This window comes from Pristiophorus japonicus, chromosome X (assembly GCF_044704955.1).
Source record: "Pristiophorus japonicus isolate sPriJap1 chromosome X, sPriJap1.hap1, whole genome shotgun sequence".
Classification (NCBI taxonomy): Eukaryota; Metazoa; Chordata; class Chondrichthyes; family Pristiophoridae; genus Pristiophorus; species Pristiophorus japonicus.
Window position 1 is genome coordinate 34,563,817 of NC_092010.1, and position 72,089 is coordinate 34,635,905.

General features: G+C 45.6%; 1 protein-coding gene across 6 annotated transcripts; it reads right to left on the reverse strand.

Moving 5' to 3' along the window:
• Nucleotides 1–12,293: 12,293 nt before the first annotated feature.
• On the reverse strand, nucleotides 12,294–43,569 carry dnajc22 (DnaJ (Hsp40) homolog, subfamily C, member 22). 6 transcript variants are annotated; one of them, XM_070869579.1, is made up of 8 exons: nucleotides 43,456–43,569; nucleotides 41,697–41,846; nucleotides 35,710–35,869; nucleotides 32,198–32,402; nucleotides 31,095–31,334; nucleotides 25,125–25,608; nucleotides 17,575–18,602; nucleotides 12,294–15,467 (listed from the first exon to the last, which is right to left on the reverse strand). In XM_070869579.1, the coding sequence occupies exons 7-8, from the start codon at nucleotides 18,415–18,417 to the stop codon at nucleotides 15,288–15,290; spliced, it is 1,023 nt and encodes a 340-aa protein (XP_070725680.1). In that variant the 5' UTR covers nucleotides 18,418–18,602; nucleotides 25,125–25,608; nucleotides 31,095–31,334; nucleotides 32,198–32,402; nucleotides 35,710–35,869; nucleotides 41,697–41,846; nucleotides 43,456–43,569; the 3' UTR covers nucleotides 12,294–15,287. The 6 variants fall into 6 exon arrangements, with proteins under 6 accessions (XP_070725680.1, XP_070725679.1, XP_070725681.1 ...); XM_070869578.1 differs by lacking the exon at nucleotides 31,095–31,334; XM_070869583.1 differs by lacking the exon at nucleotides 31,095–31,334 and having other exon boundaries at nucleotides 15,339–15,467; nucleotides 17,588–18,602.
• Nucleotides 43,570–72,089: the final 28,520 nt, after the last annotated feature.

The window sequence follows — 72,089 nt, forward strand, 5'->3', positions numbered from 1 at the left end:
CTCGACAATTGCATGGTGGTGGGTAGGGAATGTCCTCGTGAAGCATAAGGCATTACAACTGTATGGGACAGGCTAGATGGACCAGCTGTCCTTTCTGTCATTTTCATATTTTCGTGTGTAATTATAGTTAGAACTGAGTCATGACAGGAGCGCCAAATTAAGTGATAACTGCTGTAGACCAGCAGTACAAGGTAGGCAAATGGGGGTGCTGTTTGGGCAGATAAGGAGGACTGCAGGACATCATAATGTACTAATCATGGGGATTTCAATATCCCAGAGGCTGAATTGGATGGATCAGAGACAACAGGACAGGAAGGGTGAAAATGCAAACAAAATTCACAGGGGCAATCAAGGATGGCTTCCTCACACAACATGTGAGGCAGACCTGTGAGAGAAGAGGCTATGTGGAATTTGATGTTTAGCAATCAACCAGAGCTGGAGGTTGTTGTCAAACTTAAGGCCAAAAGCAACAATGTGGTGGGGCAGGACTTTGGAAAATTAGATTTTGGAACCATGTGAAGAGTCTCAGAGAGAATAAATTGGGAAACAATACTTGAAATAGAATAGCATGAGAAAATGGAATGCATTTAAAGCTGTTGTACAGGGTGAAGAAAGAAAGTATATTTTGTTTAAACAAAGAAGAAACCTAGCAAGATCTAGTCCACAGTTTAGAGGACTATGTTTTGAAGCAAGGCTCAAGTAACTAAATTAATTTTCCCTGGAGAAAAAGAAACTGAGGAACGACTACTATGATAATGATGTCGATGACAATGACTTATATAGTGCCTTTAATGTAGTAAATATCTTAAGGCACATCACAGAGAAGAATCAGATAGCAAACAGTAAGAGGAGAGTTAAGGGGGTATGATTGAAAGCATAATTAAAGCAACCAGTTTTGATGAAGCTTTTGAATGTGGGGAGAGGGGCAGCAGGGCAGAGGAAGGGAGATCCAAAGAGTGTGGCTGAGATAGTTCAAGGTTCTGCCACCAATAGTAGGGAATACACAGGAGGCCAAAGTCAGAAAAGGAAGGTGCAACCTGGAATGTAGGGATGAAGGGGGTTGCAGAGATGGGGTGGAGCAATACTGTGAAGTGATTTGTAAATAAGCACAAGGATTTTGAATTCAATCCATTGACAGATGGAACCAATAGCGATTGGTAAGGGCATTGGCCAAGTAGGACTTAAGTGCAGGACAGGATGCATGCAGAGTTTTAAATGAATTGAAATTTGTTAGGCTGGAGCTCATTTTTAAGCTTCACATTTCCTTATGTTCTTAATTTGAAGTGATGCATCAGCCCTTGAAATAGTACAATGCTGAAAAACAGTTTCTAAAATAACATGGAGCATAATTGGAAGTACCAGCTTTTGGATGTGACATTAAACTGCGACCTCACCTGCCTGTTCTGGTGGATGTAAAATATCCTGTGACACTATTAGAAGAAGAGCAGGGAGCTCTCTGTGTTCTGGCCAGCATTCCTTCCTTGACCAAAGCAGAATAACTGGTCATTTAGCTCATTTGCTATTTGTGGAATCTTGCTGTGCACAAACTGGCTGCTGTGTTTGCCTACATAACAGAAAATGTATTTCAAAAATACTTAGTTGGATATGAAGTGCTTTGGGATATGTCGAGGGCATGGTAAGGTGCCAAATAAATGCAAATTGTTGCTTTGTTGAAACATCATTTATATGCCAGCTGTGTCCAACATGCCAGAAAAATGGATATCAGTCCGCTTCCTCTGTTCCAAGATACTCCACCCTGTGTCACATGTTACAGAGCGTTGATTCTGTTGTGCATAAGCTTTTGTAGCATGTGATATTCTGTACTTTATGGTTGCTTTAGCAATAGCAGATGAAACTCCAATCAACAGTGTGATCTAGCATTTTCAGACATAGTCAATAGGTGGAAAATCTAGCCATGAAAATATTATATCTTGTGTGTTATCTCACAAATTGAATACAGCTGTGGTACAAATGCCAACAGTAGGATACATATCCTGTTTTCTTTGGTGCGTAACCCAAACATCCTGATCCAAATAGATTGTGATCTTGTGTAAATGTAGCATGAGATCAGTGTAGTCATTTACGTCAAACACCGATGGCCTATAGTTAAATTAAAACATGGGAAGAACTATTCCCAGAGTTTTAGTGGGTACCTCCTAATATCTGGCTCACAGTGGCATTGGCAGAAAGCTAGGGGGCTGAGGTTGGTTACGACCCTCTCAACCACAGTGGCAAACAATGGAATACCGAATTCATTCCATAAATGAGATCACCATGCATCCATAGTGCTAGATCACACTGCTGAACTTCATCTCCTATTGCTAAAGCAAGAATTCAGGAAGGACAAGATCATGAGTAAAATAAAGCAAGCATTCCACTGCTCCTTATTTGTTCTGTGTATATAAATGTAAAATCCACCTTGAAATTTCTTTAAAAAGTGTGCTGAAATGGTAGAAACAATCAGTGGGAAGTTAGGTTATTTTATTTAAAGTTTTTTTTCCTAATTTCCGATGTCAATTTTTCCCAATTTCTTCCTGTCTTGAAGGCATTGACTTCTTGCTGGGGTACAGATACAGATCATTCACCAGTATCTCAGCCAAGTGGACATTATTCATGTTTGAGGCTGAACCAGACTGTTCGCAACCTTGGTGTCGTACTTGGCCCCAAGGTGAGCTTCAGACCACATAACCCCGGCATCACTAAGAGCGCCTATTTCCACCTCCATGGCATCGCTTGACTCCACCCTTGCCTCAGCTCATCTGCTGCTTAAACCCTCATCCATGCCTTTGTTACCTCTAGACTTGACGATTCCAACTCCTGGCCGGCCTCTCCATCTTCCAACCTCCATAAACTTAAATTCATCCAAAACTCTGCTGCCCGTATCCTAACTCGCACCAAGTCCCGTTCACCCATTGCCCCTGTTCGCTGACCTACACTAGCTTCCGGTTAAGGAACGCCTCGATTTTAAAATTTTCATCCTTGTTTTCAAATCTCTCTATGACCGCACCCCTCCTTATCTCTGTAACCTCCTCCAACCCCTGCAACCCCCAGATATATCTACGCTCCTCCAATTCAGGCCTCTTGCGCATCCCCGATTTTAATCGCTCTACCATTAGTGGTCAAGCCTTCAACTGCCGAAGCCCTAAGCTCTGTATTCCCTCTCTAAACATCTCAACCTCTCTTTCCTACTTTAGGATGCTCCTTATAACCTATCTCTTTGATCAAACTTTTGGTTATCTTCCCTAATATCTCCTATGTGTCTCAGTATCAAATATTGCTTGATAACGCTCCTGTGAAGCTCCTTGGGACGTTTTACTACGTTTACTACGCGCAATGTAAATGCAAGTTGTTGTTGAGCCTTGATGATCAGTGTCGGCAGAATATTTGACTATAGGGAGCATCACAGCCATGTCTGATCCTTTCCTCTTGCATGGGAAATCCAGGCTGATTGTTTTCCCTCCTACTTAATCCAGGGATGCTAAAGCTAATTGTGGCACCCCTAATGCCACTCTGGTAGACATCAGCTAACACAGCATAGATCAGGGATCAAATCTGGGACCATCTTGGTCTTATGGCTCAACTACCCAGCAGATAAAATTGTTGAGCCATTGAGAGGAGGAGCTCCATTGAATTTCTTAGATATTAAGGTATATTGCAAGGGAGTATGTACTGGCACATGTAGTCTTCACCACTGGAGAACTTTTACTTATGTGCATCTGTTGCTTACCAGCAGATGGCACCCGTGCTTTGTAAATGATCCATGGTAAACATTTTTGATGGTGCAGAAGACCTTCAATACAAGCCAGTGCATTCTCTGAAAGTGGAGTAAAAATGTGACTGCTTTGCTCATTTCGAGTAGAAGCACAATTAGGATTTGGAGGACAATCAATAGGGGCACATACTTGCACATTTGCAGTTTGAAGTATGACCAACAAAAAGCATTGGTGCCTTACACAATCAGGTACTCATGTACTGTTGATAGAGCAATTTGTACTGATGCTAGAGACAGAAAGTCCAAGCAAATATATTTGAAGAATTATATAAATAATGTTAAACTGTTACAAAGGTGCTACCATGCCTGGGTATGGTGCTTACTTGCACATGTTGCTTGGCTGCTTTGGACCGTATATTTTATTCACATTAGCTGAATAATCTTAGCCTAGAAAAATGTATGATATTGAGCAGACTCTATTCTGGTGCAAACAGCATAATTTATACAGATAGAGGGAATCGCCTGATTTTTTGGAATTGTATATTAATTACCAGGTTAAACTGTATTTTCTTACAAGATTAATTTGGCACAGCTGACAAGTTGACTAAGCAAAAAAATACAGAACAATAGTCAACTCCAGACTGATGCAAATAAAGAATTCTAACACTTCCCATTCACTTTATCCACGCATGACACTGAATTATGGAATCTCGATCCAAGCATGTTTCAATGCACAGCACACAAGTTCTAGTCAATCCATTGTCAAAATTGACCATGAGACAGCACCATATTTTAGTGTAGTAACGTAAGATTTCAATCTGGGGTCAGTGAAGGGATAGAAACATAGAAAATAGGTGCAGGAGTAGGCCATTTGGCCCTTCGAGCCTGCACCACCATTCAATAAGATCATGGCTGATCATAGAAACATAGAAAATAGGTGCAGGAGTAGGCCATTCGACCCTTCGAGCCTGCACCACCATTCAATAAGATCATGGCTGATCATTCACCTCAGTACCCCTTTCCCGCTTTCTCTCCATGCCCCTTGATCCCTTTAGCCGTAAGAGCCATATCTAACTCCCTCTTGATTATATCCAATGAACTGGCATCAACAACTCTCTGCGGCAGGGAATTCCACAGGTTAACAACTCTGAGTAAAGAAGTTTCTCCTCATCTCAGTCCTAAATGTCTTACCCCTTATCCTAAGACTGTGTCCCCTGGTTCTGGACTTCCCCAACATCGGGAACATTCTTCCCGCATCTAACCTGTCCAGTCCCGTCAGTATCTTATACGTTTCTATGAGATCCCCTCTCATCCTTCTAAACTCCAGTGTATAAAGGACCAGTTGCTCCAGTCTCTCCTCATACGTCAATCCAGCCATTCCTGGAATCAGTCTGGTGAACCTTCGCTGCACTCCTTCAATAGCAAGAACGTCCTTCCTCAGATTTGGAGACCAAAACTGAACACAATATTCCAGGTGAGGCCTCACCAAGGCCCTGTACAATTGCAGTAAGACCTCCCTGCTCCTATACTCAAATCCCCTAGCTATGAAGGCCAACATGCCATTTGCCTTCTTCACCGCCTGCTGTACCTGCATGCCAACTTTCAATGACACCCAGGTCTCGTTGCACCTCCCCGTTTCCTAATCTGCTGCCATTCAGATAATATTCTGCCTTCGTGTTTTTGCCACCAAAGTGGATAACCTCACATTTATCCACATTATGCTGCATCTGCCATGCATTTGCCCACTCACCTAACCAATCCAAATCACCCTGCAGCCTCTTAGCATCCTCCTCACAGCTCACACCGCCACCCAGTTTAGTGTTATCTGCAAACTTGGAGATATTACACTCAATTCCTTCATCCAAATCATTAATGTATATTGTAAAGAGCTGGGGTCCCAGCACTGAGCCCTGCGGCACTCCACTAGTCATTGCCTCCCATTCCGAAAAGGACCCGTTTATCCCGACTCTCTGCTTCCTGTCTGCCAACCAATTCTCTATCCACGCCAGTACATTACCCCCAGTACCATGTGCTTTGATTTTGCACACCAATCTCTTACGTGGGACCTTGTCAAAGGCCTTTTGAAAGTCCAAATACACCACATCCATTGGTTCTCCCTTGTCCACTCTACTAGTTACATCCTCAAAAAATTCCAGAAGATCTGTCAAGCATGATTTCCCTTTCATAAATCCATGCTGACTTGGACCGATCCGGTCACTGCTTTCCAAATGCGCTGCTATTTCATCTTTAATAATTGATTCCAACATTTTCCCCACTACTGGTGTCAGGCTAACCGGTCTATAATTACTCGTTTTCTCTCCCTCCTTTTTAAAAAAGTGGTGTTACATTAGCTACTCTCCAGTCCATAGGAACTGACCCAGAGTCGATAGACTGTTGGAAAATGATCACCAATGCATCCACTATTTCTAGGGCCACTTCATTAAGTACTCTGGGATGCAGACAATCAGTCCCCGGGGTTTATCAGCCTTTAATCCCATCAATTTCCCCAACACAATTTCCCGCCTAATAAGGATATCCTTCAGTTCCTGCTCCTCACTAGACCCTCGGTCCCCTAGTACATCCGGAAGGTTATTTGTGTCTTCTTTAGTGAAGACAGAACCAAAGTATTTGTTCAATTGGTCTGCCATTTCTTTGTTCCCCATTATAAATTCACCTGAGTCCGACTGCAAGGGACCTACGTTTGTCTTCACTAATCTTTTTCTCTTCACATATCTATGGAAGCTTTTGCAGTCAGTTTTTATGTTCCCGGCAAGCTTCCTCTCGAACTCTATTTTCCAACTCCTAATTAAACCCTTTGTCCTCCTCTGCTGAATTCTAAATTTCTCCCAATCCTCAGGTTTGCTGCTTTTTCTGGCCAATTTATATGCCTCTTCCTTGGATCGAACACTATCCTTAATTTTCCTTGTTAGCCACGGTTGAGCCACCTTCCCTGTTTTATTTTTACTCCAGACAGGGATGTACAATTGTTGAAGTTCATCCATGTGATCTTTAAATGTTTGCCATTGCCTATCCACCGTCAACCCTTTAAGTATCACTCGCCAGTCTATTCTAGCCAATTCACTCCTCATGCCGTCGAAGTTAGCTTTCCTTAAGTTCAGGACCCTAGTTTCTGAATTAACTGTGTCACCCTCCATCTTAATAAAGAATTCTACCATATTATGGTCACTCTTCCCCAAGGGGCCTCGCACAACAAGATTGCTAATTAGTCCCTTCTCATTACACATCACCCAGTCTAGGATGGCCAGCTCTCTAGTTGGTTCCTCGACATATTGGTCAAGAAAACCATCTCTAATACACTCCAGGAAATCCTCCTCCACCACATTGCTAGCAGTTTGGTTAGCCCAATCTATATGTAAATTAAAGTCACCCATGATAACTGCTGTACCTTTATTGCACACATCCCTTATTTCTTGTTTGATGCTGTCCCCAACCTCACGACTACTGTTTGGTGGTCTGTACACAACTCCCACCAGCGTTTTCTGCCCTTTGGTATTCCGTAGCTCCACCCATACCGATTCCAATTCATCCAAGCCAATGTCCTTCCTTACTATTGCATTAATTTCCTCTTTAACCAGCAACGCCACCCCGCCTCCTTTTCCCTTCTGCCTATCCTTCCTAAATGTTGAATACCCCTTGATGTTGAGTTCCCAGCCTTGGTCACTCTGGAGCCATTTCTCTGTGATGCCAATTACATCATATCCGTTAACTGCTATCTGCGCAGTTAATTCGTCCACCTTATTTCGAATACTCCTCGCATCGAGGCACAGAGCCTTCAGGCTTGTCTTTTTGACACACTTTGCCCCTTTAGAATTTTGTTGTAATGTGGCCCTTTTTGTTTTTTGCCTTAGGTTTCTCTGCGCTCCACTTTTACTATTCTCCTTTCTATCTTTTGCCTCTGTCTCCCTTTTATTTCCCTCTGCCTCCCTGCATAGGTTCCCATCCCCCTACTATATTAGTTTAACTCCTCCCGAACAGCACTAGCAAACACTCCCCCCTAGGACATTGGTTCCGGTCCTGCCCAGGTGCAGACCGTCCGGTTTGTACTGGTCCCACCTTCCAATGTCCCAGGAATTTGAATCCCTACCTTCTGCACCACTCCTCAAGCCATGTATTCATCTGAGCTATCCTGCGATTCCTACTCTGACTAGCACGTGGCACTGGTAGCAACCCTGAGATTACTACTTTTGAGGTTCTACTTTTTAATTTAGCTCCTAGCTCCCTAAATTCGTGTCATAGGACCTCATCCCATTTTTTTACCTATATCGTTGGTACCTATATGCACCACGACAACTGGCTGTTCACCCTCCCATTTCAGAATGTCCTGCACCCGCTCCGAGACATCCTTGACCCTTGCACCAGGGAGGCAACATAGCATCCTGGTGTCTTGGTTGCGGCCACAGAAACGCCTGTCTATTCCCCTTCCAATAAAATCCCCTATCACTATAGCTCTCCCACTCTTTTTCCTGCCCTCCTGTGCAGCAGAGCCACTCACGGTGCCATGAACTTGGCTGCTGCTGCCTTCCCCTGATGAGTCATCCCCCTCAACAGTACTCAAAGCGGTGTATCTGTTTTGCAGGGGGATGACCGCAGGGGACCCCTGCTCTACCTTCCTTGCACTGCTCTTTCTGTTGGTCACCCATTTACTATCTGGCTGTGTACCCTTTACCTGTGGTGTGACTCACTAAACGTGCTATTCACGTCATTCTCAGCATCTTGGATGCTCCAGAGTGAATCCACCCGCAACTCCAGTGCCGCAATGCGGTCTGTCAGGATCTGCGGGTGGATGCACTTCCCGCACACATAGTCGTCAGGGACACCGGAAGCGTCCCTGACTTCCCACATAGTACAGGAGGAGCATAACACGTGTCAGAGCTGTGCTGCCATGACTTAACTCTTAGATTAACCAAATTTGGCAACAACAATGTAAAAGGTTACTTACTGATAAGGAAAAAAAAAAGCTACTTACCAATCACTTACCCCATTGGCTGTGACGTCACCTTTTGATTTCTTTCTACTTCTTTTTTGCCTTCTCCCTGCAGCTGCACTGGCTGGGCCTTTATAAGCCGCTCGACGCTCCCCGGACTGCCGCTGCTCGCACTCCCGCCTCACCAACGAACTCTGGGCCTTTATAAGCCGCTCGACGCTCCCCGGACTGCCGCTGCTCGCACTCCCGCCTCACCAACGAACTCTGGGCCTTTATAGGCCGCTCGACGCTCCCCAGACTGCCGCTGCTCGCACTCCCGCCTCACCAACGAACTCTGGGCCTTTATAAGCCGCTCGACGCTCCCCGGACTGCCGCTGCTCGCACTCCCGCCTCACCAACGAACTCTGGGCCTTTATAGGCCGCTCGACGCTCCCCGGACTGCCGCTGCTCGCACTCCCGCCTCACCAACGAACTCTGGGCCTTTATAGGCCGCTTGACGCTCCCCGGACTGCCGCTGCTCGCACTCCCGCCTCACCAACGAACTCTGGGCCTTTATAGGCCGCTCGACGCTCCCCGGACTGCCGCTGCTCGCACTCCCGCCTCACCAACGAACCCTGGGCCTTTATAGGCCGCTCGACGCTCCCCGGACTGCCGCTGCTCGCACTCCCGCCTCACCAACGAACTCTGGGCCTTTATAGGCCGCTTGACGCTCCCCGGACTGCCGCTGCTCTTTCATTCACCTCAGTACCCCTTTCCTGCTTTCTCTCCATACCCCTTGATCCCTTTAGACCTAAGGGCCATATCTAACTCCCCCTTGAATATATCCAATGAACTGGCATCAACAACTCTCTGTGGTAGGGAATTCCACAGGTTAACTACTCTCTGAGTGAAGAAGTTTCTCCTCAACTCAGTTCTAAATGGCATACCCCTTATCCTTAGACTATGTCCCCTGGTTCTGGACTTCCCCAACATCGGGAACATTCTTCCTGCATCTAACCTGTTCAGTCCCATCAGAATTTTATATGTTTCTATGAGATCCCCTCTCATCCTTCTAAACTCTAGTGAATACAGGCCCAGTCGATCCAGTCTCTCCTCATATGTCAGTCCTGCCATCCCGGGAATCAGTCTGGTGAACCTTCGTGCACTCCCTCAATAGCAAGAATGTCCTTCCTCAGATTAGGAGACCAAAACTGAACACAATATTGCAGGTGAGGCCTCACTAAGGCCCTGTACAACTGCAGTAAGACCTCCCTGCTCCTATACTCAAATTCCCTTGCTGTGAAGGCCAACATACCATTTGCCTTCTGAACCTGCATGCCAACTTTCAATGACTGATGTACCATGACACCCAGGTCTCGCAGTACCTCCCCTTTTTGCTAATCTGCCGCCATTCAGATAATATTCTGCCTTCGTGTTTTTGCCACCAAAGTGGATAACCTCACATTTATCCACATTATGCTGCATCTGCCACGCATTTGCCCACTCACCTAACCTGTCCAAGTCACCCTGCAGCCTTTAAGCGTCCTCCTCACAGCTCACACTGCCACCCAGCTTAGTGTCATCTGCAAACTTGGAGATATTACACTCAATTCCCTCATCCAAATCATTAATGTATATTGTAAATTGTTGGGGTCCCAGCACTGAGCCTTGCGGTACCCCACTAGTCACTGCCTGCCATTCTGAAAAGCACCTGTTTATTCTGACTCTCTGCTTCCTGTCTGCCAACCAGTTCTCTATCCACGTCAGTACATTACCCCCAATACCATGTGCTTTAATTTTGCACACCAATCTCTTGTGTGGGACCTTGTCAAAAGCCTTTTGAAAGCCCAAATACACCACATCCACTGGTTCGCCCTTGTCCACTTTACCAGTTACATCCTCAAAAAAATTCTGAAAGATTTGTCAAGCAGGATTTCCCTTTTATAAATCCATGCTGACTTGGGCCGATCCTGTCAATGCTTTCCAAATGTGCTGCTATTTCATCTTTAATAATTGATTCCAACATTTTCCCCACTACTGATGTCAGGCTAACTGGTTTATAATTACCCGTTTTCTCTCTCCCTCCTTTCTTAAAAAGTGGTGTTACATTAACTACCCTCCAATCCATAGGAACCGATCCAGAGTCGACTGTTGGAAAATGATCACCACTGCATCCTCTATTTCTAGGTCCACTTCCTTAAGTACTCTGGAATGCAGACAATCAGGCCCCAGGGATTTATCGGCCTTCAAACCATCAAGTTCCCTAACACAATTTCCCGCCTAATAAAGATTTCCTTCAGTTCCTCCTTCTCACTAGACCCTCGGTCCCCTAGTATTTCCGGAAGGTTATTTGTGTCTTCCTTAGTGAAGACAGAACCAAAGTATTTGTTTAACTGGTCCGCCATTTCTTTGTTCCCCATTGTAAATTCACCTGAATCTGACTGCAAGTTTGTTTTCACTAATCTTTTTCTTTGTGGTTCCATGGGGTCAGTGAGGACATCAGATTTCTATCCATTTGTAACCAGATTTCTATATTTTTCTATATTTGTGGTTTACTTGCACAATATTTATGTTGCTATATACTAATAAAAAGTGTGATAGCATTGTTTTCATTTGGATGACTGACATTGCCTTTTGCAAGTTGGAAGAGAGTTTGTAGCAAGGGCCAAAGACAATGGCTCCAGGCTTCCCAATTTAATTGAGGAAATTCGCTCATCCAGGACTGGATGTTGGACAGCAGTCGGCCAACACAGAAACAGTGGAGGGTTCGAGAGAGGTGGTGGTGATGAGATCGAGCTGGTTGTCGTTAGCATACATATGGAATCTAATGTTGTGTTTTCAGATGATGTCACCAAGGGGCAGCTTGTAGATGAGAAATAGGGAGGGGACCCAAGATAGATCCTTGGGGGGACTCCAGACATAACGTTATGAGAATGGGAAGAGAAGCCATTGCAGGAAATTCTCTGACTATGACTGGATAGCTACGAGTGGAACCAGGTGAGGGCAGTCCCACTCAGCAGGAGAGGCGTTGGAGGAAAATGGTGTGGTCAGCTTTGTCAAAGATTGCAGACATGGATGAGGAGATATATTTTACCACGGTTACAGTTGTAATGTATCTACACATTGCTATTAAGAAGTAGTTGGTTTATTAGCAAAGGTTTAACAATCACACTACACATTACCAGTTCATCCACCAGGCTCATGACCACCTGCCTCATCGTGGATCACCTGAACCCAACTGGCTGGGGTTTTATTGAGTCTTGTGAACATCACGTGACTGGCTAAGCCACTCACAACTCAACAGCGCTACAACTCTTTTAAATTCAACAGCTCCACAATTATTTTGGTAAAAAATTAAAATCAAGTACCCCCTTTTAGTAAGGGCACTAGAAACCACAAATTTCCAAGTTAACTGGGAATTTTAAATGGTCAAATTAAATTAAAATTCTGTTCCCAGGGGTGATAATGCACTCCGGTCCCTCCGGCGCCTACCTCTCGCGGAAGGCCGTGAGCGTACCGGTGGACACCGCGTGCTCCATCTCCAGGGACACCCTGGCGTGAATGGAACCACGGAAGAGAGACAGGCAGTCGGGCTGAACGACCCCCTCGACCGCCTGCTGCCTGGACCAGTTAATGGCCACCTTGGCCATGCCCAAGAGCAGTCCTACGAGGAGGCCTTTCGACCTGCCCGCTCACCTACGCACAAGATGCCCAAAGATCAGGAGCGTGCGACTGAAGTGCAACCAGAATTTGAGGAGCAGCCCCTTCAAATATTGAAAGAGGGGCTGCAACCTCACACACTCCACATAAACATGGAACACGGACTCTTCCAGACCGCAGAAAGTACAGGCGGCCTGGGAGTCCGTGAACCGACTTAAAAACCGATTGCATGGGACTGCCCCATGCAACACCCTTCAGGCCAAGCCCCCAATAAATAAAGGGAGGACTCTCACATAGAGAGCACTCTATTGGGGACCCACGCCTCCTCCGGACGGCAAGATGGTGTGCCATGGCGTGTCCGGATGGCAGACGAGGATGGCAAAGTTGAGAGTGTGCAAGGGCAGCCCGTACTGGAATCACCTCTGCACCGAACTGAAAGGCACGGATGGGAATTCAGCAGCTCTTCAGCTATTTTAGCTGAAACGTAAATCAAATGCCCCCTTTTTGCAAGGGAACTAGAACCCACAAATTAACAATTTAAAAGTTTAACGAAAATCTTAAATCAAATTAAAATTTGGTTGCCGAGGGTGATGGTGCACTTCAGTCCGTCCGGCGCCCACCTCTCACGGAAGGCCGCGAGCGTTCCGGTGGACACCGTGTGTTCCATTTCCAGTAACCGCAGAAGAGAGGCAGGCAGTCGGGCTGAACAACCCCCTCGACCGCCCGCTGCCTGGACCAGTTAACGACCACCTTGGCCATGCCCAGGAGCATTCCTACGAGGAGGCCTTCCGACCTCTCTGCTCCCCTCCGCACAGGATGCCCAAAGATGAGGAGCGTGGGACTGAAGTGCAACCAGAATTTGAGAAGCAGCCCCTTCAAATATGGAACAGGGGCTGCAACCTGACACACTCCACATAAACATGGAACACGGACTCCTCCAGACCGCAGAAATTACAGGCAGTCTGGGAGTCCGTGAACTGACTTAAAAACCGATTGCATGGGACTGTTCCGTGCAACACCCTCCAGGCCAAGTCCCCAATAAATAAAGGGAGGCTTCCCGTGTAGAGAGCACTCCATTAGGGACCCCCATCTCCTCCAGACGGCAAGATGGTGCGCCATAGCGTGTCTGGATGGCAGACGAGGATGGCAAAGTGGAGTGTGTGCAAGAGCAGCCCGTACAGGAATCCCCTCCACGCAGAACTGAAAGGCACGGAGGGGATTTCAACAGCTCTACAACTATTTTAAAGTAAAACTATAAATCAAGTGCCCCCCCTTAAAAGTTTGGCACTAGAACCAAAAAATTCACAAATTAAACATTTTAAACGAATAATGGTCAAATTAAAATTTGGTTGCCGGGGGGGATGATGATGCACTCCAGTCCCTCCGGTGCCCACCTCTCGCGGAAGGCCACGAGCATACCGGTGGACAGCGTGTGCTCCATCTCCAGGGACACCCTGGCTCGTATGTATCCGCGGAAGAGAGGCAGGCAGTCGGGCCGAATGACCCCCTCGACCGCCCTCTGCCTGGACCGGTTAATGGCCACCTTGGCCATGCCCAGGAGCAGGGCCACGAGGAGGCCTCAACAGCTCTACAACTATTTTAGTTGAACCTGTAAATCAAATGCCCCCTTATTAAAGGGGCACCAAAACTGACAAATGAACAAACTAAATTTTAGACATTAACAGATCAAATTAAAATTTGGTACCCGGGGGTGATGATGCATTCCAGTCCCTCTGGTGCCCACCTCTTGCGGAAGGCCGCGAGCGTACGAGTGGACACCGCGTGCTTCATCTTCAGGGACACCTTGGCTCAAATGTACCCACGGAATGAACGACCCCCTCGACCACCCGCTGCCTGGACCGGTTAATGGCCACCTTGGCCATGCCCAAGAGCAGGCCCACGAGGAGGCCACAACAGCTCTACCAACCTGTGAGCATACTCATGGGTGCATACATTACAACAGTCACATAGAAATTAATTAGTGACTTTGATTACGGCCATTTAATTGCTATAGTAGGGGCTGCTACATGATTGAAGAGGTTCAAACATGGAGTTGCGGGAAAGATAGTCACGTATTTAGGAGGTGACAACATATTTAAGGACTTTGGAGAGAAAATGGAGGTTGGAAAGGTATTAGTAAAGTCAGGGGTAGGTAATTTGCTGAAAACTTCAACACACAGCACTTTGAATTGCCAGAAGGGAAATGTCACTCATGCTGTCAGTGTCTGGACAAATATCCGAAAGGGCAGGTAATGGTTTTGCACCCTTTGCAGAGTCTATTAGCTAAGATTTTAACTCCGAAATATTTGCCACCTGTTGTGTAATTGAGATATGCTGGTGCCCATTTTTTCTCCTGTGTGTCTCAAGCATTTTGGGATGTTTTTCTAAGTTAAAGGTACTATATAAATGCAAGTTGTTGTTGTACGAATAGAGAACCTGACGAAGTCAACCTTCAATTAAAAATGTCAGTGCAGGTAAACCAGATAAAAAAGGAGCCACCTTAAAATTTCAGATTTAAAAATGTATTCATTAGAATAGTTATTTCCTGTGTTCAAGAATAAAGATACTTATCTTGATGCTTATCTTCAGAGTTGGCCCAGGCTTCAAAGCAGAAGTTCCTGTCAGGCTGGTGTTAATTGGTGATGTGAATCTCCTGCTGGGAGAGAAAACATTTTGGGCTGCCAACTTAATAGTGCCTGGTGAATGAACTAAATAGGGGCAGCTGTAAATAAAAACCCTGGGTGATTACATTCTTATCTGACTATCTTGATTTAAACTGAATGCAACCTCTGTAGGGGGCTGTAATACAAATGGGGCATAAGCACATCACATAACCTAAAGAATAAGAAACAATGATTGAAAATTTAAGGGGCACAGCTCTTTGTTCTCCCTCCTTCACCAGCACAATTCTAACAAGCTTAAGCTGTGTTGGAAACAGCCATAATGTGTAAAACCAGTTTGCACTGATACTTTGTAAATGGTGCTGCAGCTTTAACGTGTCTCTTCTTGCTTGTTTTTTGCAAGTACTTCATATGCTGCCTGGATCTCAAGGAATTGTCGTTCTGCTTCATTTAAATTGTGTCTGTTATGGTCAGGATGCCAGCGTTTCACCAGCTCTCTGTAACTTTTGTTGATCTCTTCTAAAGTCGCTTCCTCATGTAATCCCAGCACCTGAAAATGTTTTTAAAATTACAAATATTCATTTAGAAAAATGTAACTCAGAAAGGTCTGTATGCAGTCTAAGCTATTACATTACTTACAATTGCATTGTGTCCCCTTCAAAGTCAGGGAGGACCTGATCTATCCAGGATTAGGAAAATGATATAATGAATCACATACTTTGTGTCTTTCCTTAATTTCAGCCAGATGGTGCCAGATTTTTCATCTAGGAGCACATCTGGGAGAGGGTAATTGAAATAACTTTTTAAAAATTAAAAATGGGAGACTAGCTGTTTCTGTAATTAACAACTGGATAACAAAATAACAGGAATGTATATGTTCAAAACAGCGATTTCTGAGAATTTATCTTTTTTAATCGGCTGTTTATGGCAGAGACAAACATGCATTTTCCTGCTATATGTTATAAGAGGAAATTCACCACCTCCTTTTAGTGAAAAGAAGCAAAGGGTTTCAATTGAATCATCACAAAACATGCCACAGACTGATAGACGCGCTGGGGTATAAACATCCTACTTCTACTTCTACATATTCACCACACAGTTGCATATACTGTACCCCCTTCTTTTTAGATCATCACTGGTAAAATGTGAACAATGGGTTAAAATGTTAAAAATAAATTGGATTTCACTATTATTGCAAGAATCCCATAGAGCTCCAAGGCCTCTACCAATGCAACATCAGCCTGGTGAATCTTCCTTTCATTTTCACTCTCTTCCTTTGGGAAAGCATTTCGCCTCTGTTCAATGTTTCACCCGCAGTGGCATGGCTAAGATCAGACATTTAGCCATTTTATTGTGGTAGATAGTGGATTGAACTCTAAACAGTCTTGGAAGGAGTAGCTTCAAATTATATTAATCTAACACTGAAGAGGCCATTTGTTTTGTCATAGCCTTTCCTCCCTGCTCTTCCCCCTTTCTCTCCTTTACCCCTCTTCTTTTCCTCTGCCCCTTTCTCTCCTGAAAAGTGCTCTTGAACTTGACTCCCTGTGTGCAATGCCACAGCAGATCAACTAGTTGTATTTTAAAGACAGTAGCTTCGATTTCAACCTAACCTGCCTGGTGAGAACAGGACGGGTTCAGGTCGGACGTCTGTTTTACACTCTGTCCGATTTTACACTCCGACTCAAACCCACCCTGTTCCCACGAGGCGGGTTAGGTTGAAATCAGGGCTTGTGAGTGGTCTCACGATTTTAAAGGTAAAGTACCAGTAGCTGGATCTGTAAATGTAAACTTACAGGACAGGCTGCTGCAATCTCCTCTCCCATACTGTCCCCCAGACATTTGAAAGTGGCATTTATCCCGATTGTTTTAGTTACTGTTCTCCAAATGAAATTTGAAACCCATCCTTCAGTTAAAACTTTGTCCTATCGGCAAAAAAACCCACCAGATATCCCCAGCAGTACTTATTTGGAGAAAAGCTGTCAACAGCAGAACCGCATTTAATTAACCTTGATACGGACTATAAAGGGATCGTCAACAATCAGGAAGCTTGAATTAAAACTTCCTGATTCTCCTTCTATAAGTAGTCCATTTCCTCATAATACCAGCACCCAATGCTCACTGAAAATCGTGAAGAATATTAATTCATCCAATGGTCTCACTGGCACGCAAAGTAGTAATGGTGTACAGGCATGTTTCAAACTCCCCCGACACAAATGTCTGAAATCCAAAAATGGACTTTAATGCTGGTGAATGCTATGCTAAAACTTCCTAGAACTGACTCTGTGACAATTAAAATCTGCAATCCTATGCTCATAGCCCACCAATACCCCGCCCTCTTTACTGGCAAGAAACTCCATCGTATTCCTCCCCATCCCCATTAAGAAGGAATGTTGACATCCCCCTCCACCTCCCCTGCTGAAAAGAAACTTGGGTAACCACATGGCCCTGCCCCCAAGAATTAATTCCTCACCCTGAAAAGCAACACCCCTTCCCACACAGAAAAGCAACCCCCCCACCACCTCCGCACCGATCCCGGTCAAATTTCTAGGCCATAGTATGAAGACAGTGCGAATGTTGGAGGAAAATAATGAACAGTTAGAGAACTGGAGGATACTGCAGTCTGGATCAATTAGAATTATCTATTTGTTTGTAATTACCTCATATGCTAACCTTTTTCTTTCATTCTGTATGGCAGAGATAGATGTAAATAGCTTTGCCCACTCCTGATTGTATCCATAGCTTAATCCAATCCCACCGGTAAACAGCTTCCATGTATGATATGGAAAGAGGAATGCAGACTCAAGAAGATTACTGACCAATGGGAATATTCGGACTGAGTCTAGGATAAGGCTGATGGTGTCTGCGATATATGTAACCGTAACTGTGGTATTGTGGAACACGCAGTAGGAGATTGGCATTGTGAAAGCCAGCCAAGCTAGACCTAGTCTGTAGAGTCGTACACTCAGGTTGTCTTCTGTGTCACTTGGAGTCTTGTAGTGACGGTGTTGCATAGATGTAATACTGGCAACAATACTGATGGGTATTGTCGCAATGGGTCTTCCGTAGAATATGGGGGATGTAATGAATGAAGCCATCATTGTTGTCTTTATATTGGAGGTTTCTTCACCAACATTGGATACAAGGTGAACGCCCAGTGTGATTGCAAGTGGCAGTGCCATGATGTAGAAACTACTTAATGATGATAGACTTATGAGGGCGACAATACCAAAATAAACCCCAACTGCAATTTGGCCAAAAACACGGATAATGCTCATTGGCGGTTGTAGATCTCTTTTTCTTTGGATCTTCTTATGGCGTATATTTGCATTTTTCACATACTTTGGCAATCGCCAAAATTCCCTAATCCACCCAACCCCAAATCCACCAAATGTTACCATCCATAGTAAGGCATGACTATCTCTCCCAAGGTAGATGTGATGGAAACCAAAAGGTCCACCAAATGACCAAAGGACATAAGTGATCAGCAGACTTTTTGCCATGTCCAAGGTCTAAATGAGATACCACCAAATACTGCTATTGAGACTTGTGGATTAATATGGATTAAGGAGTTTCTGTTGCAGTCTCTATTTAATAAGCTAAAAGTTCAACAGAGGATTTGATGGATCAGTCCACTCATTGTTTAGGTTCAAGTTTGGAGCATTCCTAGATTTTCATCAAACACGATCTGCAGAAAAACAGAATGAATAAGAATTTACCAATCAACTTATGGTCAGATCTACATATGTGCATTCCAGATATAAGCAAATTCCCTTGCAATGTCCTGAAATACAACTTGTTAGTATCAAATATAACAATTATTTTGACCAAACACCTGTGGAACCCATCACTACGTTTAAGAGTTTTCAGACCAAACTACTGAGAAATCCACACAGAATTTATAGATGCTTCGTATGGAGCAAATACTCTCTCCATGTAGGGACGTGCCATACTTGCATAAGTCTACAGACTTTGGGCACAGTTTGGCAGGACTCAAGTTTTAGGAAACCCCAACTGTGTCCAGGGATACTGCTGGAATTCAACTGGTTAAAACCACACAGATTACCAGTAGAGAGCATTGGTAAGCTTCCTATTGCTTATCCAGCCAGGACTGATTAACTGTCAGGGACTTTGCTTGCAGGGTTATCTGAAGCTGAGGGGGAAGAATCCCAGTGATGAATAAACCACTCCAGGTTCCATTAGTGAGCCAAGCTGTCTGGTTAATCATTAACAGTGCTCTGGAGTACTGCAGACCATCTTGGTTAGGTATCAGGTTACTAATACCCACCAAGTACATCATCTTTAGAGCCACTTTGAATCTAAAAAGATCCAATTTACCTCACCCACCCCCAAGAAAATAATCATTAGTTGATCATTAGAAAGCTGCTGTGGGTTTGATCCCTCACTAGGCAGACAGCAGGTTCTGGGATCTCCTCAGCAGCACAGTGAGCACACAACAACCATAAAATGTGTGAGGTACATTAACAGCGCCCTCTTGATCGCAGTGTGGACACACCCGTACTTTATCAGTTATGTAATGATGCAACTATGGGCCCAAGTTTCCACATGATTTGCGTCTGATTTTTAGGAGCAACTGGTGGAGAACGGACTATCTTAGAAATCGCAATTCTTCACATTTTTTTTTCTGCGGTTCTAGTCAGGTAGAACAGTTCTACTTTGGAACAGAATTTTTTCTTCAATAGGGGGCGTGTTCAGCCACTGACGCCTGATTTGAAAGTTTCCACAGTGAAAACGTACTCCAAACTAAAGTAGAATGGAGCAAGTGAAGATTTTTGTAGAACTGAAAAAACCTGTTCTACACATTAAAAAATCAGGCGCAGGTTACACATTAGGCGTCCAGAACGAGGTTGGGGGGGGGGAAGGGAACTCATTAAATTCTACAATAAATCCTTATTTATACTTCTACAAATATTATACAAATAAATCCAACCTGAATAAACATTTATAAGCAAAGAAAAGATTAAATAAACCATCTTCCTACCTGTGTGAAAGTGCTTCAGGCAGGGAGAATTCTGCAGGCGTTTGTTCCCGCGGAGGGGAGGGGGGGGGGAATTAAACAGCCGCTTTGTTCCCGCGGAGGGGAGGGGGGGGAATTAAACAGCCGCTTTGTTCCCGCGGGGGGGGGGGGGGGGAATTAAACAGCCGCTTTGTTCCCGTGGAGGGGAGGGGGGGAATTAAACAGCCGCTTTGTTCCCGTGGAGGGGAGGGGGGGGAATTAAACAGCCGCTTTGTTCCCGTGGAGGGGGGGAATTAAACAGCCGCTTTGTTCTCGTGGAGGGGGAGGGGGGGAATTAAACAGCCGCTTTGTTCCCGTGGAGGGGGGGGGGGGGAATTAAACAGCCGCTTTGTTCCCGTGGAGGGGAGGGGGGGAATTAAACAGCCGCTTTGTTCCCGTGGAGGGGAGGGGGGGAATTAAACAGCCGCTTTGTTCCCGCGGAGGGGAGGGGGGGAATTAAACAGCCGCTTTGTTCCCGTGGAGGGGGGGGGGGGAATTAAACAGCCGCTTTGTTCGAGGGGAGGGGAGGGGGGGAATTAAACAGCCGCTTTGTTCGAGGGGAGGGGAGGGGGGGAATTAAACAGCCGCTTTGTTCCCGCGGAGGGGAGGGGTAATTAAACAGCCGCTTTGTTCCCGTGGAGGGGGGGGGGGGGAATTAAACAGCCGCTTTGTTCCCGTGGAGGGGAGGGGGGTAATTAAACAGCCGCTTTGTTCCCGCGGAGGGGGGGGGGGGGAATTAAACAGCCGCTTTGTTCCCGCGGAGGGGGGGGGGGGAATTAAACAGCCGCTTCGTTCCCGTGGAGGGGAGGGGGGTAATTAAACAGCCGCTTTGTTCCCGTGGAGGGGAGGGGGGGGGGAATTAAACAGCCGCTTTGTTCCCGTGGAGGGGAGGGGGGGGGGAATTAAACAGCCGCTTTGTTCCCGCGGAGGGGAGGGGGGGTAATTAAACAGCCGCTTTGTTCCCGTGGAGGGGAGGGGGGGGGGAATTAAACAGCCGCTTTGTTCCCGCGGAGGGGAGGGGGGGTAATTAAACAGCCGCTTTGTTCCCGTGGAGGGGAGGGGGGTAATTAAACAGCCGCTTTGTTCCCGCGGAGGGGAGGGGGGGAAGAAGGGAACAGCCGCTTCGTTCCCGCGGAGGGGGGGGGAATTAAACAGCCGCTTTGTTCGAGGGGAGGGGAGGGGGGGAATTAAACAGCCGCTTTGTTCGAGGGGAGGGGGGGAATTAAACAGCCGCTTTGTTCCCGCGGAGGGGAGGGGGGGAAGAAGGGAACAGCCGCTTCGTTCCCGCGGAGGGGGGGGGAATTAAACAGCCGCTTTGTTCGAGGGGAGGGGAGGGGGGGAATTAAACAGCCGCTTTGTTCGAGGGGAGGGGGGGAATTAAACAGCCGCTTTGTTCCCGCGGAGGGGAGGGGGGGGGGGAATTAAACAGCCGCTTTGTTCCCGTGGAGGGGAGGGGGGTAATTAAACAGCCGCTTTGTTCCCGTGGAGGGGGGGGGGGGAATTAAACAGCCGCTTTGTTCCCGCGGAGGGGGGGGGGGAATTAAACAGCCGCTTTGTTCCCGCGGAGGGGAGGGGGGGAATTAAACAGCCGCTTTGTTCCCGCGGAGGGGAGGGGGGGAATTAAACAGCCGCTTTGTTCCCGTGGAGGGGAGGGGGGTAATTAAACAGCCGCTTTGTTCCCGTGGAGGGGGGGGGGGAGAATTAAACAGCCGCTTTGTTCCCGTGGATGGGAGGGGGGGAATTAAACAGCCGCTTTGTTCCCGTGGAGGGGGGGGGGGAATTAAACAGCCGCTTTGTTCCCGCGGAGGGGAGGGGGGAAGGAGACAGTGAGAAGGCTGCAAGTGCTAATGTGCTTTTATTAAAAAAATGTTCAAAAATTAAACAGCTACAAAGAACTACAAAAATGGCCGAGTGCCAATGTTCTTTTCACACTGAGCATGCGCGAACGCTCCAACGCGCACATGCAACGTTGCCGGCAGGAAAAAAACTAATTTAAATAGTACCCGCCCCCTCCCACTTACAAAATCGGCGCGAGTGTAGGCTCCGCCCCCCTGGGCGCCGCGCCAGGCAGACAAGGAGCCGCAGAATGCTCCAGAATTGCAAGTTTTTTTTTAGGCGCCGTTTTAGGCGCGAAAAACGGGCGCCCAGCTCGGAGGGGCGCCCGTTTTTTATCCTGTGGAAACTTGGGCCCTATCTCTCAAAAAAGTGCAATTATAAGCAAGTTTTCTCTTTGCCTTAATGTACTACACAGAACAAGATTCCACTGCATTCTGCTGCTTACAGATTTCTCTGGTTTGCAATGTACAATAAATAGAAACTTACATCAACATTAACACTGCCATGCCGGCTCAAAACAATCTAGATTCCTACTTACCAGCACACCGGCTTTAAACGGTATCTTCCCCAGGCAGATTTGACTCAGATAGGACTATGAAAATGGTTGGATCACAATTTAAAAGGGATAAACTTCCCCGCTTGGTGACAAACTTAAGAACATAACATATGTTATAGAATCTCAAGAGCCCAAAGTAGTAAGAGTGAGAAACAGGCAACTTTGAAATAAGAGGTACTTTAGCACATGCTTACCAGACAATGGAGTGTAGTCTCTGATTAAATCCAGAGGACTTTTGCCCTCTGAGGACTAACCCTGTGTTGACTCAGAGCAGTTCATTATTGTGCAAATTTACAATAAACTCCAATGTAGCATTTTACAACAGCTGACTTCACTAACAATGTAGAATATTAACTCACAAGGTACTAATACTAAAGGCACTATAGAGGTGTACGAATATAGCAGATCTCAATGATAACCCTAATCAGTGTGAGCTTTGAACTGAATTAGAAAATCAAATCAATCCAGATGTAACCTTTGGAGTGATTTCAGTTCAAATCAAATTGCATTTTGAGTACAAATTGTGTGAGCACAAAAACAAAAATAATCCATTTAACAATTAAGTCATTTCAATGTTAGAAGATGAGCAACAAATCATCGGGCTAGAACCTCCACTTTTTTTGCCTGCTTAATGCCCACTTAACGCCCATTTAACCACTGAAATGACGTACAACGCCCAGATATTGCTCATTTTGGCAATGGAAACTGATGGGCTTTTTTAGGAGACTTATCGCTGAGCGTTATTTTCCCAATGGGCTTAACGCCGAGAAAAAATATTCCCGCCCGCCCACTTTTTTGGGCGGAATCAGCAGAATGGGCGATTTCAACATCCATATTATCGCCCAGCGTTACTTTCCTCACGGACTTAACGCTGAGATTTAATAATAACGCCGAGATTTAATAATAACGCCCGGCGACTGTTTTTTGTCGTAAAGAGCATATATACCCAAACTAGCGGCCATGGAGATCGCCCACCGTCAATTTCACCACCTCCCACACATATCGCCCAGAATATCACCTGCTCAAAAAACTGCCCACAAAAAGTGGAGCTAACCGGGAAGAACACCAGCGGTGTGGCTGGCATTTGTTAAGTCCCACTCTTACATGAGGAGCTGATATCAGAAAGATTTTCCTGAAAGAGCGCTGATGTGAGTGACAATGCTGACACACTGCTGTGTGTGTGCAGCTCAGACATCAATGGTGCCCATCACCTTGGTGCCAGTTAAAGTTTACGTTGATTGATGTTAAGTTGTATTTAACCTTTTCACAGTAAGGAATCACCAGTGTGTAACAGTCCAGCTATCTGAGACAATGTGCAACAAGATTATGTTCAATAACAAAAGTTTAATACCAACATTGGTCTGAAATCATAAGTAGCACAGCCAATAACACCCAACCCCCGCCCACATCCCACTTTGCCCACCATTGACATAAATCACATGGTCAACATGTCCAGCAACACAGAATACAAAGGCAAAGCAGGAGCGTGGTCCTCAGCCCCCATACATTGCAACAAATTGCATACACCCAGATGGAGATATAACACAGTCATCACCTGCGCACATGCACCTCACTTTCCTTCCACCCTCTCTTTCTTCTCCCCACATCTATCCCTTCCCCTCCTCGCTCCACGGCGCCTGGCCAAGGAGCTCCTCAGGTGGGGCCTCATTGGGGGGGGGTGAAGGCAGATGCGTTGGTTGGACGGGAGTGGGGGGTGCCGAGGGGGCAACATTCTCTGATGCAGCAGGACCTTGGTCCTTGCTCGCATCTGTCTTTCGCAGTGGTGGTGCAGAACCTAGGGGTGGAGTGCCGCGCTTGGGGAACACTGGCAGCAGTGTTCCTGGCTATCACATCCAGGGCCTCCGCCATGTGCGGAATGTACTCGGACATGGTGGTCAGGTGTCGGGATATGTCCCCCAAAGCTTCGATAAGCTGGTCACCAATGTCTACAGTCCTCCTGGACAACTGTACCATCTCCCCGCTGTCATGTGGCGCTCGTGGAACAGACCTGCCGCGTCCATGGGACCTCCGCGGGTCGGCGCCATCCTGGGGACAAATGGGGTGCCCTGTGGAGAGGTACTTGGGGCCGGCACCTCCAGAGTGGAGGTGGGAATGACCGGAGGACCAATAGATGGCCTTGGGGTAGAATGGGTTCTGGAGCGTGGTGATGCAGATTCTTCGAAGTCTGTGCTCTAACCCGTCGAGAACAGACCCAGCGGATTGACGGGCGACAATCGGAGCTCCTCAGTACCAGATGCAGTAGGATTGTCTGCCGACTCCTGCCCCGCGCCCCACCTTCTGGCCTCTGTGGCTTTGCCTGGGGCCGCGCTGCTGGCTGAGCTGCAAGACACAAATGAGGTTGTGAGAGGAGAGGGGGGTGCTAGGGTGACAAGGTGAGTCCAGCGCTACACACAGCATATGCACGACAAAAGCACCACTGCTCTCAAAATCATCGCAGACATCACATTTCATGACCATCAACACATTGTGCATTGCAATGATTTTCATTAGGCCAGCATTATTTCTATGACACTTTTAGAAATCATCTATCATATATGATTGGTCAGATATGAGTTTGTGTGGCATCTATTGACTTTATATCACGCAATGGTGTAAGCTTTACTCACGTGGCATCACTTCAGGGTCTGCAGATGCGTACGTTGCTGTTCAGGGGTGCTTCCCCACGAGTGCTAGCACTCGCTCCTCCATGTCAGTGATGTCGCTGGGGACTGGTTACAAATGACTGTTACAAATCAAATTATATAAATACATAAGTACATGTAAATCAATGTAATACTTACTCTTGCGGATCCCACAAGGTCGTTCCATCGTTTGTGGCATTGGTTGCCCTCACGAACCTCGTTGGTCGCCGACGAGACCACCTCTGCTATCTCGGTCCATATCTTCTGGTAGGCCTTTGGGGTGGGCTTCCCACGCCCTCCCTGTGTCAAAGCACCCTAGCGTGACTCGACCTCCTGCAGGAAGGAGGCATTTGCCTCGTCCGAGAACCTCCTGGCTCTTTTACGGCTTCCAATGTGTTCCTCTCCCACCTCATAGCTCTATCAGCGTCAGCCTCCACAGCGTGCTGTGATGCATCCTCCTTTCCCTCCATTATAGGACAAATTCGGTCAAATATGTGGCTGTTAACAGTTACTTTTTGTTTGCCGACTTGCTGTGAAGCACTAAAGTCTCTCTCCTTCCTCCCAAAGGAGCCACACCACACCCAGCCACACCTTCAGTCCCTCTGAGTTGTCTTCTGCGCATGTCATGGTGACCCTTGACCTCCTGAATCGCGGGAACATAAGAACATAAAGAACATAAGAATTAGGAACAGGAGTAGGCCATCTAGCCCCTCGAGCCTGCTCCGCCATTCAACAAGATCATGGCTGATCTGGCCGTGTACTCAGCTCCACTGACCCGCCCGCTCCCCGTAACCCTTAATTCCCTTATTGGTTAAAAATCTATCCATCTGTGATTTGAATACATTCAATGAGCTAGCCTCAACTGCTTCCTTGGGCAGAGAATTCCACAGATTCACAACCCTCTGGGAGAAAAAATTCCTTCTCAACTCGGTTTTAAATTGGCTCCCCCGTATTTTGAGGCTGTGCCCCCTAGTTCTAGTCTCCCCTAGTTCTAGTCTCCCCTACCAGTGGAAACAACCTCTCTGCCTCTATCTTGTCTATCCCTTTCATGATTTTAAATGTTTCTATAAGATCACCCCTCATCCTTCTGAACTCCAACGAGTAAAGACCCAGTCTACTCAATCTATCATCATAAGGTAACCCCCTCATCTCCGGAATCAGCCTAGTGAATCGTCTCTGTACCCCCTCCAAAGCTATATCCTTCCTTAAGTAAGGTGACCAAAACTGCATGCAGTACTCCAGGTGCGGCCTCACCAATACCCTGTACAGTTGCAGCAGGACCTCCCTGCTTTTGTACTCCATCCCTCTCGCAATGAAGGCCAACATTCCATTCGCCTTCCTGATTACCTGCTGCACCTGCAAACTAACTTTTTGGGATTCATGCACAAGGACCCCCAGGTCCCTCTGCACCGCAGCATGTTGTAATTTCTCCCCATTCAAATAATATTCCCTTTTACTGTTTCCCCCCCCCCCCCCCCCCCAAGATGGATGACCTCACATTTTCCGACATTGTATTCCATCTGCCAAACCTTAGCCCATTCGCTTAACCTATCTAAATCTCTTTGCAGCCTCTCTGTGTCCTCTGCACAACCCGCTTTCCCACTAATCTTTGTGTCATCTGCAAATTTTGTTACACTACACTCTGTCCCCTCTTCCAGGTCATCTATGTATATTGGAAACAGTTGTGGTCCCAGCACCGATCCCTGTGGCACACCACTAACCACCGATTTCCAACCCGAAAAGGACCCATTTATCCCGACTCTCTGCTATCTGTTCGCCAGCCAATTCTCTATCCATGCTAATACATTTCCTCTGACTCCGCGTACCTTTATCTTCTGCAGTAACCTTTTGTGTGGCACCTTATCGAATGCCTTTTGGAAATCTAAATACACCACATCCATCGGTACACCTCTATCCATCATGCTCGTTATATCCTCAAAGAATTCCAGTAAATTAGTTAAACATGATTTCCCCTTCATGAATCCATGTTGCGTCTGCTTGATTGCACTATTCCTATCTAGATGTCCCGCTATTTCTTCCTTAATGATAACTTCAAGCATTTTCCCCACTACAATGTTAAACTAACCGGCCTATAGTTACCTGCCTTTTGTCTGCCCCCTTTTATAAACAGAGGCGTTACATTAGCTGCTTTCCAATCTGATGGCACTGCCCCAGAGTCCAGAGAATTTTGGTAGATTATAACGAATGCATCTGCTATAACTTCCGCCATCTCTTTTAATACCCTGGGATGCATTTCATCAGGACCAGGGGACTTGTCTACCTTGAGTCCCATTAGCCTGTCCAGCACTACCCCCCTAGTGATAGTGATTGTCTCAAGGTCCTCCCTTCCCACATTCCCGTGACCAGCAATTTCTGGCATGGTTTTTGTGTCTTCCACTGTGAAGACTGAAGCAAAATAATTGTTTAAGGTCTCAGCCATTTCCACATTTCCCATTATTAAATCCCCCTTCTCATCTTCTAAAGGGACCAACATTTACTTTAGTCACTCTTTTCCATTTTATATAAATCGGTAAAAGCTTTTACTATCTGTTTTCATGTTTTGCGCAAGTTTACTTTCGTAATCTATCTTTCCTTTCTTTATTGCTGTCGTTTAAAATTTTCCCAATTTTCTAGTTTCCCACTAACCTTGGCCACCTTATACGCATTGGTTTTTAATTTGATACTCTCCTCTATTTCCTTGGTTATTCATGGCTGGTTATCCCTTCTCTTACCGCCCTTCTTTTTCACTGGAATATATTTTTGTTGAGCACTATGAAAGAGCTCCTTAAAAGTCCTCCACTGTTCCTCAATTGTGGCACCGTTTAGTCTGTGTTCCCAGTCTACTTTAGCCAACTCTGCCCTCATCCCACTGTAGTTCCCTTTGTTTAAGCATAGTACGCTCGTTTGAGACACTTCTTCCTCACCCTCAATCTGTATTACAAATTCAACCATACTGTGATCACTCATTCCGAGAGGATCTTTTACTCGGAGATCGTTTATTATTCCTGTCTCATTACACAGGACCAGATCTAAGATAGCTTGCTCCCTTGTAGGTTCTGTAACATACTGTTCTAAGAAACAATCCTGTATGCATTCTATGAATTCCTCCTCAAGGCTACCCCGTGCGATTTGATTTGACCGATCGATATGTAGGTTCAAATCCCCCATGATTACTGCCGTTCCTTTTTCACATGCCTCCATTATTCCCTTGATTATTGTCCGCCCCACCGTGAAGTTATTATTTGGGGGCCTATAAACTACGCCCACCAGTGACTTTTTCCCCTTACTATCTCTAATCTCCACCCACAATGATTCAACATTTTGTTCATTAGAGCCAATATCATCTCACAACTGCCCTGATATCATCCTTTATTAACAGAGCTACCCCACCTCCTTTCCCTTCTTGTCTATCTTTACGAATTGTCAGATACCCCTGTATGTTTAATTCCCAGTCTTGGCCACCCTGCAACCATGTTTCAGTAATGGTCACCAAATCATACCCATTTGTAATAATTTGTGCCGTCAACTCATTTACTTTGTTTCGAATGCTGCGTGCGTTTAGGTAAAGTGTTTTAATACTAGTTTTTAAACCATGATTTTTCGTTTTGACACCTCCTGCAGCCCCTTTATATTCATACATATTGTCCCTTCCTATCACCTTGTGGTTTACACTTACCCCAGTGCTACTCTGCTATGTTGCCTCCTGCCTTTTGCATCCTTTCTTGGGGTTCTGTTCATCTGAGCTCTCACCCACTTTAACTAGCTCAGAGCCCCCTCCTGGGTTCCCATCCCCCTGCCAAGCTAGTTTGAAGCCCTCCCAACCGCGCTATCAAAACCACCCGCGAGAACATTGGTCCCGTCTCTGTTGACGTGTAACCTGTCCGACTTGTACAGGTCCCACCTACCCCAGAAGCGGTCCCAATTGTTCAGGAAACTAAAGCCCTCTCTCCTACACCAATGCCCCAGCCACGTATTTATCTGACTAGCCTTCCTATTTCTACCCTCACTAGTACGTGGCACTGGCAGTAATCCCGAGATTACCACGTTTGAGGTCCTGGATTTCAATCTTACTCCTAGCTGCCTAAACTCAGCTTTCTACCTATGTCGTTGGTATCAATGTGGACCACAACCACTGGCTGTTCCTCTTCCCTCCCCAGAATGCCTTGCAGTCGCTCAGTGACATCATTGACCCTTGCACCAGGGAGGCAACACACCATCCTGATGTCACTTTTGCTGCCGCAGAAGCGCCTATCTGCTCCCCTAACTATTGAATCTCCTATCACTATAGCCCTTCCCGTCTTCTTCCTCCCCCCCCTGTGCAGCTGAGCCACCCACGGTGCTGTGGACTTGCATGCGCCATTCCAGAATGCCGAGGTCCTCTGAAACTGAAAGGGATACCACTCCCTGAATGTGCACATCCTCGCAGTGAATGCCCGCTATCCTGGCAGCGCACATGACGCATTCATCCTGCGTGAGAGCAATGTGCCACGAATGTTTGAGCCACCACGGTAAGGGCGTGGCTGATTGCTCGGGGACAAAGGATACGACCTAGCCACCTGGCTAATGACCCCCTTCCGCAACTCCAACACCCAAGCTGAGCAATTCTACAGTGACAGCCATGCAGCCACCTACAACATCATCGAGCAGATAATAGGGGTGCTGAAGCAGTGCTTCTAATGCCTGGACCGCTCTGGAGGCAGCCTTCAATACTGCCCTCAACAGGTGTTGCTATTCATTGTGGTGTGCTGCATGCTGCACAACTTGGTCATAATGAGGGCCCAGGCTTTGCTGGTGGGGATTGCAGCCCCACCTCAGGAGGAGGAGGAAGAGGAGCCTGCCGAGGCCCCGAATGGCCAGCCACATCAGGAGGAGGAACAGCAGGCACAGAGGAGGTACCGTGGCAATGCTGCTGGTGCAAGGGCCACACATCAGCGGCTCCTAATGCATTGCTTCTCTTGAATAGAGGAAGCTGGCGGATACAGCTGATATTGGCCGGGATATGTGCAACGATACTGGCACATCTTGATGAAATTACACAATAATACACAAGACGGGATTGCAGTCAAATTAACATTTTATTAACTGCATCAAAAGTCTCGCCTCAAACAAGACACCAACAACCCCTCACCAGCAAAGAATAAAAACATGTAACACATGCCCCTTGAAACAGCATAACACACAATCAACTTCAGCAATATATGTACAAACGCCCCTGCCATTTGTAATTCCACATCAGCTTCCATGTGCTATATTAGGCAACGAGATATTTACAATTATATTTACAGGATGAGGACATCTGTCCATGTGGGCAAAGCCTTTATCGAGACTTGCACAGCGATTTGCCATGCCTTTCCTTAACCCCCCTCCCACACCTGCTGCTCCTCCTTAATGGAGCCGCAGAGCCTGCAGCAAGGCTGCTTGAGGGCTGCTGTGTCTGTAAAGCAGACACTACAGATGGCCTAGCAGGACACCCGAGACCAGCTCTTGGCCTGGAAGGATGGCTGCAGACTGCACCGCCTCAGCATCGGCAGCAGCAGTCTCGGATGGCTGGGGTGTAGACCGCGGCAGGTGCAAAAGTGGAGTGGCAGTGGTGGGAACCGCAATACTGTCATCTTGAGCAAAGACAGCACCTTCCATTTTCAGCGGCCCAATGCTGCTCCGCCGGGGCAGAGCCTCAGCATCCGGAGCAATATGTGAGGGCACAGATTGCTGGCCTGCTTCGGCACCGTCACATCCCAGTTGGACAGTGGGGAACACAGAGAGGATAACAGCAGTCAGTGTTTGCATGGCATCAATCTGAGACTGACTCACACCACACTGAGTCTGAAACACAGCAGTCTGAGAGTTGATGCCAGCAATCACTGACAACAATCACTGACGAAGGCCTTGCATGGCTTTGGCCTTTGATGTGATAGCTGCCGCCACGTCAACCATGGCACGCGCCATCACCTCTGGCACTCCACTGTCGCTCGTTGAGTCCATTTCCCTTTGTAACCGGGCAAGGATGGGCTCATTGGGCTGCTGAGAGGCTTGGACAATGCATGAGGTGACCTCCGCAAACCTCAGAACAAGTGCATCCATGCTCTGCGGGACCCTTTCCATTGCACCCATAAGCTCGCGGTACATTACCATGGACTCTGTCGACATAGCCTCCAAGTCTAGGTCCACATCGGAGTGTCTCTGTGCAAGACTCATTGGCCGGCTCACCCTCTGGGGAGCTGGCTCCCAAGCTTCCCCACATGTTGGGCATTGTTGCAGGCCACTGGGGCCAGGAGCCTCAGAATCTTCAAAGCCCAGCAACGTCGGCTCTTCCACCAAGGTGGTTCCACACTCAATACTGCTGATGAACGGTCCTGGTCTGTGGCTAGACTTTAACATAAACATAAGAACATAAGAAATAGGAACAGCAGTAGGCCATACGGCGCCTCGAGCCTGCTCTGCCATTCAATAAGATCATGGCTGATTTGATCATGGACTCAGCTCCACTTCCCCGCCTGCTCCCTATAACCCCTTATCCCCTTATCATTTAAGAAACTGTCTATTTCTGTCTTAAATTTATTCAGTCCCAGCTTCCACAGCTCTCTGAGGCAGCGAATTCCACAGATTTACAACCTTCAGAGAGAACAAATTTCTCCTCATCTCTGTTTTAAATGGGCAGCCCCTTATTCTAAGATCATGCCCTCTAGTTCTAGTCTCCCCCATCAGTGGAAACATCCTCTCTGCATCCACCTTGTCAAGCCCCCTCATAATCTTATATGTTTCTATAAGATCACCTCTCATTCTTCTGAATTCCAATGAGTAGAGGCCCAACCTACTCAACCTTTCCTCATAAGTCAACCCCCTCATCTCTGGAATCAACCTAGTGAACCTTCTCTGAACTGCCTCCAAAGCAAGTATATCCTTTCGGAAATATGGAAACCAAAACTGCACGCAGTATTCCAGGTGTGGCCTCACCAATACCTTATATAGCTGTAGCAAGACTTCCCTGCTTTTATAATCCATCCCCTTTGCAATAAAGGCCAAGATTCCATTGGTCTTCCTGATCACTTGCTGTACCTGCATACTATCCTTTTGTGTTTCATGCACAAGTACCCCCAGGTCCCGCTGTACTGCGGCACTTTGCAATCTTTCTCCATTTAAATAATAATTTGCTCTTTGATTTTTTCTGCCAAAGTGCATGACCTCACACTTTCCGACATTATACTCCATCTGCCAAATTCTTGTCCACTCACTTAGCCTGTTGATGTCCTTTTGCAGATTTTTTGTGTCCTCCTCACACATTGCTTTTCCACCCATCTTTGTATCGTCAGCAAACTTGGCTACGTTACACTCAGTCCCTTCTTCCAAGTCGTTAATATAGATCCCCTTCCTCCTCGTCCCCGCCATCATTCGGAGTGGAGGGCTCATGGGCAGGCTGCTGCACTTCTGACTCATCATCTGCAAGCACAAAGCAACACAACTGTGGTTAGCAGCAGGGGAGGGGGCAGGAAGGGAAAAAGGAGGTGGCATTGGATATTTCTATGTAAAGGGGGTAAGGCATGTGGTGTGAAGGGTAAAGGGTCTCACACAAAATGCAAAGAGGTGGAAATTCGGTCGTGACACTTTGCGGTGCTAATCCAGGTGGAGCAGTAAATTTTTGCGCCAGGATATGGTTTGCGTCTCCAGCTCCAAAATTCACCAGCTCGGCCCTGAGTGAGGGGCGGAGCGCTAAGAGAGTCGTTCCACACCTCTTTTAGGGCGCTAGGCCGGCTGAGCAACTGAAAATCCCGAGCTAAACAGCTGGCCTCAGTTCAGTTCAGTTTCAGTTCAGTAAGAGAGGTTTCCGTGGAAAAAGAAAATCTGAAAAAGAAACACCAAAAACATTCCCAATACATTACTAACACCACATCAACATTACATAGAAAATAGGTGCAGGAGTAGGCCATTCGGCCCTTCGAGCCTGGACCACCATTCAATAAGATCATGGCTGATCATTCACCTCAGTACCCCTTTCCTGCTTTCTCTCCATACCCCTTGATCCCTTTAGCCGTAAGGGCCATATCTAACTCCCTCTTGAATATATCCAATGAACTGGCATCAACAACTCTCTGCGGTAGGGAATTCCACAAGTTAAGAACTCTCTGAGTGAAAAAGTTTCTCCTCATCTCAGTCCTAAATGGCTTACCCCTTATCCTTAGACAATGTCCCCTGGTTCTGGACTTCCCCAACATCAGGAGCATTCTTCCTGCATCTAACCTGTCCAGTCCCGTCAGAATTTTATATGTTTCTATGAGATCCCCTCTCATCCTTCTGAACTCCAGTGAATACAGGCCGAGTCGATCCAGTCTCTCCTCATATGTCAGTCCTGCCATCCCGGGAATCAGTCTGGTGAACCTTCGCTGCACTCCCTCAATAGCAAGAACGTCCTTCCTCAGATTAGGAGACCAAAACTGAACACAGTATTCCAGGTGAGGCCTCACTAAGGCCCTGTACAACTGCAGTAAGACCTCCCTGCTCCTATACTCAAATTCCCTTGCTGTGAAGGCCAACATACCATTTGCCTTTTTCACCGCCTGCTGTACTTGCATGCCAACTTTCAATGACTGATGTACCATGACACCCAGGTCTCGTTGCACCTCCCCTTTTCCTAATCTGCCGCCATTCAGATAATATTCTGCCTTCCTGTTTTTGCCACCAAAGTGGATAACCTCACATTTATCCACATTATACTGCATCTGCCATGCATTTGACCACTCACCTAACCTGTCCAAGTCATCCTGCAGCCTCTTAGCATCCTCCTCACAGCTCACACCGCCACCCAGCTTAGTGTCAACTGCAAACTTGGAGATATTACACTCAATTCCTTCATCTAAATCATTAATGTTTATTGTAAAGAGCTGGGGTACCAGCACTGAGCCCTGCGGCACCCCACTAGTCACTGCCTGCCATTCTGAAAAGGATCCGTTTATCCTGACTTTCTGCTTCCTGTCTGCCAACCAGTTCGCTATCCACGTCAGTACATTACCCCCAATACCATGTGCTTTAATTTTGCACACTCTTGTGTGGGACCTTGTCAAAAGCCTTTTGAAAGTCCAAATACACCACATCCACTGGTTCTCCCTTGTCCACTCTGCTAGTTACATCCTCAAAAAATTCCAGAAGATTTGCCAAGCATGATTTCCCTTTCATAAATCCATGCTGACTGGGACCGATCCTGTCACTGCTTTCCAAATGCGCTGCTATTTCATCCTTAATAATTGATTCCAACATTTTTCCCACTACTGATGTCAGGCTAACCTGTCTATAATTACCCGTTTTCTCTCTCCCTCCCTCCTTTCTTAAAAAGTGGTGTTACATTAGCTACCCTCCAGTCCATAGGAACTGATCCAGAGTCGATAGACTGTTGGAAATTGATCACCAATGCATCCACTATTTCTAGGGCCACTGCCTTAAGTACTCTGGGATGCAGACTATCAGGCCCCGGGGATTTATCGGCATTCAATCCCATCAATTTCCCTAACATTATTTCCCGCCTAATAAGGATTTCCTTCAGTTCCTCCTTCTGACTGTACCCTCGGTATCCTAGTATTTCTGGAAGGTTATTTGTGTCTTCCTTCGTGAAGTTAGAACCAAAGTATTTGTTTAACTGGTCCGCCATTTCTTTGATCCCCATTATAAATTCACCTGAATCTGACTGCAAGACGTTTGTCTTCACTAATCCTTTTTTCTTCACATATCTATAGAAGCTTTTGCAGTCAGTTTTTATGTTCCCAGCAAGCTTCCTCTCATACTCTCTTTTCCCCCTCCTAATTCAGCCCTTTGTCCTCCTCTGCTGAATTCTAAATTTCTCCCAGTCGTCAGGTTTGCTGCTTTTTCTGGCCAATTTATATGCTTCTTCCTTGGATTTAACACTATCCTTAATTTCCCTTGTTAGCCACGGTTGAGCTACCTTCCCCGTTTTATTTTTACTCCAGACAGGGATGTACAATTGTTGAAGTTCATCCGTGTGATCTATAAATGTTTGCCATTGCCTGTCCACCGTCAACCCTTTAAGTATCATTCGCCAGTCTATTCTAGCCGATTCATGTCTCATACCATCAAAGTTACCTTTCCTTAGGTTCAGGACCCTAGTTTCTGAATTAACTGTGTCACTCTCCATCTTAATAAAGAACTCTACCATATTATGATCGCTCTTCTCCAAGGGGCCTCGCACAACAAGATTGTTAATTAGTCCCTTCTCATTACACATCATCCAGCCTAGGATGGCCAGCCCTCTAGTTGGTTCCTCGACATATTGGTCAAGAAAACCATCCCTAATACACTCCAGGAAATCCTCCTCCACCGCATTGCTACCAGTTTGGTTAGCCCAATCAATATGTAGATTAAAGTCGCTAATGCTGAACCTTTATTGCACGCATTCCGAATTTCTTGTTTGATGCTGTCCCCAACCTCGCTACTACTGTTTGGTGGTTTGTACACAACTCCCACTAGCGTTTTCTGCCCTTTGGTATTCCGCAGCTCCACCCATACCGATTCCACATCATCCAAGCTAATGTTCTTCCTTTTTCTCTTTAACCAGCAACAGCACCCCACCTCCTTTTCCTTTCTGTCTATCCTTCCTGAATGTTAAATACCCCTGGATGTTGAGTTCCCAGCCGTGGTCACCCTGGAGCCATATCTCCGTGATGCCAATTACATCATATCTCCGGGCGAAAACAGAAGTGCCAACAAGCCGAAAATCCAGCCCTTAAGGGTATTAACATACCTTCACTGTCCCCAGATGGCTCGGCTTCGCCGACCACTACCGCACCAACTGGTGTTCCCATGAGCATGGACATTCGCTCCTCTACCTCTGTGAGGTCCTGGATGTCAGGCTCCCCTCATCCGATGCGCCTCTGTTCTTGCCTGTTGTGTGCCAATTTCGACTGCAATAACAAACAAAAGGTGTGAGTGAGTGTGCAGCTCATCGTGTGCCACATGTGCCTTCTAAAATAGTATAGCTGCTACTGTATGGAAGTGTGCAGATCTCCATTTGAATATGTGTGGCTGCACAGAGTGGCTGTGTGAATGGTCGGATTAGGTGACAACCACCTAAGATGAAGGATGAGGCTGAAGTGTTGCGAACGCATAACAAGAGTGAAATGGTAGTGCGAGGAGGGGTCAGGCTGAGTAGGAAAGAAGGTGGTAAGCGCCACTTGAATGGCCAAGGCATGGCTGCTGAACTGCGCCTGAATATTTATGATGTCTTCACCAATGAAGACCATCGCCTGGTACACATAGTGAAGGAGCAGGTACTGCAAAGACTTGACATTGTGTGAGCCAGTGAGTTTCATATTATGGCATTGCAATGTTAAAAGAAAGGGTACTCACCATCACGACCCTCGTGAGGTTGTTGAACTTCTTGCAACGTTCTGGCCACCGTGTTCCTGGCAGAGACGTGCTGGGCCACCTCCCTCCATAGCCTCCTGAAGATTCTAGGAGAAGGCCTCCTTCCACTGGAAGCTTGGAGCACATTCCAGTGCCTCTCCACTGCGTCCAATAATGCGTCCACGGCCATAGCCGAGAAGTTGTGTGCACAATGGCGACCTTCCTCCTCCATTTTCCCGCTCTGAACAGACTGAGAAGTTGGAACTATGCATGCGCATACTTACCTTACCATGCCTTGAAGAATCTACTGTCAACGGGATATATAGCGGCCTGCGCACCAAGCGCATTTTTCTGGAAATTTACCGCTGAGATTTTCGGTTCCACCGCCCGAATTGTGCAACGACTGATTTAGTGCTCCCATTCCCTCTTGGGGCGCAGAAACCTAATTTCGCAGTAGGAGGCGCAAACTTTTAAGGGGCACTATTGTTACCGCTCCGACAGGATTAACGTTTCAAAATGAGCGATACCAAATTTCTCACCCACATTCTTTTAGCCTTGTTAAGATAACAAATTTAGGAATAGCTCTGTTGCTGCTAGCTGAAAGCGGTTTGTTTCTGCCTGTCTATCTCTGGTTATGAAATGCACATACCCTGTCTGGTATGTAGAAACTACTTCAAAAGGAGTTGACTGACTTCTTTCTGTTTATGCAGATTGCGTAATAAATATTGCAGATGACAACTGTTATCTGTCTTGCCCATTTGACTGAATGAGAGTGTGCGGGGAGGGGCACTGTTACCCATTGTGACAGTGTTGCATTGTTCTACAGATATTAAAAGTTGAATCATGCAATCCTTATGCCTTTGAGATCTACTTTCACAGTTTTGACTAATTATGAAATGCCTTTAGATCTTCCTTTATTATTAGCTTAGATTTCAAAGGGTCGAGAAGCATTTAATTCCGGGTCGTAGTCCACAGTAGTGTATTTCTACTTTGTTGATTGGCTGAGCTGAGGCTAGTAGTGCACTCTGTTATGTATTTCACCCATTGTAACCTGTATGACACCTGACCACCAGAGGGCCCACCTGTTAGAGTCCCAAGGGATCCCAGCATCCCTTGGGAGCACGGTAAATAAGCAGGCCACCCACGAGGTACCTGCACTCTGGAGTCTTATTAAAGGAGCTAAGGTCACACTTGCTCATTGTACATATTACTCAGCTTCATCCTTTAATATGAGTGTACCAATTGGCGACGAGGTAACGAACAACCGCACGAAAATGCAAAGAACAGTCAGTATCCTGGAGAAGTTCTCAGAAGGGGACGATTGGGAGGCCTTCGTGGAGAGACTCGACCAATACTTTGTGGCCAACGAGCTGGAAGGGGATGAGAATGTTACCAAACGAAGGGCGATCCTCCTAACTGTCTGTGGGGCAACAACCTATGGCCTCATGAAGAATCTCCTGGCTCCGGCAAAACCAACAGAGAAATCCTACGAAGAATTGTGTACGCTGGTCCGGGAGCAGCTAAATCTTAAGGAAAGCATTTTGATGGCGAGATATTGGTTCTACACGTGTCAACGATCGGAGGGCCAGGAAGTGGTGAGCTATGTCGCTTAATTAAGGCGCCTCGCAGGACATTGTGAGTTTGAGGGATTCCTAGAACAAATGCTCAGAGACTTTTTTGTACTGGGCATTGGACATGAGACAATCCTTCGCAAACTGTTGACTGTGGAAACTCCGAATCTAAGTAAAGCCATAACGATAGCCCAGGCATTTATGTCCACCAGTGCCAACACCAAGCAGATTTTGCAGAGTAAAGAAGCTTCAGCCAGTAATGTGCATAAAGTAACGTCAGTTTCGAGCAGAAATGTACATGGCAGCCGGCTGCTGCTGCCCGACCTCAGATGACCCGGAGTCCGCCATCAATCGTTAATGCGAGGCAGTTAACACCTTGTTGGCGTTGTGGAGGTGATCATCGGCCCCATCAATGCCGCTTCAAGCACTATGCGTGCAACAGTTTCAGAACAATGGGACACCTCCAGCGAATGTGCAGGTGAGCTGCAAACCCTGCAAACCATCACGTTGCAGAGGAAGATCGATCCACTGTGAATCAGGCTGAATTGGAGACTCATACCGAGGGAGCAGAAGTGTACGCACGTTCACTACGAAATATCCACCAATAATGTTGAAAGTTGAACTGAACGGTATTCCAATATCTATGGAACTGGACACGGGTGCGAGTCAGTCCATAATGAGTAAAAAGGCCTTCGACAGGCTGTGCTGCAACAAGGCACACAGGCCCAAGCTCAGCCCCATTCACACCAAACTAAGGACTTACACCAAGGAATTAATCCCTGTAATTGGCAGTGCAGAATTCAAAGTCTCCTATGACGGAGCAGTACACGAACTCCCGCTGTGGATTGTGCCAGGAGATGGCCCCACGTTGTTTGGCAGAAGCTGGCTGGGAAAAATCCGCTGGAACTGGGACGACATCCGAGCGCTTTCGTCTGTCGACGACGCCTCATGTGCCCAGGTTCTGAGCAAGTTCCCATTGTTGTTCGAGCCAGGCATTGGAAGCTTCTCGGGGCCGAAAGTGCAGATCCCTTTAGTTCCCGGTACGCGATCCATCCACCACAAGGCACGGGCGGTACCGTACATGATGCGTGAAAAAGTGGAAATTGAGCTGGACAGGCTGCAGCGAGAAGGCATCATCGCGCCGGTGGAATTCAACGACTGGGCTAGTCCGATTGTCCCGGTACTTAAAGAGGACGGCACGGTTAGAATTTGTGGGGACTATAAAGTAATGATTAACCGTTTTTTGCTGCAGGACCAGTACCCGCTACCCGAGGCAGATGACCTATTTGCGACCCTGGCTGGAGGGAAGACGTTCACCAAGCTGGACCTGACCTCGGCCTACATGACGCAGGAGCTGGAGGAGTCTTCGAAAGGCCTCACCTGCATCAACACGCACAAAGATCTGTTCATCTATAACCGGTGCCCGTTCGGGATTCGGTCAGCCGCGGCTATCTTCCAGCGGAACATGGAGAGCCTGCTAAAGTCGTTTCCTTGCACCGTGGTTTTCCAGGATGACATACTGGTTACAGGTCGGGACACCATTGAGCACTTGAAGAAACTGGAAGAGGTTCTTAGTCAGTTGGATCGCATGGGGCTCAGGTTGAATCGCTCGAAGTGTGTTTTCCTGGCGCAGGACGTCGAGTTCTTGGGAAGAAGAATCGCAGCAGACGGCATCAGACCCACCGACACCAAGACGGAGGCCATCAAGAACGCACCGAGAACACAGAACGTGACGGAGCTGCAGTCGTTCCTGGGACTTCTTAACTATTTCGGTAATTTCCTACCTGGGTTAAGCACCCTGCTAGAACCCCTACATGTGCTGCTGCGCAAGGGAGACGACTGGGTATGGGGGAATTCACAAGAGGCTGCCTTTAGGAAAGCCCGAAATCTGTTCTGTTCAAACAAACTGCTTGTCCTGTACAACCCTTGTAAATGATTAGTATTAGCTTGCAATGCGTCATCATATGGGGTCGGGTGTGTGTTATAACAGGCTAACGAATCGGGGATTTTACAACCGGTCGCTTATGCGTCCAGGAGTTTGTCCAAGGCTGAAAGGGCCTACAGCATGATTGAAAAAGAGGCTCTACCGTGCATTTACGGGGTGAAAAAAATGCACCAGTATTTATTTGGCCTCAAGTTTAAGCTTGAAACTGACCACAAGCCGCTCATATCGCTGTTCTCTGAGAGCAAAGGGATTAATACCAATGCCTCTGCCCGCATTCAAAGATGGGCGCTCACGCTGTCGGCATACAATTATGTATTCCGCCACAGATCGGACACAGAGAACTGCGACCGGGGTGGAAATGGCACAGCCAGCGGACTTGCTCATGGTCATGGAGGCATTCGAGAATGAGAAGTCCCCAGTTATGGCCCGCCAGATCAGCACCTGGACTAGCCAAGATCCTTTACTGTCCTTGGTAAAAAAACTGTGTCCTCCATGGGAGCTGGTCCGGTGTCCCAGCGGAGATGCAGGAGGCGATTAAGCCGTTCCACAGACACAAAGACGAGTTGTCCCTGCAGGCGGACTGTCTATTGTGGGGCAATCGCGTGGTCTTGCCCAAGAAAGGCAGAGATATGTTCATATGTAAACTGCACAGCACCCACCCAGGCATTGTAATGATGAAAGCCATAGCCAGATCCCATGTGTGGTGGCCCGGCATCGAATCGGATTTAGAGTCATGCGTGCGCCAGTGCAACACTTGCTCTCAGCTGAGCAATGCACCCAGAGAGGCACCGCTAAGTTTGTGGTCGTGGCTCTCCAAACTGTGGTCTGGGGTCCACGTGGACTATGCGGGCCCATTTTTAGGCAAAATGTTTTTGGTTGTCGTGGACGCTTACTCAAAATGGATTGAATGTGCAATAATGACTGTACACAATAATGACACACAAGTGGCAACTGACATCATGATTGACCAGGAACCCGAACTCATCATCTCTAGCAGCCCAGCAAGGCCGGCTGCCCAACAGCCCAGTGAAGAACTGACCAACCCACCCACACCTGCATTTGTACCGAGACGATTGACAAGGGAGCGCAAAGCCCCAGATCATCTCACCTTGTAAATAAGTGTACTGTTGACTTCATTGGGGAGTGATGTTATGTATTTAACCCCTTGTAACCTGTATGACACCTGACCACCAGAGTGCCCACCTGTTGGAATCCCAAGGGATCCCAGCATCCCTTGGGAGCACGGTATTTTAGCAGGCTACCCACGAGGTACCTGCACTCTGGAGTCTTATTAAAGGAGCTAAGGTCACACTTGCTCATTGTACACAGTACTCAGTTTCATCCTTTATTATGAGTGTACCACACTCCATGAGCCTCCACACGTGAATAAAACATTTCAATCATGGGTGCCTGATACAGTCTAAGAAGAGCCAATTTTAACGCTGCCCATCCAGCAGAAACTGGGCAGGCAGTTAAAATGACCACAGCAACTTACCGCTGTGATCCTGCTGCCTTTCCATGAGTTGGACTTTTAACCTGCCCTTTTAAGCAGGCGAGTGGGATCCCTGGCGGAAGGCAGCAGGGTCCTGCCTTAAATAAGCAGATTGGGCCCAGATTACATCATCAGAGCCCGATTGTAATTTGAACCTGAAGCTTGCACGGGGAAGGTGCTGTGGTGAGCCTGCCAGGCCATCCTGGCAGCAAACAGGAGCGGGGTTAGAAGAGGCCCAGAAAAGTAAGTACATTTATATTTGTTTTGGTTTCCTTGTGTGCCGGGAGTGCTTCTATGGGCCCCACAAGGAAATCTTGGGCTTCCTTCCCCTGTCTCTAACTGCAAAGCCCTCCAGACCCCCCGTCCTATCCACCTACCGGACTGGTTTGAAATCTCACAGCCAGCTTCCAATTCCCGTCGAGTTTGGGCAGGAGACCAAAGTGGGCCATTCAGATGAGGCCCGGCAGTTAAAATCTCCTCTGTCGCATGCTGCGGAGTGTTGTACAGTTTCCCATCCGTCTCGACCCCTGCTCGTTAAAATCAGGCGAGAGTGTTACTTCTGAGATTGAAACAGGAACTACAAGTTAGGTAACACTTTGTAATCTGCTATGTTTGATTTTGCTTCTTTTTAATCTTACTCCTTAATAAAACCTGTGATATACAGGGATAGATTTTCAACTTTCCGCCCGAGTGGTAAACTGGCACTGTGGATTGGTCGTCCATTATAGAAACTGCCCAATTTTCATTTCCGAGTGAATAAGCTGGAAGAGAGCAAGGACTCCACGTCTGATCATGGCGCTCTAAGCAATGCGCATCATGTACCGGGAAGAGGCAAGAGCTCGATCTGTATAAATCAATGAGTAATGCTGTCGGAGATCAATGAATATTGTACAGGGGCAGTTTTGCAAGACTTCATTCCTGATGTAGAGCCTCACCAAAATAGAGTATGGGCTAAAGATAGAGCTATAGCACCATTGGGCCAATTCTGTGACCCACATTCCCATCTAGCGAGGCTCCATGCCAGGAGTGAAGCCTTGTAAAATAAGCCCCTATATATTTTAAAAAGAGCTTGAGAAAAAGACTACAAACATTAATATGGCCAACAGCTTAGACTGTTCTAGGCTGTAACTGTAATTGCTTATCTCCTCCCTAGCAAGATAATAGTGTCTCATGAAAATGAATAATGCTATGAGGCCTTTTGCATGGGGAGGACAAGTCTATTTCACTGTCTGTTTGAATGATTTTAATTAGGGTTGCTAACAAGAGGAGATGCGGGTAAATAGTTTTAGGAAACCTTAATCAATCTTTATAATCTTTTATTTTATGGCATGACAAGAAAACTAATAATAGTAAATTGCAGCATTTTCTGCAAAATGTCCAATTTTTCCTTGCTTATTAAAAATAAATAGATGGATTCATTAGATTAGTGTTAATGTTTACAAAAATGCAGTGACTGAGAATTTTGATTCACAGGAAAAGAAAAATAATAACATATGCGCAATCTTCCTTGCATTCTACACCAGTAATCAGTGGAACAACAGTTCTTCTTGTTCTCTGCAGGTCGCATCTACTTCTCTCATTTCATATGACCATAGTGACTTCTGTGGGTTCAATTTATATTTTAATGTGTTCTGCTCTATTATAGAATGTATTTCTCATCCCTGTTTCAAGCCCCTTCTCCCTCCATGCCTTACCCAGCACCTTGACCATGGATGTGGCCAAGCGACCTGCTCTAAAGTTTCTGCCAGTGCTTCCCTTGAGCTGGCTACTGGGAAGTGGGTGAAAGTATCCCCAAGTGACTCATCCTTAAATCATTGCTCTTTACCTGTGGATTAGCACCCAGTGAGATCGGGAATCTGACCAAGCAATTTTGGGGCCCTTGTTTTGTGTGTGTGACCTTTTAAATAGAACTATAATCACATTCACAATTGTTTCACCAAGAGTTGCTGCTACCCACATCATTACTCCAGGTCAATCTTACGTGGAACTCCTCATTTTAAGTATATTAGAAATGACTGAAAATTATCCAAATTAATAAGTTTGTTATTTTAGACCTACAATATTTATCCCTCAACCAACATCGCTAAAACATATTGGGGCCGAAATTCAGGCCCGCCAGAAAGCTGGCGCACCTACCTTTTTTTAAAAGTTTTTACCGTCCGGTGCGATGAGGCGGGCTTTCGATCGATTTTCTCCTCTTTTAAGTTTTTTTTGCATCGGACCGGAAGCCGGTCATAATGGGGGCAGAAGTGCGGCGGTAAGTGCTGGTGAGGGGTGGAAGTGGGGGCGGGACGGAATCTCCACTGCTGTCACTCAGCGGCGGAGCGGTGCTGACGTCAGTGTGCGTGTGCGTCATTACGTCTCTCATTTAAAGGGGAGAGAAGCAGCATTTTTTTAGGTTCGTCCACTGGGTCACCAGGGAGGGTTTCGGCCGGGTCAGTGGCCTGGCACCTAAGAGGAGGTGCCAGGCTGCCTGTTGGCGGCCCGGCCGAATCCGGGGCATAATTGTCCAGCCGATCGGGAAGTCGGCCGGCCAAAAAAAACATGGCAACCGCGGCCGACACGCTCCCATGGCTCACAGACAAGAAACCAGGTGCACCGACAGAAAAAGCTGTCGAGGGCACCGTGCGACGGATCAACGATTTTCTGAGGTAAAGTTTGCGCGGAGTGGGATGGAGGTGCGGGAGAACGGCAGTGTGCACTTTGATGACTCGCTAAGGGCGGTCGGCAGCAACGGGACGGAAATGGCGACCGGCCGAAAAATTCCCGAGGTAAATTTGGATCGTGGCGGCCAATGGACTGCAATGCGGCGGCCACACAATTCCGCCGCAAAACAGCGGTAACGGGCCTTATCCGGACCCTGAATTTCTGTTTGTGGAAGCTTACTGTGCACAAATTGGCTGCTGTGTTTCCTACATTACAACAGTGACTACACTTTAAAAAATACTTCATTGGCTGTAAAGTACTTTGGGACATCCTGAGGTTGTGAAAGGCACTATATAAATGCAAGTCTTTCTTTCTACACAAAGGTTCATGTTCTAGCCAGTTCTTTATTTAATACAGACACAGTGCACAGATGGGTAGGGCAGCTTGATAGTGAGATCTTTCATGTCTCATTAAAACAAAAAAAACTTGATTTAATTATAAAATAAATAGTAAATGATTTAAATTATGACAGCAGCCAACATTTTTAAGATCAAAGTATTGACTTCTGCCTTGATCATACTTGAAGTTATAACGGTCCAGTTTAAATGGACTTGAGATTGAGCCTGACATCTCTGGAAGGAACAGGAGCCTGATTCTATTCAGTGCAACTGTACACGTGCAATTAGATTTTATATACAATTATCTAATTTTTTAGCAATTAATTGAATGCTAACAAAATTCCACAATTAATGAACATAAATTTATTAGAATAGGATATTTCAATTGGAATCGACAGATACTGTAACCAATCTGTGTTTGCTTAAAGTCAGTTAGCTGGTCAGCAAAATGGACTAATGCATTGTAAGTGGGTGTCAATCAGCGATTTAAGTTAATTTCCTCAGGATGCATGTGCACCATGTTTCATAGCACCTCAACGCATTGTTTTAGTTATTTTGTTCCAATAAATATTCAAAATCTGATTTAAAGGGACTTCCAATGCGCTTTGTATCTGCACTACTGAATTCCTTAGGGACAGTGACAAGGAAATGTTCTTGCCTGATGTTGTAAAAATGATGCCGCCCTTTCCTCTTGGTGTAAGAATGCAACAGTGGAATAAAATGAGGTTAAAATGAATTGGGCAAAGTAAGTAATATTATTTACATCACAACAAACACATTTTAGCTAACATATAAATATAATAAACTCTTATCCCCTGTAGACTGAATTATTTTGAAAGGTTAGCAAGGATTACTGGGAAAAAAAACACAATCTGCTTTGCCAAAGCTTTTTGACAGCAAGTATTGCAACATAAACATGATTTTAATGGCATACTTTCACAATGACAAAATTCTCATAAATTTACAAATTCAAATGAAAATTCCTTGCAGCATTCCTCACTAGGTGGCTCCATAAAACCAGGGAAGTGCACTAGTTTCAGTTTCATTTATCTCAAGGACTCATGAATGCCCTTTACAGCTTTTGTCCAGTTCACAGATATATGCAAACTTGATACTATCTATTCCACTTAAGACTCTATGCTAGGGAAGAATGAACCTACCTCTGACCCAAACAGAACCGACATAACGGGAGCAATACTAACCTAACCCGTCCATCAGGAAACTTATGGAATCGAGTGTGACGCTGGTTTTACACACTGCCTGATTTTGGTCTCCATTGAAGTTATTAGAGAGTAATATTGGGTGGGGTTTAAATCCAGTGTTGCTCCCAATCCCGTCAGTTTCTCGACGGACGGTTTAGGTTAAAATGACCTTCGTAACATTTCTGGAACTGCAAATTTGAAGCCTGCAGATGCATATTTTATGTTGGTTCAGTTCAGGCTACATGTGTGCATGCCCTGTTTAAGTGGACGATTTTATTTTATTATTTTAAAAGAACAATTTCTCAAGCTATCTGGGTAAGTTAGTGTTGTTCAGTGTATAGTAATAAGTAACAAACTGATATGAAAACTCCAAGTGGTTTAAATTTGTCTATTTTATTATTTAGTATTTACTATTTAGGTTTATTAGCAATTACCCAAATTTGGTCCTATTTCGTTCGGCTACTTCCCTCTTTAAAAAAAAAAAATAAAAAATAAAAATAAAAATGATGGCCTCTGAGCAATGCTGGTTTCTACATCCCATCAACCTCCATGAACTGAAAAGCAAGATATTTCCTTGTATATAAATAGCACTGTTTTCCAACTATTGTCACGGGCCCTGAAATTCCGAAGAGGACTTCCCACGGGTAAATTCTGAAAAAATAGAAATAAATTGCACACTTACCTGGAGCTGCTGTGCACGTTGGGACTTCTGATTCACAGGCCTCCTCTCCCAACGACGCACAGCGCATGCACGTCAGGACGTCTGCAGGAGTCACGTGGGCCTGGACACCCAATCACAGGTAAGTATTTTCTCATTCATAGTAATAGGAAATTCGTAAGTTACGAATCTCCTATTCTATGAATGAGAAAAACCCCAAAACACACAAACACTATACAAAACATTTAAAAAAACACCTCACACAATAAACTAATAGAAATTAAAAATGTTACACACGTTTTTTAAATAAAAAAAAAATTCCCGATTTAAAAAAAAAAAAGTTAGGATTAGGGTTTAAAATTAAATTATCTGAGTGGGCAGGGTTTTAACATAAATGTGTTTTTAAAATTTTTAGTTTAATCATGTTTTTTCTATGTTTTTAAACTCTTAAGCCTGTTAAAGTAGGCTATGCGCCTGCTTTTTCAGGCACAAGATTTTAAAGGACATTTGCAGGGCAAGATATTTGTAAATATCGGAAATCTTGCCCTGCAAGTGTCCTCGCTCCCGAGATAAAGAGGATCTATCAAGCCAGAAAATTTTGCGCTGAAAACCGGCTTTTCCGATGCCTTCCCGGGTTCGTAGAAACTTCGTACGGACCCGGGTCATCGGAATTTCAGGGCCATTAGTTTGCTGTTGTTGCTTGCTGGACAACTGTGGCTTTCTTTTCCTCTGTTCACAAAATATCTGGCCCATTGTTTTGGACCGTAATGTCAGGGTCGATTTTAATCCCCAGTGGGTTCCAGGTGGACAGAGTCAGGGCGAGTGCAAAATGAGGGTAGGGCGAGTATTTTAACTCGCAGGCCTCATCTGCATGCCACCAATAAACTGCCCGCCTGAAGCGGACGGAAAATGACAGCTAGCTGACCGATTGGAGAAGAAGTTCGGGCGGTCAGAAGCCGCCAGCCTGCACCAAAGGAAGACTTACTGGCAAGCAGGTAAATCACGAGGAGGGGGTTTCCGAAGGAACTCTCATGAGGTGGGGGCATTAACTGGGGCAGGGAAGGCCACAACTCCTGCTCCTGGCCCCATAAAGAAATGTTTCTCACTTACCTTGGAGGTCTTTTCGTCCTTTCCACCTGTTTTCACCGTGGCGGCTTCCCTGTTCAAGTCAGAGTTTAAATGCAATTGGGGTTCCATTGACGTAATAGGATCCTGATTTTCATTAACTCAGGAGGCCCACCTGATTTGGGCAGGTGTCTCAGCAACCTAACTGCAGTGAACAGTAGAAATGGTAACCAGCACAATTCCAGCGGGAAAACAAGTAAGGCAGAACACTCCATTTTTAAGGCCTCGTTCATGCAGGGCAGGGTGGGTTAAAATCAATCCTGAAAAGATCAATAGGGCAATAATTCAGTCCCGCTGGAAAGCTGGTGCACCTACTGTTTTCTAAAGAGTTTTTGCCACCGTTTTGGAAGAGGTCCCCTCTTGCGCGAAATTCACTTGTTTTTTTTTCAGTAAGTCGGTCATAAAGGGGGCAGAAGTGGAGGCGGGATGGATTCTCCGCCGCTGTCACTCAGCAGCGGAGCGTTGGTGATGTCATTGCGCGTCTGCGTCACCATGTATCCTGCCTCCGTTAAAGGGGAGAGAATCGGCAATCAGTCATGATCAGACACTGAACCATCAGGGAGGGTTTCGGCTGGGCCAACGGCCTGGCACCTAAAAGGGAGTGCCAGGCTGCCTGTTGGCGGCCCAGCCGAACCAGGGGACACAATAAAAAATAAAATGGTGGCCGCGGCATTGGGCCCTTGCCTTTAATGGCCACCACGCAGCCAGGGCTTATGGAGGGAATCAAAGATATACCAACAGAAAAGGCTGTCGGCGGCACCGCTCGCCGGCAATAAGATTTTTATGGCTAAATTTCACGGGAGGTGGGGGATGCCGGCCGCTCGGCAGCGGCGGGGTGGAAGTGAGGACTGCCAGAAAAACAATCCTGCTGAATTTAGCTTGCAGCAGCCATTCGACCAGAAATCTGCAGCCGCTCGACTCCACTGCATGGCCGCCGCAAACGGGCGGTAACGGGCCTTATTGGGAAGCTGAATTTCGGCCCCAATGAGTCTTAACAGTGAAAATAGCTATCACAGTGCCACTTACAGGTGTAATAGGTATTGCAATGAATGTGGACCCAGTGATTTTAATATGAACAAGATTATGATGATAAATACAGTGCTAGTTTAATTGAGTAAAAGGTAAGTCAGATATATTTTGGTGGGATTATAGGATTTGGGCAAGGAAGAAGGTGTGAAATGGTCAGATTTGATCCTGAACTAAGGCTTGGATGGTTGGGTGAACTAGAAGGGCCATATGGTCCTTTCTTCATCCTAAATATTGTGTTCTTGTGTTTGGTGCCATATCTTGAATGATTATGCTATTAGGATGTAGTCAATTATTCTGAAACGATCTCTTCCCCCAATCTTCCCCCGGTAGAGGATTTCTTTGACTGCAGTGTACTATCTACACGATGCACTGCAGCAACTTACCAAGGTTTCTTCAACAGCACTTCCCAAACCCTCTACCATCTCGAAGGACAAGTGCAGCAGGTGCATGGGAACCCCACCACCTCCACACTCTCCTCCAAATCACACACTATCCTGACTTGGAAATATATTGCTATTCCTTCATTGCCGCTGGGTCACAATCCTGAAACTCCCTACCTGACAGCACTGTGGGAGCACATTCATCACATGAACTGCAGCGGTTCAAGAAGATGGTCCACCACTACCTTCTCAAGGCCAGCAGCAACGCCCACATCCCAAGTATTAATTCTAAAAATCCTAACAAGGCTTTGGCAGAATTTAAAACTCCCTCATTCATTAAAATACTGTAACACTGCTGATAGTTCTGCGTCAAGGGGTGTGAATCAAACCAATTCAGTTCAGAATCAACCCAAATACTAATGTAATCCTCTTCCCTGCAGCTCCTGGACTTTGACAGCTCTTATAAAATGTAGATTGAATGCTGTTGCTGTCTCTATAAAAAATTAATAGCACTGAAAATGCCAGCACTTGGAATATTTCAAAATTATACAGTCATGAAGATATGTTAGTTTACTGTGTTTACACAGGGCTTCGCTGTGTTATTTCAATAATTTACATAGATTACTGAAGGTCAGACAGAGAAATGCAATCCAATTTGTACTAATTCATTATTAAACAAAACAATCTACCAACACTGAGAGGGATTGGCAGAGATTTATCCTTCCGATTGCTTATTATACAGAGGAAATCTATTCAGATATTTTGGGTACATAGTATGTGATTTTTATAAGATTAGAAATTCTTTCAGGGAATGATCGTGATTAACTTTATCAGGGAGAGGGAAACTAGGAACAAACAAAAACCTTGCAGCCCCCCTTTGCCCCACGCCCCAGCTTTAGTTATGACGCATGTGGTCTTTCTATTACATTGCAGGAGCTCTATTGTAACTCGCTTTAAAAATGAAGTATTGGAATGTGTTCTTATGGTACTTTTAATTAATTCCAGCACGTAACATATGCAAGAGTTATCAGGACTGGGGAGGTATTGAGTGACAGTTAAGATCTTTAAGAGCTTGCAAACCCATTTAAGTCCATGAGGCTAGAAATGACGTTGAGCGATGCTATCGTGTGAACACCTAACGTACTCATATCAAATTCTGCTATTTTAATTGAGGCTATAACCCATTTAAAATAATGCAACCTGAAAAGCAAAATTATTGTCTTTTTTCTGGTGAGGGGGGCGCGGGGGGAGCGTAAATGGGAGTCAGGAGATTGAGTTTGAACATAAAACTGCGCCCATTCCATCATTTAATAGGCAGGCGAATCTGTCTCCAGCAAACTCTTTTGACTACCTGTAGCTAGAGGCTCCCAGCCCCTTCCCCACTCTTGTCATGACCTGTATCTTGAGCCTGTGTAATGAAACTATAAAGTTCAGCAAGGTAGCAGCAGATTTAATTGCATTCTTTGCCAAACCCCACCCCAGCAGCTGAGCATTTCTTGAAAATTAATTATGACATGTCAGAAACCACTAATGAAATTCCTCCTCCCCCATCTTCTACCACTACAGAGCTATCACTCAGTTGTCACAAGATAAGGGTGCTTGTATTAGATCTATTAAATCATCTGACCTTCAAGTTATATGGTTACTGGTTAAGCACTGTATATAAGAGAAAAATGGGAGGAAGATTTCCTCTGTGTGCTATTTGTAACGAAATCATAAACCTGTTCTTTATACACGTGGTTATGATATTGCCACAAATAGGACACAGAGGAAATCATCTCTTCTGGTTACTATTTCTTTGATAAGGGTAAGTATGTTCTACTAAATTGCACCATAATCTCCTAATGTTATAAAGGGAGCTATCTATACACCTAGTGGTGTCTCTCTGTCATCCTTATTACTATGTTGAACTGCTGGTTAGAGGCAGTCTGAAAGCAGACATGTTGAATAGAACTTCCCCTTATCTGCTATAAAACATATCTTTTCATCCAAACCTTCAGTCAACTCTCCTAAACTCTGTGACATGGCTCAGTGTTTATTTAGTTTACTACTACTTTATAAAATGCCTTGAGATATTTTGTTCTTTACAGGCACTATATAAATGGAACTCATTGTTAATTTACAATGTTCCTGGAGCTTTCCAATATATGCAGATATGGACACATAGTTGAGCTTTTTCTGTGCACACCGATGATGTTGGAGTTGGTGTAAATTAAGACTTGGATGTTCGATGCAACCCAAAGGTAAATGGAGAAATCAAAATATACCAACAAGACTCTTACTCTGCTGGAAACAAGAGTCCAATGATGAGAATTCTGCTTGCTTTGGGAATTGCTCCCGTCTTCAAGTACTTGTGAAGCTGAATTCATAGTTCTGCTCCTACCACCCAGCCTGCAAATTCCGACTTCATAACCAAGAGACAGAAACCCATGCCTCTCCTCTCCCCCAATCTCCCTATGTAGCCGGAGAAATTGAATGTACAAGTACAACCGTGACACCAAGTGTTGGATACAGCCACCAGTCCATCAGCCAAAATGGACAGCATTGCTCACTCACCATCTGCCATGACACTGTGGAAGTAATAACAGGATACACGCAATGTGGCATGCATGTGCAAAGGATTTTTTTTCTCTGAATTATCCAAATTCCCAAACCCAACATGCAGTATTCTGGATTTTGCTTCAGAGGGTCAAAATTTGAGACCGTGAAGGACGAATCTGAATTGAGGTAAAATCTGAATGGTAAAACAAAAGCCGTAATGTTAAAGTGGCAGTAGCTCTTATCTTTCCTCTCAGCCTTCGTGAAACCCCTGTGATAGATTACAGAGGGGCGTTGACTACCTTAGCAAGCATGGTAATAACCACTGTCAATTTTGACTTGTGGACCATGGATAGAACAGATGTATCACAATCTCCTATTTTGCCCTGTGTCACCACCAGCTAAATTAAAGGAGTAAGGAAAAAGCTTGGCACTTTAATGCATCCTCCATAAATCGTTGGGTTCTTCACGGTAAGTGGCGAACCTTTCATCGGAGAATGACTTGTAGATTTACATTGTGACTCAGATGGTACCTTGGGAATTGACTTGATAATCTCATGGAGAAAAGGCAAAAGAAATCAAATCTGATTAAGTAAGAAGGACGACATCCTCTTGCATTTTAGTCTGGAAGCTTCAGATTTAGACTGATAACGAAACAACACATTGCACTGACAGCAGTGAGTTTACAATCATTCCACTTGGATATCTTTTTAGCAAGTCCATGACACAGTGCTGTTGATGTGAAGAGAAAGTTATCAGGTCCAGTTGTCACTTGAATGAAATCTGCAACAAAGACATAATGTAACCTGTCTTTTAAGGGTTCAATTCCAGATGGTATACTTAAATAGCCATCAGCAGATTTAATGTAAATGAAAACAGGAATCAAACCTATGGAGAAAAGCCTGCTTATATTTGTTCTTTGTTGAATTTATAAGCGGTTTGTCTGTTCCTTTTTCTTCTCATTGTTGTAAGTTGGTTCTGCTTTGTTTGCAATTAGCCTGAAGAAATGTGCTTTCCTTCATGAAGGCTGATGCTTCAATATCCCTTCTGTGCTCAGCCGGCATGAGAATGTCAGTATATTCCCAGAGGTGAGATGTTGTGCTTCCACAAGTTGTCCAACTCAGCACCCCGACCGATAACAGATGAGTAGGGATGATTAAAATCAGCTTTTACTGATTTCCACCAATAAATTCCATTTTTTTTTCATGTGGTGAATCGGTTAAGAAAAATGTCCTCCTGAATTTGAAAGGAAAAACATTGCTTTCTTACGAAAGATTCAATCCAGCAATGCACGCACATCGTATCCGTGGTATCTATGCAAACCATATTTGCTGTGATGTGATGTATATGCAACTTTGTGTCCAATTTTCAGCAGGGAAGGAAATGAAGGCAGTATAATTTTGATTTTTTTTAAAGGAGACCTTGATCAACTTTCCCAGGTACTGCCTTGAGGACCGCAGTCTTTATACTGCAACGAATGTCAGTCTTCCATTCCTAGTTAGGTATGGAGCAAGGACAGCAGCACACTGACACAGTTACTACACTGATACTCTCCTGAAAACCGAAGTCGTCAATCAAAGACCAACTTGGGCCACACACTAAGGTTACTTGCTAAATGCAAGATCAGAACTATTCCGTCCCCCACATAATCTCCAACAATTTTGATTATCCCATTATCACAGTTCTTCAACTTTACTTGAAGTTTAAAAAAAATTCTAAGGGTTAAGCAAGAGTCATATGGTGAGCCCTATAAAAGTGGTGTCTGTGAACTATAAATAATTGTGGGTTGCCATTTAGCTTAACTCAGCCCTTTTTAAGTCCCTTACTTGTTTCCTTGCGTTTTAGTGATGTTCAAAATAAAATCTTTTGTACTGCTTTGCTCCCAATTTACCCAGATTTTTTTTGGGGGGTAGGGGGGTGCAATAGTATCTGACTTTAATGATCCTCATGGATGAGTCTTATCTGCTATGAAGGTAATGGAGCCAAGCGTCTGTCATTGCTGAGACTTGGATTCATTTTTGAGTAAAATGAATGAGGTACCTGTTATATTATCAACCTATTTATAACTTCATTTAAAAAAATTTGTTCATGGAATGTGGGCATCGCTGGCAAGGCCAGTATTTATTGCCCATCCCTAATCACCCTTGAGAAGGTGGTGGTGAACCACCTTTTTGAATTGCTGCAGTTCGTGTGGTGAAAGTGCTTCCCCAGTGCTGTTAGGTAGGGAGTTCCAGGATTTTGACCCAGCGACAATGAAGGAACAGCTAATATATTTCCAAGTCAGAATGGTGTGTGACTTGGAGGGGAACTTGGAGGTGGTGGTGTTCCCATGTTTCTGCTATCCTTGTTTTTCTAGGTGGTAGAGGTCGTGCGTTTGGGAGGTGCTGCCGAATATTATTAATATATCTCCGTGTCTTCTTACAAGAGCTATATTTATCTCAATTATGTATAATCTTAAATGTTGCATAGGTCTACTTATTGGTGCCTGTTAGTCTTCTCTCATTTCCATCTTTTACGTGATAAAGCTGCTGGTGTGAAGCAGGCATTTTGTGCAGAGTCCCCTCTTCAGTGACATCATGGAATTCTGCTTCCGTGGCATCATAAAATGAGATTGCTACTGCCTCTGATCACCAATTTGAAAACATGCAAAGGAAAACAGGAAGACTCCAGTTGGAGTATATATCATTTATCTCCAACAAATGTGGCAAATCAGATAATCACACTTCAAGTTTAAGTACTGGCATTAAGAGATCTGGGCGACCTGTTGTGTATGACACAGACTATTTTTATACAGAACAATTTATAGCTGGGAGTGATTAAGACAGTAGTTTCATCAATAGATTCACATGATATCATAAACCACAAGTGTAAATTTCATTGGGTTGGTTTTATTCAGTGTTTGGTCATTTTTGTTGGCTGCTGTTGTCATGGCGCAGGTAGTGTCCAGTGCACTTCACATAGCTGATGTGTAATGATTTCGATGCTGAAAGATGAACAATTGTGATGCAATCACAGTAAATTAATAGACTTATAATTAATTGTTGATAATGGGTAATAATAGTCAATATGCATTATAGCTATCACAATCAGCATATATTGGTGTAAATTTCAATAGTTTCATTCTGTCGCCTCCCAAATCCGTGCCCATCTGTCCCGGAACTCCATGTTTGAATCCCTCCAATCTGTTTCCATCCCACCACAGTACCGAAACGGCTCTCATCAAGTCACAAATGACATCCTTTGTGATGGTGACAAAGGTAAACTGTCCCTCGTCCTTCTCGACTGGTCTGCAGCCTTTGACATGGTTGACCACTCTATCCTCCTCCAGCGCCTCTCCACCATCGTTGAGCTGGGTGGGACTGCACTCACCTGGTTCAATTTTTATCTATCTAATCGTAGCCAGAAAATCACCTGCAATGGCTTCTCTTCCCACTCCCACATTGTTACCTCTGGTGTTCCCCAAGGATCTATTCTTGGCCCCCTCCTATTTCTCATCTAGGTGCTGCCCCTTGGTGACATCATCCGAAAACACAGCATCAGTTTCCACATGTACGCTGACGACACCCAGCTCTACCTCACCACCACTTCTCTCGACCCCTCCATGGTCTTTAAATTGTCAGACCGCTCCAGTACTGGATGAGCAGAAATTTTCTCCAATTAAATATTGGGAAGACCGAAGCCATTATCTTCGGTCCCCGCCACAAACTCTGTTCCCTAGCCACCAACTCCATCCCTCTCCCTAGCATCTGTCTGAGGCTGAACCAGACTATTTGCAACCTTGGCATGATATTTGACCCTGAAATGAGCTTCCAACGACATATCCGCTGCATAACTAAGACCGCTTATTTCCGCCTCTGCCTCAGCTCATCTGCTGCTGAAACCCTCATCCATGCCTTTGTTACTGCTAGACTTGACTATTCCAATGCACTCCTAGCTGGCCTCCCACATTCTACCCTATGTAAACTGGAGGTCATCCAAAACTCAGCTGCCCGTGTCTTAATTCACACCAAATCTCGTTCACCCATCACCCCTGTGCTCGCTGACGTACATTGGCTCCCGGTTAAGCAATGCCTCGATTTCAAAATTCTCATCCTCGTTTTCAATACCCTCCATGGCCTCGCCCCTCCCTATCTCTGTAATCTCCTTCAGCCCCACAACCCCCGAGATACCTGCACTCTTCAAATTCTTTCCTCTTGAACATCCCTGATTATAATCGCTCAACCATTGGTGGCCTTGTCTTCAGCTGCCTAGGCCCTAAGCTCTGGAACTCCCTCCCTAAACCTCTCCACCTCTCTATCTATCTTTCCTCCTTTAAGATGCTCCTTAATGACTACCTCTTTCATCTGCCCTAACTTTTTCGTATGTTGCTCAGTGTCAAATTTATATCTTACAACACTCTTGTGAAGTGCCTTGGGACGTTTTACTACATTAAAGGCGCTATATAAGTTGCTGTTGTTCTGAACAAAACCTCCTGGCAGTTTTCCTGATCACTTAGTTGTCAAATCCACTGCTTTATGTGGTTCTGAGCCATGCAGAACAGGAAACATAGAAACATAGAAAAATAGGTGCAGGAGTAGGCCATTCGGCCCTTCAAGCCTGCACCACCATTCATTAAGATCATGGCTGATCATTCACCTCAGTACCCCTTTCCTGCTTTCTCTCCATACCCCTTGATCCCTTTAGCCGTAAGGGCCATATCCAACTCCCTCTTGAATATAGCTAATGAACTGGCCTCAACAACTCTCTGCGGAAGAGAATTCCACAGGTTCACAACTCTCTGAGTGAAGAAGTTTCTCTTCATCTCGGTCCTAAATGGCTTACCCCTTATCCTTAGACTGTGACCACTGGTTCTGGACTCCCCCAACATCGGGAACATTCTTCCTGCATCTAACCTGTCCAGTCCCGTCAGAATTTTATATGTTTCTACGAGATCCCCTCTTATTCTTCTAAACTCCAGTGTATAAAGGCCCAGTCGATCCAGTCTCTCCTCAGATGTCAGTCCTGCCATCCCGGGAATCAGTCTGGTGAACCTTCGCTGCACTCCCTCAATAGCAAGAACGTCTTTCCTCAGATTAGGAGACCAAAACTGAACACAATATTCCAGGTGAGGCCTCACTAAAGCCCTGTACAGCTGCAGCAAGACCTCCCTGCTCCTATACTCAAATCCCCTAGCTATGAAGGCCAACATGCCATCTGCCTTCTTCACCGCCTGTTGGATCTGCATGCCAACCTTCAATGACTGATGTACCATGAAACCCAGGTCTCGTTGCACCTCCCCTTTTCCTAATCTGCCGCCATTCAGATAATATTCTGCCTTCGTGTTTTTGCCCCCAAAGTGGATAACCTCACATTTATCCACATTATACTGCATTTGCCATGCATTTTCCCACTCACCTAACCTGTCCAAGTCACCCTGCAGCCTCTTAGCATCCTCCTCACAACTCACACTGCCACCCAGCTTACTGTCATCTGCAAACTTGAAAATATTACTCTCAATTCCTTCATCTAAATCATTGATGTATATTGTAAATAGCTGTGGTCCCAGCACTCAGCCCTGCGGCACCCCACTAGTCACTGCCTGCCATTCTGAAAAGGACCCGTTTATCCCAACTCTGCTTCCTGTCTGCCAACCAGTTCTCTATCCCCAATACCATGTGCTTTAATTTTGAACACCAATCTCTTGTGTGGGACCTTGTCAAAAGCCTTTTGAAAGTCCAAATACACCACATTCACTGGTTTTCCCTTGTCCACTCTACTAGTTACATCCTCAAAAAAATTCCAGAAGATTCGTCGAGCATGATTTCCCTTTCATAAATCCATGCTGACATGGACCGATCCTGTCACTGCTTTCCAAATGCGCTGCTATTTCATCTTTAATAATTGATTCCAACATTTTTCCCACTACTGATGTCAGGCTAACCGGTCCATAATTCCCCGTTTTCTCTCTCCCTCCTTTTTTAAAAAGTGGTGTTACATTAGCTACCCTCCAGTCAATAGGAACTGATTCAGAGTCAATAGACTGTTGGAAAATGATCACCAATGCATCCACTATTTCTAGGGCCACTTCCTCAAGTACTCTGGGATGCAGACTATCAGGCCCTGGGGATTTATTGGCCTTCAATCCCATCAATTTCCTTAACCCAATTTCCTGACTAATAAGGATTTCCTTCAGTTCCTCTTTCTCGCTAGACCCTCGGTCCCCTAGTATTTCCGAAAGGTTATTTGTGTCTTCCTTCGTGAAGACAGAACCAAAGTATTTGTTCAATTGGTCTGCCATTTCTTTGTTCCCCATTATAAATTCACCTGAATCTGACTGCAAGGGACCTACATTTGTCTTCACTAATCTTTTTCTCTTCACATATCTATAGAAGCTTTTGCAGTCAGTTTTTAAGTTCCCAGCAAGCTTCCTCTCATACTCTATTTCCCCCCTAATTAAACCCTTTGTCCTCCTCTGCTGAATTCTAAATTTCTCCCAGTCCTCAGGTTTGCTGCTTTTTCTGGCCAATTTATATGCCTCTTCCCCACGGTTGAGCCACCTTCCCAGTTTTATTTTTACTCCAGACAAGGATGTACAATTGTTGAAGTTCATCCCTGTGCTCTTTAAATGTTTGCCATTGCCTATCCACCGTCAATCCTTTAAGTATCATTTGCCAGTCTATTCTAGCCAATTCACGTCTCATACCATCGAAGTTACCTTTCCTTAAGTTCAGGACCCTAGTCTCTGAATAACTATGTCACTCTCCAACTTAATAAAGAATTCTACCATATTATGGTCACTCTTCCCCAAGAGGCCTCGCACAACAAGATTGCTAATTAGTCCTTTCTCGTTACACATCACCCAGTCTAGGATGGCCAGCCCTCTAGTTGGTTCCTCGACATATTGGTCTCGAAAAACAACCCTAATACACTCCAGGAAACCCTCCTCCACCATACTGCTACCAGTTTGGTTAGCCCAATCTATATGTAGATTAAAGTCCCTCATGATAACTGCTGTACCTTTATTGCACGCATCCCTAATTTCTTGTTTGATGCTGTCTCCAACCTCACTACTACTGTTTGGTGGTCTGTACACAACTCCCACTAGCATTTTCTGCCCCTTGGTATTCCGCAGCTCTACCCATACAGATTCCACATCATCCAAGCTAATGTCCTTCCTTACTATTGGATTAATTTCTTCTCTAACCAGCAATGCTACCCCACCTCCTTTTCCTTTCTGTCTATCCTTCCTGAATGTTGAATATCCCTGGATGTTGAGTTTCCAGCCTTGGTCACCCTGGAACCATGTCTCCGTAATCCCAATTATATCATATTTGTTAATAGCTGCCTGCGCAGTTAATTCATCTACTTTATTACGAATACTCCTCGCATTGAGGCTCAAAGCCTTCAGGCTTGTTTTTTTTTTAAACACACTTTGTCCCTTTAGACTTTTGCTGTAATGTGGCCCTTTTTGATTTTTGCCTTGGGTTTCTCTGCCCTCCACTTTTACTTTTCTTCTTTCTATCTTTTGCTTCTGCCCCCATTTTATTTCCCTCTGTCTCCCCGCATAGATTCCCACCCCCCTGCCATATTAGTTTAACCCCTCCCCAATAGCACTATCAAACATTCCCCCTTGGACATTGGTTCCGGTCCTGCCCAGGAGCAGATCTCCGGTTTGTACTGGTCCCACCTCCCCCAGAACTGGTTCCAACGTCCCAGGAATTTGAATTCCTCCCTCCTGCACCACTTCTCAAGCCACGTATTCATCTTAGCTATCCTGCGATTCCTACTCTGACGAGCACTTGGCACTGGTAGCAATCCTGAGTTTACTACCTTTGAGATGCTGCTTTTTAATTTAACTCCTCGCTCCCTAAATTCAGCTTGTAGGACCTCATCCCATTTTTTACCTATATCATTGGTACCTATATGCACCACGACAACTGGCTGTTCGCCCTCCCCCTCCAAAATGTCCTGCAGCCGCTCCGCAACATCCTTCACCCTTGCACCAGGGAGGCAACATACCATCCTGGAGTCTCAATTGCGGCCGCAGAAACGCCTATCTATTCCCCTTACAATAGAATCCCCTACCACTATAGCTCTCCCACTCTTTTTCGTGCCCCATCTGTGCAGCAGAGCCACCCATGGTGCCATAAACTTGGCTGCTGCTGCCTTCCCCTGATGAGTCATCCTCCCCAACAGTACCCAAAATGGTGTATCTGTTTTGGAGGGAGATGACCACAGGGGACCCCTGCACTACCTTCCACTGCTTTGCCTGATGGTCACCCATTCCTTATCTGCCTGAGTAACCTTTGCCTGCGGTGTGATCAACTCACTAAATGTGCTATTCACGACATCCTCAGCATCGCTGATGCTCCAGAGTGAGTCCATGCGCAGCTCCAGTGCCGCAATGCGGTCTGTCAGGAGCTGCAGCAGGATACACTTCCTGCACATGTAGTCATCAGGGACACTGGAAGCGTCCCTGGCTTCCCACATAGCACAGGAGGAGCATGACACGTGTCTGAGCTCTCCTGCCATGACTTAACCCTTAGATTAACTTAATTTGGCAACAATGTCAAAAGTTACCTACTGATAAAGAAATAAAAAGAAGAAAAAAAAGATCAAATACTCACCAATCCAGCAGCCAATCGCTTACCCGCTTGGCTGTGATGGTCACGCCCTTTTATGGGCTGCTCCTCCGACTCCCGCTGGCCTCTCCCCATGGTCGCGCCCTTTTATGGGCCGCTCCTCCGACTCCCTCTGGCCTCTCCCTGACGGTCGCGCCCTTTTATGGGCTGTTCCTTCGACTCCCACTGGCCTCTCCCTGACAGACGTGCCCTTTTATGGGCCGCTCCTCCGACTCCCTCTGGCCTCTCCCTGACGGTCGCGCCCAGGTTCAATCCCTTGTCTGTTTTGAATTAGCCAATCTCAATCAAGGCAACTGTTGGATACTATAATTGGCCTCAGTGGTCCTAGGAAGGGTTAAAATTAAACATGGCTCCTGTTCCTGATCACCATCCAGTGACCTGTGCTGCAAAGTGTCCATGCATCCATATCCCAAGAGAAAAAGAAAGTGCTCGATGGAATTTTTTGCCCCATATGCTGTTGTATTGAATCATGTTTGGAGAAGAATCTCATAATCATGCTCACTAGCTGTGCTAAAAAACATCCCAGAAAATGGTGACAGATATTCATCAGTTTTTGTGACCCAAAAATCTGCAAAGTTTTATGGCATAGCCATTTGGCACAGTGATGTCATCCTTCCCAAAATGCCCTTCACAAAGACAAAACAGTGGTACCACCTGGTGTTTAAAACTGCTATGGCCTTACCGCCCACTGCCGCCGGCTGCCACCGAGTTTTTAGGGCGGTCTCCCCTCTGTGCCATTTTTGTGGAGGCCTCCCACTGGCGGAAGGGGAGGACCGCTGGGAACCAGCCGCTGGTGCGCAAAGCGTGTAAGTGTCCTATGCCTGCCAAGCTACCAGATTAGTGCGGGCGGGAGTTGGTGGCCTCGGGGGAAGGACCGCTGTGTGGAGCCAGGTCTAACCCCAGTGGTAAGTAAGAAGAGCTACAAAAAAAGGTTAGTGAACTTTTATTAATTTTTTTTCAGCGATTTATGTGGATGGGATCCCCCGAAGGTCTTCCAGTGGTTTTTTTTTTGGTGAACATTTTTATTACTATGTGCTCCCGCCTCCCTGGGCCCGACTCAATCCTCGGCGGCACTTTGGCGAGGATCGCATTTGCCGCCAAGATTGGGAGCTTCTGCCCGATGCCGCCCAGATTCACGGCGTAAGTTGTTTTTTTGTCGCCGGGCGGTGTTTCAAGGATTTTTTCACGAAACTCCCGCCCAAAGTACCGTCAGGTATCTCGGCAGTCCTTTGGGCGGAACTTGGCTTCCACCAAATTTGGGCCCATTGTTTCAAGTGGGATTTCTCCACAATACGTTGATCGCAACATTTGAGGAAAATTTTTAGGTAAGTCCTCACACTCCCAATGGGGAGCCACACTCAACGGAAACAGTGTTGCAGCCCTATCTCTGACCCAGGTGCCCTTTGAGCATGGCTCCCTGCTGGGAGTGTGGGATTGGTGAATTTTTCCTTTAGTTTTATGTTATTCAAATATATCAAAACTATAGCATTCTCTTCCAGTTTCTATTAAGACAAAATAAAGCAATGAACCTGACCTGTGCTAGACCCACGTTTCAACTATCTAGAAATTAGTTGTGCTGGCCTTCTATGAGTTGAGCTGGCTATTTGTGACCAAGCTCATCTTGTGTATACATTGACAGCTTAGTTTCACATTGAGAGTGTTCCAGCTTCAGCTCAAGTTCGGTGTGAACAGAATTAGCCGTTTACTAGGCTGAATAAATCAGAATAATTCTATTTAAATGTCAATTTGGATTTGTGTCTCAGTGGTAGGTTTGATTAATTAGGGGCATGGTATTTTATGTTAAGAGTTCTTGGACAAAGCTGAGTAGAAGTTTATCATAGCTTGCATTGTGTTCTCAAAGGTGCTTTGGCCTTTAGAGTACATGGCAATTGGACAGTAAAACGATCCCCAAAGCAATATAAGCATGCTGCTCTTCTGTGTTTATACTGTTGCTTTGTTCTGGTTTCTGTGTAGCCAGCGGGAGATTGGTCCAAACCCGCATACCTGATTTTCGGCATTTGCATACCACGTCAGAACGGAAACAGGCTGCTGTACAGAACCAGCTCAGCATAATTAGCAGGCCAGTAGAGGAAGTCTTTGTTCTGACAGCAGATATGACCCACAGAACGGTGGGTTTCCACTGTCGTCAGCTGTGTGGCTGTCAATCCGCTAATACTTGTGAGGGCCATAGGCTGCACGTGACCTGTGTGTTGGCAGTTGAGGGCATCCTAATAAGGTAAAAGTGCCGACAGCCTTAGCTCTTCACCCTTTGAGGAGGGCTGTGGTGTTTCTGCAAAAGAATAATAAATACATTTAAAAATTTTTGGAATTTCTGACAACCTTTGAATCTGTCATGTTCATTATTAGAAATGTACAGAAAATCCAGACATTATGGGCTAGAAATTGGATTTTGCGAAAACGGTATTTTTACGCCAAAATTACCGTTTTAGTTTTACTACCATTTTCAGGCCCGATTTGCGCAGCGGTAAAAATTAGTGTTGCATGAGGATTCGCGGTGCAAACCGCGAATTTCGGCAACTTTAATCCGGGGCCGATAGCGCTGCGAGAGAGGCCTTGGGAGGGGGGAAAAAAACAACAAAAAAAATTTCAAAAAACATTCACAAAACCCTTACCTACTAATTCAGCTGAAAAAGAATTAAAAAATAAAAACTTTATCTTACCTTTTTTGCAGGTATTCATACTTACCGCTGCTGGCAGGGCTGCAACGCAGGTTTTTCCGTCTGTATTCTGGGCGCAGAATACGGGTCCCGAGAGAGCCAAATATTGGTCGCAAATGCTATTTCGGGTGTTGCACATCGCCGCTCCTCTCCCCAGCGGTATGTGGAAAGTGCTGCCGCAAAAAGGTCACCAAAGATCCCGCCGACTGGGTTTTCGCCGCGGAGGGGGAAATAGCGACAAAAACCCGGTCGCAAAGTCGGTGAATTTCTAGCCCTAAATGTTAGGAAACCCAAAGGTGTAAAGCTTGCTCAATACTTAGACTATATGTAAGAGACTTTCTTCACTAAATTTCTTAAAGCAAAAATTTTGGGACCTGCCAGTCGTACAGAGGGGTCTGGGAGCCAATCAAATGTGACATCACATGAAATTGACATTCCCAGATGACACTTAAACCAAATGAATCACTTCACCCTCAGTCAGTTTGTCACAATTATTCAGCCGTCACAGCAGTGAATTGTTTTCTGAAAATATTCTTTTATAAACTCAGGGGCTGGAAGGGCTTTTAGTCTTTGACCTTGGGGTCCATTCAAGGGCAAATGATTACAGAACTTTGTGGACATGAGGATGGAAAATGAGTGTTTGTGTTCCTTTCACTATTAGTAGGATAATGTGACTTGTTCCTAGCAACCTCTTACCATGAAGAGCTTTATAGTGACGAACAAAGAAAATGACTAAAGTGGAATATCTCAAGAATGGCTTATTTTAGAAAGAAATGATTTGCTTTTATATAGCACCTTTCACAATCTCAGAACATCCCAAACCACTTCACAGACATAGAAGTACTTCAGAAGTGTAGTCACTGTTGTAATGTAGGAAACGTGGCAGCCAATTTGTGCACAGTAAGGCCCCATAAACAGCAATGAGATAAATGACCATAATCTGTTTTAGTGATGTTGGTGAAGGGATAAATATTGGTCAGGACACTGGGGAGAACTCCCCTGCCATGGGATCTTTTATATCCACGAGAGAGAAGAAGGGGGCTTTGGTTTGACATCTCATCCAAATGATGGCAACTCCAACAGTGCAGTGCCCTCAGTACTACACTGGAATGGGGATTGAACTCACAACCTCCTAGTTTAGATGCAAGAGTGCTACTACTGAGCCAAGGCTAATACCTATTAGAACAGAATAGGGGGAATTTCATGCTTTATCTCACTCCACTGGCATGGATTCCCCCCCACCCTATTCTCTGGTGGATTCTGGCAGCAGAAAAAGAAAATGGATCCAGCAATTAATTCTTCAAGATATTCTCTTCTATTGCCCTAGAAAAATCTGCACTTAGAATGTTGGTGCTGTTTTTTAATAAATAGAAATCTTTGTACATTCTTCATGTTTTTTACCACCATGCCTCCCCTTGGTGCCTGCAATTGTGTTGTTCTTCATTCCTGGTCTCCTACATCCCAGTGCTCCCTCGGTGGCAGGAGATTATGAATGGTCTGGCTGCTGTTTTCCTCCAGGAACCTTTATGTTCTCAGGTGGCCCTAATCTTAGGGCAGCTCGGGCCCCAGAGGGATCTTCTGCAAGGTGCAAAAAAAAGACAAGCTACTTTCTGCTCCATGTTCAGGCATCTGAGGGGCCTGGCAGGAGGGCACACATGTCATACTGTCCTGAGAGAGAGTATGATCATGGAAGGGCACACCTGCCAGTCCACTAGTACTGGGACTTGGCACCAGTTGTTGTAGCTCCCAGTTTTAAAATCAATAACCGGCTCCATTAAAATGCTGCATTCCTTTAAACTTTACAATAGCGCTGGTTTCCCACCCTCCGAGAAGAGCTCCCAATGCCGACCTCTAATAGCACTGGGAGCCCAACCTAAATATAATAATGATCCTGAACCAGGAATGTAGGAGAGGGTCGGAGCAGAGTTGCACTAGAGAGTGACCTGACACATCCAGCGGAAAGTCCACCACAGACAAAATCCAGGCTGCTGTATAACTTTAGCGTTTGATGCTGAGACTGTGCAAACATTGGAAAAAGGTTCATCCCTTGCACCACCATCACGCACCTTGATGAGTACATATTACCCAATTTTATAAGCAAGCTGTCTAAAAGATTGGCTTCTTTAATTTCAAAGCTGAGTTTGGACTGTTCAGATCCAATATGACATTTAAAATATTGCCACATCTACATCAATTTTGACCGTAAAAAGACATACCGCGTAAGATTCACATTTTAGATGCCAATATGTATTTGTATATCAGAATTCATTGAAGAAGTCAAATGGTTAGAAACATCTCTTTAGCCTTGAGACCCTTTGCGGGTGGGGCACCTTTGGAAAATGGGCTGGGTTGAGAGTTTAGTGCTCTATCAGTAGAGCCACTGGGCAGATAGAAAGATTTTATTTTTCAAATTTTACAAACTGGGTTTGGGGACAAAGACCGTTAAAATGACACTCATCACTGTCATTTTTTTTTACATTACTCATGACATTCAGATACCTCACTTGTTAAAGATGTTTTGCACAGCACCACCACGGGCATACTTTCTCTGCTAAATCACATATGACACGATAATGCAATTCATGCACCAGAATTTATCGTACAATAGTGACTAGGTAGTCTCAATCCAGGTATTAATAGTTTCTGTGTGTTTTTCCAAAAGATAAAACTGCCTAAAGCTGGATACTAAGGTCTAGAAATTTGGTCGTGCAGCATTTCTTTTTACAGTGTTAGGACTTTGAGTTTTGTGCTCCAGAATGTACTGTGCAACAATGAAATGCATATATTATTCCTGCAGTCGCTGATGTGAACGAAAAAAAATCAGTGTGAGCATAAAATGGACATCTAGAGTCCAAGCTGGCTCGCAGTTATACAGCAATCAGATCCTGCCAAAAATGAACAGAAACCTGCTTGTTGCACTGATTTTCTTTGTTCTGATATTGGCGAATTTGGGATTTAACAAAGGCAGTTCAACTACTCTTCTAGAATCAATATTGGCTAAACTTGGAGCCATTCCTGTTCCAAAACTGTAGCATGACCAGGGTATTAGTAATTTCAATACAAGAAGCAACAAGGAGAGAGTGTTCAGAAATAGAGATGGCAGTCCAGTGAAGTAAAGCATTGTCGTTCTGAGATTGGAGTGGAGGCACATTGTTGAAGCAGATCCATTGTATATTTTACTGTGATAATCTGATTATGGATTGTTGATGGATGTCCATGGAATCTTCCCTAATTTTCAAAGGTGATTGCACATGAAGATGTTCAATCATCCATCAAGTGATTCATGGACATTCATTACTATTCATGAAAATTAAATGAAGTTGTATGTAGGCGAAGGACACTAATAATCAAAACTGAAGCTGTTCATCAAATTCCTGCAAAAAACAAGACCAGAAACAAACTGACTCATGTAATCTTGAGCGAAACAGCCCTTTAACATCCAGGTATCTGCAAAATTTGGTTAATGTTTGTGCCAGTGTCATAATAGTTCATAATCACAAAGCCCAGAATGAAAACTACCAATATCCTATACAGGTCATGCGGTGATGTTATTCTCTGTTGCTGGTCTAAATCCGTTCACCACCCTGAAGATCTGGCTGCTGACTGGTCCAAAGTCAAAATGCTGCCTCATGGCTGTGCCTTGTATAGCCCTACTTGGATGGAACAAATGGACTCAAAAGGTTTGACTATTATTTAAATAAATTGGTGTAATTTCAGTGCATCATTGAGGTAAGTAACTTATTTTGGTAGCAAGATAGGTCAAAACCCATTTCCACCTGTTTTCCACCCCAAAATGGATCCCCCTGAATTCCCTCGCACTATGTGGCCTTTCCCGTGATATACTCACTGAGTCCTGAATGACCTCAATTACATAGTGCCAATGCCATCTTCTTCCACTTGGGATAAGCCACCTTTTTGGTAGATTTCCTGGCATGGAAACCCAGCAGTCCGTCTCTCCTATGTTCTATTTCATCGAGGAGGGTTTGCAGGTCAGACTCCATAAAATTGTGGCATCGTCTTCTCTGCCTCTGCCTTTGTTTGGCTGCCTCTGTTAGCTTGTCTGATTTTGTTGGACATTCTTGTTAAGTGGTACAAAAACAGTCATGAGACATGCAGGCAAGCTATCTGACAGTAAGCTCACTGAGCCAAGCGCTGTTCCTTACTTATCTGCTGCTCCTTCAGTCTGCTGTTGTAATCTTCAGTCAGAATTGGCCTTTTAAAGGCTGTATTCTAACTTTAATGCATCCAGCACATTTGTCCTTTTTGACACAGGTTTTACGCCAATCACTATTCCAATGGATATCCAATACTCATGAAATTCTAGTGTAAATACTTCACCCGACCATTGGTGGGCACAAACTCTTTTTCCATTGGTGTAAACGTGGTGCAACTCAACATGTGGAAATTCTGGGCCATTCACTAAAGTTTTGTGTTATTTTATTTTAAATTCCATTCCATTGAGAATAAATGAATACAAGAACTGAGATGGAAATATAACCAATTTATAAGCATTTTATATTATTCCTTGCATAAAAATCCTGATTTGGATTTTGCATCATCGCCTAACAAACTAGTTCTACAAAGATCATAATTCAATTATGTTTATGTAACTAGTGAAAATGGTCACCTATTAGATATAATGGGGCAATTTTAACATGGGGGAGTGAGTGGGATTGGGTACAGGTGGGGGGGTTAAATGGCCAAAAAATGGTTCCAACCCACTGACTTCCGGCTTTTACTCAGGTGGGACAAGGGGCAGGCAGCCAATCCGCTCTCAGGAGGCGGGTTGACATTTTAAATATGTTAATGAGGCTGGAAGGTTCAGATTTAACCTGCTTTGCAGGTTTAACTGTGGTCGGCCAGGTTTACCGGGCCTCAGGCAACCCATCCGTTGCAGTGAGGTGAGGACAGCTTATGGAGCACTCCTTGTGGGCCAGGAGGAGCAGGATCGGACCCCCCTGGGGTTGGAGATCGGAGACCCCGGGTTCAGGGATCAGACCTACCTAGCCCTGCGGTCTCTTCGCCAGCGTTCCCCGCCCAAATGAAAACCAAGGTTGTCAATCAGGTTCTGTGTGGTGAACCAGTCAGTGACATCAGACGCACGGTACCAGGTAACCCTCCCCCTGCCCCCGATGGGTCAAAAAGTTAAAATTCCCCCCAATATAACAGCGTTAGACTCATGAATCACCTGAGTTTGACCTCCTGTGTCTAAACATATCTCTCCCTCACCTCTCTAAATTAATCTGCTGTCCCTATCATCCCCTATCATCATAAGAATGTTTAGGAGCACAAAATGGCCATTGTTCCACACAAGTGTATCCCTTTTTGGTTGATCAGCCCCTCTGGTCCAACTTCTTGGCAAATCCCTTAATCCCTCTCTGTCCAGAAATGCATCTAATTGTCTCCTGAACCCATTTATACTGTCTGCTTTAACGATCCTTCCTGGTAACTCAATCCACAATTCCAGTACCCTTTGTGGGGGGAGGAGGGGGGTGCGGGGGGGGGAAAGGTTCTGCCCAACTGTGCTTCTTAATCCTAACTTTCCAGTTGTTATCCTGTGTCTCCTGGTACTCCAATTGTTTCGCTCGATGAGGACTCTAGTTAACCCATGATTGTAGCGCAGGTTAGCTGCCAAGGGTGGGTTACTGACAGGAGTGAAGAGTCGAGTGTGCAGAGGACAGCTTCTGCGATGCAAGGACAAAGAGTTGGGTGGGGGGTGATGGAGGATTGCTGCAATATCTTCTTCTTAGGCAGTCCCCCGGAGTCAAGGATGACTTGTTCCCACACTAAAATGAGTTCTAAGGTGACTGATGAGATCAATGCGGGATCTACAGTCTCTGTCACAGGTGAGGCAGACAGTGGTTGGGCAGACGGTGGTTGGAGGGACGGGTGGGTGGGGAGCTTGATTTGTCATACGCTCCTTCGGCTGTTTGTACTTGGCTTCCGCGTGCTCCCGGTGAAGAGACTCGAAGTGTTCGGCGCCTTCTCGGATGCTTCTCCTCCACTTTGAGCGGTCTTGTGCCAGGAATTCCCAAGAGTCGATGGGGATGTTAAATTTTTCCAAGGAGGCTTTGAGGTTGCCCTTGAAACATTTTCTCTGCCCTCCTGGGACTCGCTTTCCGTGACGTAGCTCTGAGTAGAGTGCTTGTTTCGGGAGTCTAGTATCGGGCATACGGACAATGTGACCCGTCCATCGGAGCTGATCGAGCGTGGTCAATGCTTCGATGCTGGTGATGTTGGCCTGAGAGAGAACGCTGACGTTGGTGCGCCTATCGTGCCAATGAATTTGCAGGATTTTGCGGAGGCAGTGTTTGTGGTACTTCTCCAGTGCTTTGAGGCGCCTACTGTACAATAGAAAAGCATCATGACAGCTGCCAGGAAACTGGGCACACAACTTTATCACGTGGTGCTGGTCATCACACCCCAGTTGCACATTAATGCAGTGGAAGCCCTTGTGCTTCCATGAAAGAAGTGGACTCAGCTAAAGGAGTCCATATGGCAACAATGCAGTCAATAGCATCCTGGACTTGGGGGAAGCTTCCAATCTGTAAGAGCACCAGAGCCTTATCCCACTGTTTCAACTTGTCTACGGGGAACATGATGAAAGTGCATTAACAAACATGGCATCAGTCACCTGCTTAATGCAAGCATGAACTGCAAACTGACTGATCTTACTAATTTCTCCCATTGCAGCACTGAAGGAGCCGGAGGCAAACACATTCAGGCCTGTCATGAATTTGACTGCAGCAGGTCATGCTGTGACAGTTGTGACAGTGGGCTGCAGGCCTTGTTGCAGGAGATGACATAACTCTGTGACAGTCTCCCTAAAGAAGCACAACCTCCTTATGCACTGCTCCACAGAGAACAGCATATATGTTATCCTGGGCCTATAAACTCTGTAGTGAAGGTAAGAATTCCTGCAAACTCAACTCCTTCTATCTCGTCTCCCTGCTGTGGAAGCTCCATATGCTCCTTCTACCTATTGCTGCTGCTCCGCTTCCTCTAGCCATAATGGAATTGCTAGAAAGATGCCCATTTAAAACAAAATCCACTGTTGCCAGTATTCCCTTAAGATATAGTGATAGTTGTCCAATCACTATAAACACTTAGAAATTGAGTAACTTGCCAAAAACCATTGTAAATGACCATCAAAATCTCTCCCAAACCTTTACAGCATTTTAACTGAGAGTAGGTGAGGATTCCTTTCGCGCTGAAAGTGGCTGCCTCCAGACCTATACTGCCCATGTTTTGTGGGTGATGTTGAGGAAATAGCGGTGACAGCGGTGATTGACATGAAAATCTCATTGAGGTCTTAACTGCTTCCTTTAGAAACATAGAAACATAGAAAATAGGTGCAGGAGTAGGCCATTTGGCTCTTCGAGCCTGCACTGCCATTCAATAAGTTCATGGCTGATCATTCCCTCAGTACCCCTTTCCTGCTTTCTCTCTATACCCCTTGATTCCTTTAGCCATAAGGGCCATATCTAACTCCCGCTTGAATATATCCAATGAACTGGCATCAACAACTCTCTGCGGCAGGGAATTCCACAGGTTAACAACTCTCTGAGTGAAGAAGTTTCTCCTCATCTCAGTCCTAAATGGCCTACCCCTTATCCTAAGACTATGTCCCCTGGTTCTGGACTTCCCCAACATCGGGAACATTCTTCCCGCATCTAACCTGTCCAGTCCCGTCAGAATCTTATACGTTTCTATGAGATCCCCTCTCATTCTTCTAAACTACAGTGAATAAAGGCCCAGTTGATCCAGTCTCTCCTCATATGACAGTCCAGCCATCCCGGGAATCAGTCTGGTGAACCTTCGCTGCACTCCCTCAATAGCAAGAACGTCCTTCCTCAGATTAGGAGACCAAAACTGAACACAATATTCCAGGTGAGGCCTCACCAAGGCCCTGTACAACTGCAGCAAGACCTCCCTGCTCCTATACTCAAATCCCCTAGCTATGAAGGCCAACATACCATTTGCCTTCTTCACCGCCTGCTGTACCTGCATGCCAACTTTCAATGACTGATGAGCCATAACACCCAGGTCTCATTGCAACTCCCCTTTTCCTAATCTGCCACCATTCAGATAATATTCTGCCTTCGTGTTTTTGCCCACAAAATGGATATCCTCACATTTATCCACATTATACTGCATCTGCCATGCATTTGCCCACTCACCTAACCTGTCCAAGTCACCCTGCAGCCTCTTAGCGTCCTCCTCACAGCTCACACCGCCACCCAGTTTAGTGTCATCTGCAAACTTGGAGATATTACACTCAATTCCTTCATCTAAATCGTTAATATATATTGTAAAGAGCTGGGGTCCCAGCACTGAGCCCTGCGGCACTCCACTAGTCACTGCCTGCCATTCTGAAAAGGACCCATTTATCCCGACTCTCTGCTTCTTGTCTGCCAACCAGTTCTCTATCCACATTACCCCGAATACCATGCACTTTGATTTTGCATACCAATCTCTTGTGCGGGACCTTGTCAAAAGCCTTTTGAAAGTCCAAATACACCACATCTACTGGTTCTCCCTTGTCCACTCTGCTAGTTACATCCTCAAAAAATTCCAGAAGATTCGTCAAGCATGATTTCCCTTTCATAAATCCATGCTGACTTGGACTGACCCTGTCACTGCTTTCCAAATGCGCTGCTATTTCAATGATTGATTCCAACATTTTCCCCACTACTGATGTCAGGCTAACCGGTCTATAATTACCCGTTTTCTCTCTCCCTCCTTTCTTAAAAAGTGGTGTTACATTAGCTACCCTCCAGTCCATAGGAACCGATCCAGAGTCGATAGACTGTTGGAAAATGATCACCAATGCATCCACTATTTCTAGGGCCACTTCCTTAAGTACTCTGGTTTGCAGACTATCAGGCCCCGGGGATTTATGGGCCTTCAATCCCATCAATTTCCCTAACACAATTTCCCGTCTAATAAGGATATCCTTCAGTTCCTCCTTGTCACTAGACCCACTGTACCCTAGTACATTCGAAAGGTTATTTGGGTCTTCCCTCGTGAAGACAGAACCGAAGTATTGGTTCAATTGGTCTGCCATTTCTTTGTTCCCCATTATAAATTCACCTGAATCCGAATGTGTTATGTAATGATGTGTGTATCGTCCCAGTACCTTAAATGTAATGTAAGTACTATGCCACACCACAGAGGGCGCTGCGGTGGGAAACCCTGGTAGTACCTGTAACCAGGACTATATAAGGGTGACCACCACACCTGGGAGGCACTCTGGAGCTGAACAATAAAGAACGAAGGTCACAGCAGTTAGACTTACACCAGACCGTGTGGAGTCAGTGATTTGTGTGCTACATACACCACATTGGCAACGAGGAAGCGGACGAACTCCACGCAACCATGGCTACTCTGGGCTCGCTAAAGGATTTTACCGTGGGCAATGATTGGGAGGCCTTTACGGAAAGGCTCGAGTACTACTTCACAGCAAATGACCTGACGGAGGACACATACGCAATG

What these genes read in the sequence shown, in the direction of transcription:
- dnajc22 (XM_070869581.1), bottom strand. Translation starts at nt 18,417, where the DNA reads ATGGCAAAAAGTCTGCTGATCACTTATGTCCTTTGGTCATTTGGTGGA. An exon ending in GAAAAAGGTTAGCATATGAG is followed by an intron (nt 15,468 to 17,574) that starts GTAATTACAAAC and finishes AAACATTTTCAG; the next exon opens with GTGCTGGGATTACATGAGGA.